The sequence below is a fragment of the Pseudophryne corroboree genome, chromosome 3 (genome assembly GCF_028390025.1).
Source record: "Pseudophryne corroboree isolate aPseCor3 chromosome 3, aPseCor3.hap2, whole genome shotgun sequence".
Classification (NCBI taxonomy): Eukaryota; Metazoa; Chordata; class Amphibia; order Anura; family Myobatrachidae; genus Pseudophryne; species Pseudophryne corroboree.
This window is the reverse complement of record NC_086446.1, coordinates 212,042,839-212,114,927: the sequence shown is the minus strand read 5'-3', so window position 1 is coordinate 212,114,927 and position 72,089 is coordinate 212,042,839. Positions and strand designations below refer to the sequence as shown.

At 43.1% G+C, this 72,089-nt stretch overlaps 1 protein-coding gene across 1 annotated transcript; it reads left to right on the top strand.

Annotated features, from left to right (window-relative positions):
• Positions 1 to 17,982: 17,982 nt before the first annotated feature.
• Positions 17,983 to 68,640, top strand: LOC135055128 (protein NDNF-like). Its single transcript, XM_063958808.1, has 4 exons — positions 17,983 to 18,412; positions 23,444 to 23,627; positions 65,811 to 65,938; positions 66,414 to 68,640. The coding sequence occupies exons 1-4, from the start codon at positions 18,406 to 18,408 to the stop codon at positions 67,766 to 67,768; spliced, it is 1,674 nt and encodes a 557-aa protein (XP_063814878.1). The 5' UTR covers positions 17,983 to 18,405; the 3' UTR covers positions 67,769 to 68,640.
• Positions 68,641 to 72,089: the final 3,449 nt, after the last annotated feature.

Here is a 72,089-nt window from a genome sequence, read left to right as displayed (position 1 = left end):
CACTGCAGCTTAGCAGCCAATGCACCTCAGGTAACAAGTCAGGAATCACTGCAGGTCACAAATAAACAAAATAAAACAGTTGCAGCAACAGGCTTGTCACTATGACTTATAGTTGACATGCGTAAGATCTGTGGACCTTCCAGGCCCTGGAACCCTAATGCTATCCACCAACCTGGCATATCGCTTGGCCAGCTTGTCTAGCATCAGGAGCACTGTGCTCTGTTTGCAGCAAAGCATTATTCCAGCTCACAGGCGGGCTGATTGCTTGGCTATGAACCTCTGGACATGGCATGTAGTCAGGTGGTAAGTATTGTCCCTGACTTGTGGCACCGTGGCTTCCCTGCCATACTACATACAAGCATTTGCCCGCGGCTCTGCTCACATGGATTGCTCAGCGGCAAGGGTGGAGCTACCATAGGTGCAGGCAGTGCAGCTGCTATGGGGCCCAGAGCTGAGAGGGGCCCACCTTCCCTGTCAAAGTTATATGTGTTATATACATTTTTCGCCATTGAGTGGTATGTAGGGGTCCTTTCAAACTTTTTCCTTGGGGTCTGCAATATACTGTATCTAGGTATGCCCCTGGACCTGCTCATTGTAGTGTGGTATAAAATTAACTGGAGGGCATTTGATGTTATATAATATGGACCAGGGCACTGTAATGAGGCACAATATGAAACGGGGAGCACTATATATCATATGTGAATTGGGGATACTGTGTGGCATAATGTGTACTAGCAGCTCTGAAATGTGACATAGTGTGAACTAAAGCACTACTGCGATTCATAAAAGAATCTAGGGCACTACTATGGGGCATAACATTAAATAAGTTTCTACTATTATTCAGAAAATGAACTAGGGCACTATTATAGGGCATAAAATTAACAACTGCGGCAGAGAAGTGTCGCCCTAGAAGCATGGGACGGGGGCCCCTTCAAAATGTTGCTATGGGGCCCACAAAGTTCTGGCTACACCCCTGCTCAGCGGAACTAATTTTACAAAAACAGTAGAGCTATCTAATATCATGATGTATATTTTATATTGTACAAATTGATCACAAAATTTATTTGCAAACAATATTTGCAGTTTTTCCTTCAGGGATTAACACAAAAAGATGCTTTGGGGCTACTAACTCGCGAGTAAGCCACGAAAAGCTGCCCATGGGAGAAGCATCTGGTACTGAGATCTACACCTATAGTCCTGAGTGTTTGTCCCTGTGATTTGTTCATCATCATAGTAAAGCAGTCACTGGAAATGAAAAAGAAAATTGTTGGGGAAAAGGGGTATGCGTGGTATATAAACACAGTCTCGCTAGTGCCATGTTCCATTAGAATCTCTGCCTCAATGAGGTCCCTCTGCAGAGCAGTCACTTTAACTTGGGATCCATTGCATAACTTGGGCAGAGTCAAGTTCTGTAGAAGCATAAATGGAACACAAAGTTTCAGGGCGCCGAGTGTTAAGTGTCTGGCTTTACCTTTATTGTACCTCCCCCATCGAGATCATACATACTGCAGTTTCTCTCTAGGTCACTAAGCTATACAAAAGTGAAAACATGATTACATTCTTCCAGTAGTTTTTGTGTGATGACGGAATGAATAGACAAATATTCCAAAATGTTTCTTTTTCGTCTCCATAGTTCATAAACAGTCCCTAGAAGTATTGTATATTTCTTAAAACAATTTGCTATGTACAGATACAGCCCATATAGTTTTATTATATGTGTTGTGACAGAACCACATAAATGGGGTAAAGTCCAACTCACTTTATTTTCTACCACAGGCAGGTTACACAGTTTTATGCAGGATTCACAGGTCATGTTTAACAGGCAATCAGCAACAGAAGTTACAGCATAACAGGATACAGCCTTCTCAATGAAGTTGATTCAAAGATCCAATGGCTCCTAACGTAGTTCCCAAACACCCCTCCTATTGCCTGGCAACTACTTCAGCATCAGGACCAGTTTCCCAGTGTCTCAGCTGCTTCTTTTACCAGGCTCACACAGGTGAATGCAATCATGCCTGCTGCTCAGCTTTGCACACAGAATACTTGGTCTGGATCTGACATCTTTTTTATATTTGTTGGTCCAATTGAAAATTGCATAAAGGGGGTCATTCCGAGTTGATCGCTCGCTAGCAACTTTTTGCAGCACTGCGATCAGATAGTCGCCGCCTATCGGGGAGTGTATTTTCGCTTTGCAAGTGTGCAAGCGCTTTTGAAGCCAACGGCACAAAATAGTTTTTGGCAGTTTCTGAGTAGCTCTGGACTTACTCAGCCGTTGCGATCACTTCAGCCTTTTTGGTCCCGGAATTGACGTCAGACACACGCCCTGCAAACGCTTGGACACGCCTGCGTTTTTTCAAACACTCCCAAAAAACGGTCAGTTGACACCCACAAACGCCCTCTTTCTGTCAATCACCTTGCGATCGGCTGTGCTGATGGATTCTTCGTTAAATCCATCGCCCAGCACCGATCCTCTTTGTACCTGTACGACGCACCTGCGCATTGCGGTGCATACGCATGCGCAGTTTTGCCGAGATTTAACCTGATCGCAGTGCTGCAAAAAGTTGCTAGTGAGCGATCAACTCGGAATGACCCCCAATACGTAGCTAGCTTTACACTACATTATCAAGCATTAGTCTTTACTTATACAGTAATATATAAGAATGCCAGGAAAATAAAGAGATTATTAACATCTGTGTTGTGGAAAACAAAATTGATCAATTCTATTGTACAACAAAAGATCGACAAAGACTAATATTCTAGGTACACATGTAAATAATCTGTGCAATATCAATCTGCTTATCACAAACTGAGTATTCATATATTTTTAAAACAATTTCAGCTAAAAATAATGGTAGAATTTAGGTTTTTCCAAAATATGCAGATTTTATAAAAGTAGTTTGTGTTAAAATATGAAGCATTTTGCAATCCTTAGATTTCACAGTTTCAGAAGATATGAGACAATCGCTTGCTGGTTATTGATCAGTGGGTTGATCTTGAGTCAGTGGGCTGACCCTGAGTCGGGCCAGGGCTCGACTGCATTTATTGCCACCATTGCATCGCGTCTTTATTCTAACGCTGTTAAAAAGCCCTTCCCTAGCAGAGATCTGTGTACCCTATTGTACAAGGAGTGAGACGCCAAACTGTCAGTGTCCGTATACGTAGAAATACTACTTGGAGCAACCTCAGACGCATCATCAAAACGTAAAAATATCAGGATGCTTGGTGCGACTCGAATGCATGTGCAGACCAAAAAACCCCACATCAATCCACTGTGCCTGTTATTCTGGGTCGGATGTAGCAGCGCTAAGTCCCAAGGATTCATGAGAATTCCAGTAATTGATCTGAGAAAACTAGTGGACAATTATGTTGCATGTTTATTCAAGCTCACCATAAATACCAAAACATGGACCCTCATCCAACTATATTTTAATCAAAACCACCTCTAACTGTCTGATCATTATCATGCTTTTGTTCTGACACTAATTTGCTGCTTGCACACTAACGGTAACCCTAAATTGCCCCATAGTTTTATTAACCTTTAACTTTACCTCATCCTTGTTATAATCCCCCCCACAGAGTAACTGGTAACAAGTTACCTCTGAGATATTACCTCATAGTTTTGCAAACAATTGTGAGTGTAAGAAGGACTTTTCCAGAAACCAGTGCTCATTTTTTTTTTTTTATAAGCTATCTGGGTATAATAATAAATATAACATTTTATTTATTTGTCCCCATGTAACCATACGTTGCCTTAGCCGAGTAGGAAATGTATCTTGTAATCAGGAAACCAAAATGATTGTCTGCTTAATAATTTATTTTTATAGAAGGAATTGATATCAAATATCCAATTATATGCTTTAGTAGTAATGCTAATACACATCTGTAACATGGAAATAAATATTCATCAGTTACCTGATATGTGTTGATAGCATAATTATGCAAGTGCATACATATTATGAGGCTCCGGCTGGCAATTAAAGTTACCAGATGATCTTTCAGAGGCCCCCGGGTCTATAGTATGTTTGAAACTTGAAAAACATGGGAAAAGTGGCTATTACCCTCTTATGTCATAATTAACCTGATATGCCCAAATAGTAGTTTATTGTGTGACATACTGTAGGAAGAGTTTGGTGTGGGTTTCTGGCGCCGGGATGGTGAACCTATTCCGGATGCGGGTATTCCGAATGGTGACCGGATACCTGCGTCTGTGAAGTGACTGCCAGGATCCCGACAGCTGGGCTCTTTCCTGGATCCAGTTTAGTGCAATGGGTACAAACTGTATGTAGACAAAGAACATGATTGTCACTTGAGTAGGATTGCTGCACCCACCATGCTATATAGAGGTCATCAGACTGGAGTCCCTGCACTGATATACTGTAGCATACTTGCCTACCTGACCCTCTCCATGAGGGAGAAAATGCTCTGTTCCTGGACTTTCCTGGTAATGTATGATTGCCATCACCTGTGGTGAGCTAGTTAATTGATAAGAAAGGAGTTTCACCACAGGTGATGGCAATCATACATTACCAGGAAAGTCCAGGAACAGAGCATTTTCTCCCTCATGGAGAGGGTCATGTAGGCAAGTATGTACTGTAGGCCTGTCCCTCAGTGCATATATGCCTTCTGTCCTCATTTAGTAGCAGAACCAAATTTAGGCCTCATTCCCTCCTAACAACTCCCAGCAGTGACTATTACACAGATGCCAAGCAGCAGTCAATACAACCCTGTTATACAGCTGGCATATGTAGCCTTAAAGCTTTGACAAAATGTAATTAAGATACATACCAGAGTTCCTCAAATAACTACCTTGCCTGGATACATCATAAAGCTCTGTCTATTAGAATGGGCTCTGCATTAGGCTTCAGATAAGGTTCTTGCACTAGTAATAAGTTAAGTGCTACAGATAAGCTTCTGACATTAGATATAATATTTTTTATTACAAAGAAATGTTCTGTTTGGAATAAAGGGCTAGAGTTACAATGTAAAAGTTTCACAAACATCCCGCCACTTCAATGCAATGATACAGTAGTTTAAAGAAATTGTGTCCTCATAGAAAAAGATCTTATTCAAAAACATGGAAAAATGTTAATAGAAATATATAAATATTTCTGTCTTTCTTACATTTCTTTGTGACAAATATATGGTATAACCTGCGCAAATCTCTGTGAAAATGGTGCGGTGGCCTTTTTGCCAGTGATTTCTCTAGTGCGCATGCACAGAACTCTGTGAAAATGGCCGCTGCCCCATTTTCATGGTGATTTAATAGTGCTACTGATGTCCGCGTGGGACTCCGGAGGGGTTAGTATTCAAAAAATGGGTGCAGCGTGTGAGGTGTGGGCACCACACACACTCACCCATTATAAATACGCCAGTGGTGGGAAGGCAAGGGCTGTGGGCGGCATAGATATTAGACTTTGGCACATGCACAGTATTAAGCATATGCAATGCATGTGCAATTTACCAATAAATTCTCAATTGCAAACACACTGGCATGTCATATGTTCTCCCTACTTGGATAGGCATCATAATGAGGTTTCAGCCAATTGCACGGTTTAGAAGTTAAATAGGCCTGTTTCAGATGTGTGTATTCATTTTAGTGATTTTGGGCTGATTTTGAGTCAGTTTTTAAACCAACTGTCAGTAAATAAGAGATTTGTATAGAAGTCTATGGAAAAGTACTGATGGTCTATTTGATGGTCTATTGTAGTCTAATTTATTTTTTAGAAGAGGGAAGTCCTAAGACAACAGTGGGCGCTGATTAAGAATGTATTTAGCTTAAGAATTAGGTAGATACTATTGTATTAATTCTTTATATGCAAAAGAATTCTACTAGATGGTCTATATATATATATCTCTCACCCTTTTGGCTGCCCACAAAGGTGGACCTGGCTATCCACCGTATAAGGCAGAAGCAGAGAAGAAAGGGGGAGATGTGGGCGCTCAAAGGGGATCGTGAGTCAACAGCTGCTGGTTTTGCAAATAAAAATAATTTATTGGTAAGAGATTTTTCACAATAGACATAAAATGGCTGTGATGCCTTTAAGAATACATATACACATTCAGAGAAAAAATTAACATAAAATCACAAAACAAATTAGTATACTGATTAAAACTAATGACTGTGTCCAGGGCCTCAGGACTTATAATTGGGTACCCACCCTAGTAAGAATAAATTTTCTTGCATGCAGAAGCTTGTTTGTTAGTTGCAATTAGGGTTAGTGCATGATATGTTCTGATTGCACATTGCGGAATAGAAGCTATGCAGTGTTGAAAAAAGTCTGTTAGTACTTCACCATAAGACGCTGGTGGATGTAATATTCAGTAGTATGGCTAAATATTAAAACATGTCAGTCCCGCAGCTGTCTCCTGTGGAACACACTTGTTTGGGTCACTCACTGTTTGGATGACTGTCCGCTCTGCGGCGGTTCCTTTAGGCAATGCTTGTTGTCGTGTGCTGTCTTGGAGCACTATGCCTGGACAGGAGCGGAGACAGAAAAGCATGTGTGCAGGTCCTGGATGGCAGGGGACGCTGTAATGCCGCGATGCGCGGCTTCCGGGTTCGGAGCTTCCGGCTTCCGGTTGCGGTCCACCTGCGTTCCACAGTCGTAACAGGTCACCTGACGAAACCGCCCACTTTGGAGGCGGAGAAACGCGTCAGCTGACCTGTTACGACTGTGGAACGCAGGTGGACCGCAACCGGAAGCCGGGAGCCCCGAACCCGGAAGCCGCGCATCACGGCATTACAGCGTCCCCTGCCATCCAGGACCTGCACACATGCTTTTCTGTCTCCGCTCCTGTCCAGGCATAGTGCTCCAAGACAGCACACGACAACAAGCATTGCCTAAAGGAACCGCCGCAGAGCGGACAGTCATCCAAACAGTGAGTGACCCAAACAAGTGTGTTCCACAGGAGACAGCTGCGGGACTGACATGTTTTAATATTTAGCCATACTACTGAATATTACATCCACCAGCGTCTTATGATGAAGTACTAACAGACTTTTTTCAACACTGCATAGCTTCTATTCCGCAATGTGCAATCAGAACATATCATGCACTAACCCTAATTGCAACTAACAAACAAGCTTCTGCATGCAAGAAAATTTATTCTTACTAGGGTGGGTACCCAATTATAAGTCCTGAGGCCCTGGACACAGTCATTAGTTTTAATCAGTATACTAATTTGTTTTGTGATTTTATGTTAATTTTTTCTCTGAATGTGTATATGTATTCTTAAAGGCATCACAGCCATTTTATGTCTATTGTGAAAAATCTCTTACCAATAAATTATTTTTATTTGCAAAACCAGCAGCTGTTGACTCACGATCCCCTTTGAGCGCCCACATCTCCCCCTTTCTTCTCTAATTTATTTTTTCACTCAATTTTAAGTCTGTTTTGCTTCTAGTAAATACCAGATTTTAAAAATCAACTGAATGATAACTCAAAAATACCAGAAAATCTAAATCGACTCTTACAGTAGTAAACATACCCCAAAATAATTTTTATTTTGTTGCAACAATGTTGCAATTATCTTCAAAACAACTATTGAGGCTAATTGTGCACTACTGTATGTTGTATTTCATCAACAGTACATAACAGCCGAAAATTCACCTGTTTACAGATCACTTTATTATGAACTGTGGAATGTAAATAAATCAAAAATAAATTTCATCCTTCTTAGCTAATTGATGACTGGAATTTAAGGATGTGTGGGTGAGTAATTTTTTTTGTTTATTCTATATTGTTTTTGAGAGACATACTTATGCTCTTATTTATCAATGAGTGATAAATTTCACTGTAAGTGATAAATTGCACCAGACAATCTGCTCCTAACTGTCATTTTTCAAACCCAGCCTGTGACATGGAAGTTAGGATCTGATTGGCTGGTACAATTTATCACTCACTGATAAATAAGGGCAATAGTTTTGTTTTGAAAAGAGAACAAATGTCTTTCATTTATAAGCAGTACATATGTTGACAAATACAATAAAACACACATGTCCACAGTTACTTTCATACAGTTAGTTGCCCCAATAAATATAGGGCAGAGACAAAACCATGCGTTGTAATTATAAACATTTTTCTTAGGTAATTGAAAAAGTAATTGCATGCATCAGTTCACTATTGGCATCATAGGTCCAGCCATTGGGCATACGAGCAACCCTAACATTGCTCAGAATGCCTGCCACAACTAAGCTGCCAAAGCCTGTTTCTGCATCAGAAAAAATCAAAACAAAAACATGTACAGTGCAGCTTCTGCATATATCTAATACCATCAGACAATTGGAACCAAATCTGCACAGCCTGATTCCGAGTTGCAAGCAAAGCCAAAAAGCACACAACTTGGCTAAACCATGTGCACTGCAGGTGGGGCAGATATAACATGTGCAGAGAGAGCTAGATTTGGGTGTGGTGTGTTCAAACTGAAATCTAAATTGCAGTGTAAGAGGTCCAGTATTTGTGGGATACATGCAAAAGCAGCCAGTATTCACCCTGAACAGAAACAATATAAGCCACCCAAAGCTAATTCTCTCTGCACATGTTATGTCAGCCTTAACTGCAGTGCACATGGTTTTGCCCAGTTGTGTGCTTTTGGGCTTTGCTTGCAACTCGGAATCTGGCCCAGTGTCCGAACCTGAAGCAGGCCCACAACTCTGGGGCATCTATAGCTTAACACTTTCCAGGGGAGAGTGCACCCAAAGTAAACTGATGACAACTGCACCACATCAGGCTTCTGGGATATTTTTTAGCCTACGATCCATCCAAGTACTGTGAACATAGTTAAGTATTTTTACATGCATTTGTGTAAATGTGAATAATGAATTGAGCCATTTTTTTTAATACACTAACAGAGTTGTAGCACTTTAAAACCAGTTTTTGACCCAGTTCATTTTATGCCCCAGCACAGTGCCTATTTTTCACATACGTGAGTGAATGACTGAATCTGTATAAAGAGGGATCAGATGTAAATAGCCGCAACACTGCTTTCCTCAAAGCCAAGTTCCGTTGCGCTTAATCAGTGACTTTGCACGTTTGTTATACCAATTCCTGTGTGGTTAATGTTGTAGCCTGGTGTCTCTAGTACACTGTGTGAGGCTTTTTTGCTGATACTGTGATGCATATAATATGCAAACTTTAATGAAAATACAGTACACTACTCCTGTCAGGGTGTCTCAGTCGTGTCAGGCGTCTTGTGCCATATGGAATGTGTGTCCTCACACATGAGATGTGTGAGGTCACATCTATATATCTTTGTACTCAATATTACTATTGTCAGAACATAAGTTCAGTGCTATAGTGCAAACTATTACACACAGTACAAATTGCGCTGCTTCCTATATAAACACCTGTTATATGCTTCTTATACATATCCTATGATCCTATATACTCCTTATGCACATCCATAATTTTCCTATATGTTTAGTAAACTCTATAAAATACTATGGTCTCCATATACAGTATACATGTATTAATTTTGTTTACAGTATATATCATCTATAGTGCTTATATAGCAGTGACGGGCATTGAGGTGAGGCAGAGCCTTTCCTGTCATACTAATGTATACACCAAAGATTTGACTATATAAAATATATGAAAAAATTAGAGATGAGTGGGTCCAGTTCTCAGAGAACCGAACCCCCCCAGACTTCACGTCACGAGCCCGGATCCGAGTCAGGCTCAGGTTTTCCCGCCTGACTCGGAAACCAGAATGAGGCAAAACGTCATCATCCCGCTGTCGGATTCTAGCGGGGTTTGGATTCCATATAAGGAGTAGCGCGTCCCCGCCATATTCACTCCGGTATTGGAGAGTGTAGAGGGAGGACGTGTCTCCGTACTCAGTGTCCTCAGTGGTAGTGTCTTCTGTCTTGTGCTGTAACAGTCCGGTCACAGTGGTGGTGTCCTCTGCTGCCATATGTTCAGTACTGATGTATAAGTCCAGTCCAGTGGTGCTGTGTTGTGCTGCATCAGTCCAGTGGTGGTGTCCCTGTACTGCTGTATATGTCCAGTGATACTGCTGTATATGTCCAGCGGTACTGTCATATAATTCCAGTGATCCTGCCATATAATTCAAGTGATCCTGCCGTATAATTCCAGTGGTACTGGCGTATAATTCCAGTGGTACTGGAGTATAAGTCCAGTGATCCTGCCGTATAATTCCAGTGGTACTGGCGTATAAGTCCAGTCCAGTGATACTGCTGTATATGTCCAGTGATACTGCTGTATATGTCCAGTGATACTGCTGTATATGTCCAGTGATACTGCTGTATATGTCCAGTGATACTGCTGTATATGTCCAGTGATACTGCTGTATATGTCCAGTGATACTTCCGTATATGTCCATTGATACTGCTGTATATGTGCAGTGGTACTGCTGTATAATTCCAGTGATCCTGTCGTATAATTCCAGTGATCCTGCTGTATAGTTCCAGTCCAGTGATACTGCTGTATATGTCCAGTCATCCTGCTTTATATGTCCATTGGAACTGCCGTATAAATCCAGTGACCCTGTTGTACAATTCCAGTGATCCTGGCATATAATTTCAGTGGTACTGGCGTATAAATCCAGTGATCCTGCCATATAATTCCAGTGGTATTCGCGTATAAGTCCAGTCCAGTGATACTGCCGTATATGTCCAGTGATATTGCAGTGTATGTCCATTGATACTGCCGTATATGTCCAGCGGTACTGCCATATAATTCCAGTGATCCTGCCGTATAATTTCAGTGGTACTGGTGTATAAGTCCAGTCCAGTGATACTGCCGTATATGTCTAGTGATACTGCCATATATGTCCATTGATACTGCCGTATATGTCCAGCGGTACTGCCGTATAAATCCAGTGATCATACCGTATAATTCCAGTGATCCTGACATATAATTCCAGTGGTACTGACGTATAAATCCAGTGATCCTGCCGTATAATTCCAGTGATCCTGCCGTATAGTTCCAGTCCAGTGATACTGCCGTATATGTCCAGTGATACTGCCGTATATGTCCAGCGGTTCTGCCGTATAAATCCAGTGATCTTGCCCTATAATTCCAGTGATCCTGTTGTATAATTCCAGTGGTACTGGCATATAAATCCAGTGATCCTGCCGTATAATTCCAGTGATCCTGCCGTATAATTCCAGTGGTACTGGCGTATAAGTCCAGTTCAGTGATACTGCCGTATATGTCTGTTGACACTGCCGTATATGACCAGCGGTACTGCCGTATAAATCTAGTGATCCTGCCGTATAATTCCAGTGGAACTGGCGTATAAGTCCAGTCCAGTGATCCTGCCGTATATATGTCCAGTGGTACTGCCATATAATTCCAGTGAAACTGCTATATGTATATATGTAGACCCAAGAGAAGGCGGAGCCAATTGTGATTAAGACCAACAGTACCCACCCAAAATTTTTTTTGGGTTTTAAGTGACACTCCTAAGATTATAGGCGTCAGCTGACCCTTAGAATAAACCACAGTGTTGGTAAAATACTGTAACGATTTTTATAGAAAAGGGAGGGAGTAAGGGTTTCAGCGACCAAATGGTGTCTTAAAATGTTAGTAAATAGCTTAAATGAGCAAATTAGCAAATATAGAGTTAAAAAAAACAGTTTACTATAAATAAAAGGGGAATTTATTACAAATATGGTAACAATAAAAGGTATTATGGAAAAAAACTGGAGTTTTTACAAAAGCTAAAATACCGTTTTTAGCATAAAAGGTACATTTAAAGGTCTAAAAAATGGGATCCGATCTGAAGATCGACAGTATCTAGGTCGACAATGTTTAGGTCGACCACTATAGGTCGACAGTCACTAGGTCGACATGGATGGAAGGTCGACAGGGTTTCTAGGTCGACATGTGCTAGGTCGACAGGTCTAAAGGTCGACATGAGTTTTTCAATTTTTTTTATTTTTTTATTTTTTTCATACTTAACGATCCACGTGGACTACGATTGGAACGGTAACCTGTGCCGAGCGAAGCGGTAGCGGAGCGAAGGCACCATGCCCGAAGCATGGCGAGCGAAGAAGAAAACGACACAAAAAAACCCCTCATGTCGACCTTTAGACCTGTCGACCTAGCACATGTCGACCTAGAAACCCTGTCGACCTTCCATCCATGTCGACCTAGTGACTGTCGACCTATAGTGGTCGACCTAAACATTGTCGACCTAGATACTGTCGATTTGATGAACCACACCCCTAAAAAATATAATTAAAAAAATAATTGTCGAGATGCAGATAAAAAATAGGAGACGCTTATCTTTATGAGAAGGAGGTCAAATAGGGAAATTTGAATGCGTTTTGTCCTTTAGACACCCCTTGAAAAAGTCTAAAGGACGAAACGCGTTGGTCTTTTATTGTTACCATATTTGTAATAAATTCCCCTTTTATTTATAGTAAACTGTTTTTTTAACTCTATATGTGCTAATTTGCTCATTTAAGCTATTTACTAACATTTTAAGACACCATTTGGTCGCTGAAACCCTACCTCCCTCCCTTTTCTGCTATATATATATATATATATATATATATATATATATATATATATATATACCCTGTTGCAAAGCAGATTACTGAGGCCGTAACAACTATACTGGTGTTAGACGTGCATCCGGTATCCGTCATTAGTGCAGTGGGACTGCAGTGCCAACCCTAGGTGGTCCAGGTGTTTGTGCCGCTCACTTGTGTCGCTTATCTTCATATGTTTACCTCATTGCCCTCTTTTACTTCTTGGCATGATGTGCTGTTTGGGTACTATTATTTTTTTTAAGTGCCATCCTGTCTGACACTGCAATGCCACTCCTAGATGGGCCAAATGTTTGTGTCACTTAGCTTAGTCATACAGCTACCTCATTGCAACTCTTTTTCATTTTTGCATGATGTGCTGTTTGGGGCCTAGTTTTTTTAAGTGCCATCCTGTCTGCCACTGCAGTGCCAATCCTAGATGGGCCAGGTGTTTGTGCCGCACACTTGTGTCGCTTAGCTTAGTCATACAGCCACCTCGGTGCAACCTTTTGGCCTAAAAACAATATTGTGAGGTGTTCAGAATAGACTGGAAATGAGTGGAAATGAATGTTCTTGAGGTTAATAATACCGTAGGATCAAAATTACCCCCAAATTCTGTGATTTTAGCCATTTTTATATTTGTTTTAAAAATCATCCAGATCGAAAACCAAAACCAAAACGCGAAAGGGTGGTTTTGGCAAAACCAATCCAAAACCAAAACACGAGCGGGGAACTAGAACCAAAACCTAAACACAAAACACGTATAGTGCCCGCAGCACATCTCTAGAAAAAAATACAAAGAATATATTATAAATATATTATTTTAATTATTATATTTTTTATAGTCAAAACTCTAGATTAAAAATTCCCCCCCCAAAAAATTATTTTTTATAGTCAAAACTCTGGAGTAAAAAGCCTCCGCCGCGTATCTTTTCTCCACTTTAATGATCAAAATTCACCAAATTTCCTGTATATACTGCTGCACCTGTATATAATGCCCACATGTACCCTTTGACTCATATATTGCTTGTAAATCTGGCTCTAGTACTAACCAATGCCTCCTGAGCCATTTACCTCACCGTACAGCCCTGCTATATAGTGCATCCTATATGATCCTCTTCATCATAGTACCCATATAGTGTCCCACTGTTACTGTTAGCTATATGGTTTTGCATCAGTAGCATAGTGTATTCACCATATTTACAGACACACACACACACACACACACACACACACACACACACACACACACACACACACACATACATAAATACACTTCAATAAAGGTAAAAGAGAGATGTGCCAAGTGAGACGATTTAGATGTGTTTGTCACCTGCATAGAAGTGTTAGTTGAGGGTAGAGGAGCATATTAGTTCAATTAGAGAAGATCTGTAAATAGAGAAAGCAGGGGTTCAACAGCAGAGGGCAGGATGTATAAAGCCCAAAATGCAGTCAAGCCTCCAAAACTGCAGTATTTGGAGGTATACTGCATTTTCTATACTGTATGAACTTACGTGGTCCACCGACACTACCGTCCTCATAGAATTCTGTGGGGCTGCAAAGCTAAACTTTATGGAGCTTGTGCCCGATAGGCAACACCATCTGTCAATAGTGTTGGCTCTAGAAGCATATGGGCTTCTATTCACAGAACTCCTCAGAGAGGGATCCAATAGATCTCTCTCCATCCCCCCGTGGCATGTGCAGGTCAATGGCAGGTCATGCGCCATAGGACCATAAATTGGAAAGGCCTTGCATAGTGAGTTTAATTATTCATGCATATGTCATTAACAACTGCTGGTATGTATGCGATAAGGGGTGGGATGTATAGCAGAAAATATGCAAAAGAGGATACATCCCACCCTAAATGGTCTCCCCACACACAGAGATAGCATGCCAAACCCCAAGTGCTGAACGATGTCAGACACAACCCTCCCAAGATGTCTCTTTATTTCAATTAAGACAAAGGTTTTTAAAGACATATAAACATCAAAGATGAAAAATTAGTAAGTAATATGGGAGCCAGATGCATAAAGGAAGATGATACACCTGTTCAACAGAGGAATTACAATCTTTCTGGTGCCTCCCCTTTACGGTGTTTAGGAGCAAAGCTCTAAAGATACCTTTATGGGAACACCTGCCAGAAATTGTATGTACATGTTTTCTTCACATCGACAAAGGATAGATGTTGGGCACTAGCTGTTTTAAATATACCATTATGTGCATGTGGGTGTGATCCTATATGTAAGCGTCATACCTCTTCATTACAGAGAGACCAGAGAAAAGAAAAAGTGGGGATATAGTCCTCTCATCAAGGTGCAACTGTTTCCCAGACCCTTTTTGATACATTGTAAATTATGTGTTACATCATAAAGAAAGATGTCCTTTTGGACATCACAACATGGTATTTTCAGTCTAAGCACCTATTTTAATGACACTGCACCTGGATTTACAAATAAAATGGTGTGCATTTATATGTTCCACCATCAAAATGAAAATTATTGTACACTAAAGCTTGCACAGATGACTGATGAATTTGCTTAGTTAGGGTTCTTAATGGTCCTACCCTTCACAAATGACAACTGTAGTTATTATGAAATGTTTGTTATATTCTGTTGTTTGGATATGGTCTTTTACACAAATAAAATTAGAAATGAATAAGGTTGAAAACCAGAAGCTATTTTTTATTTATTTAATGCGATCCGCTACATTAGTAGGGTCATTAGCAGAGGGTTGTTGTTGGCCAAAGAAGGCATTGATTGAGTAATGTAAGCACCATGGTATCTGCTCCCTGAACTCATGTGATGCCCTCTTTACATGAGTATGACCCACTGCTTCCAACTCTCCCAGTTGATTTAATTAAATAATGTAATGGCTGTGTCTGTTCAATATGCTATACCTCGATATGGGACTGAATGTTTTAAAATAATACACAATGTTTTTTCTGTCAGTGGCCCATATAATGTGCTGGTAACATTTCCCCTGTTAGATATACGGAGTGAGATGTATCATGCCTTGGGACTAAATGTATTAGCCTCCAAGTTGCCTGGGGTGCACTGGTTTTGTCGTATAAATGATTGCTGCTTTACAAAAATGGGCAGACACACACTCTGGGGGTAATTCCAAGTTGATCACAGCAGGACATTTGTTAGCAGTTGGGCAAAACCATGTGCACTGCAGGGGAGGCAGATATAACATGTGCAGAGAGAGATAGATTTGGGTGTGGTGAGTTCAATCTGCAATCTAAATTGCAGTGTAAAAATAAAGCAGCCAGTATTTACCCTGCACAGAAACAAAATAACCCACCCAAATCTAACTCTCTCTGCACATGTTATATCTGCCCCCCCTGCAGTGCACATGGGCCCTAATTCCGAGTTGTTCGCTCGTTGCCGATTTTCTCTATTTTGCGATTGGTTGCTTACTGCGCATGCGCAATGTTCGCAGAGCGCATGCGCTTAGTTATTTTACTCAACAGTTAGGTATTTTACTCACGGCATTACGAGGAATTTTCTTCGTTCTGGTGATCGAAGTGTGATTGACAGGAAGTGGGTGTTTCTGGGTGGAAACTGACCGTTTCATGGGTGTGTGTGAAAAAACGCTGCCGTTTCTGGGAAAAACGCGGGAGTGGCTGGAGAAACGGGGGAGTGTCTGGGCGAACGCTGGGTGTGTTTGTGACGTCAAACCAGGAACGAAACTGACTGAACTGATCGCAGTGGCAGAGTAAGTGTCGAGCTACTCAGAAACTGCTAAGAAATTTCTATTCGCAATTTTGAGAATCTTTCGTTCGCAATTCTGCTAAGCTAAGATTCACTCCCAGTAGGCGGCGGCTTAGCGTGTGCAATGCTGCTAAAAGCAGCTAGCGAGCGAACAACTCGGAATGAGGGCCGTGGTTTTGCCCAACTGCTAAAAAATTTCCTGCTGCGATCAACTTAGAATTACCCCCAAAGTCCTACACATCTGACAACTCGAAGGCTATTACATTTAGCCCTTGGAGAGAGATAAAATGGAGAGAGATAAACAACCAACCAACCAACCAGCTCCTAACTGTGATTTTATAGGCCGTGACTGAAAAATGACAGATGCTGACTGGTTTATACTTTCTCTCTCCCAGGCTTGATACATCTTCCCCTTTCTATTCTATTAGTGGATTATGTAATCCTATAAAATTATTTAGGGAGAGGAGTTCGGGTACATAGTTGCTGCAAGGCAGTAAAACTACCACTTTGTTCCGGTTCACCCTCTAGCCCAACCTTTTTGTCTGTCGTGTTATGTGTGGTGGTAAAGGACAGTTTGTGGCTTGTTAATGTCTAGTTTAGATTTAGTGGCTGCCCCGTCCTTCTCACGATGTAATTTATAGTAATACAATTGTCTTGACTGGAAATGGCTACACCTCCTGAACGAATGTGTTCTGTTATTGAGAGAGTTGAATAGTAATGTTTTGTATGGTTGATTGTGTTTGTTATGTCGTTCTTTAATACCTCCACCAGTTTCATTATAAATTGGTCAATAAAATTATTTTAAGATGCCAGTACTGTTATCTGTATATATATTTTATTATTGTTATTGTATTATGGTTAATATGGGTTATGCATCGCGCAATGCACGGAATCTATCATTTGTGAAGTTAAAGTTCCTTGCACATCAGTTAGGTCTCACTATTTATGTCAAACTGTCTCCAAAGATATCAGATAATGATTATGCACGTCTCAAAAACACAAAATAAAAACTAGACATAGCTTTCGGGGTCTTTTGACAACCCCATATGTATAAAATTATCTGACAAATCTAAAATGTCATAAATATGGGAACTTCTGAGTAACAATTAAGTGAAGGTAAAGTGCTTTTCAGCATAGGATCAACGTATAGCTTATTATGATTTTAATTTAAGGAGATGGAAATGCAAATTATGCAGTGACATAGTACTTGAAGGTCAACTAAGAAAACCTGTGCAGCATAATGAATCATAAGACTCTGATGCCAGTCCACTAAAAGGTATCGTGACCTACAAATTACTCCTTATGGAATCAATAAGTCTATAATTTCCAAAAGAATAGAGGGGAAGAAAGCATCATTAACGTCAAAATGTATTACAAGCCAAATGGCATAAACTAGAAAGTTACAAATGCTGTGTCATACAGTACATTCTGAAATTAACCCATCACTAGTCACAATGTGGGCAGTGTTTCTTGCCCTTAGGTTAAAGTTAACCCACCTTGACATATCTATACATTATTTGCTAGAGGCAATTTCTGTGCTGCCACAAACATAAATTGTTAAGACACCCTTCTTTAGAATGCTTTCCATATAACGTAAATATATTGTAAACGGCTCTCCTGACAGCCCCCATTTGCTTCAATGTATTCAGCCAGCACATTCCTTTTTAGATATCACATTTTAATGAGATTGCATAGAGGGGAAGGTTGGTCAATCTCACCACTCTAGAGTATTAAACATGATCTACAATGTCTTACAGCACAGTAATACCAGATTATTGATATTTTGAGGCTAGGCACCCTACATCTCTACCGTGCAGGACTCCAGAAGAGTTAAGTGGGTGTCCCCCCCCTTCTCTCCCTCTCTGTCTCTCATTGAAAACCTTATCCATCTGCAAATCTGCCAACAACTAACTCTTTAATACAGTGTAGAGGAGAGCAGGCTAGTCACAAAATAACAGGGGATACGGAGTCTTAGTTACACCACAGACCAGTCTCAGGATCCATTCATGCTACAGTAAACAAAGCTTCATATATAGAAACAGACATCTTTCAATCAGGAGGAGTAGAAAAGCATTATCACCATGAAAAAGTCTCTGTCTTGTAGAGTGGTTTATGTGACCTACTCCTAGAAGGATAAAGTACTGTACTTTTAATTTACTGAGGAGAGAAAGGACGTCTAAGAGCACTCATAAGACCATGGGAGGTAAGTACATTTATTTTCATAAAATATACAGTATGGAATATGAGGTTAATGGAGCAATATAAAATATGAAAATGTTATGTCTGTAAAATGTATAACTGACTATAGGGCTCTAACGCCGGTGATATTGTAAATATACTTTCCTAAGAAGAAGCATGCACAGTCTCTTTAAATAAGTGGCATGATGTGTCAAACCCATCAATTTAAGATCTTTGTTACATAATTGTTCTCTGAAGCAGATTCAGTTTAGAGCAGTTTATAACAAGCCTAAGGACTTGCCCAGAATAGCAGTAAATTAGTTTTATTGAACATTTACTGACACTGAGTATCACGTCTCTTGCATGCCCCCTCTGTTCACATTATTATCATCATCACTGTTATTAATCTATTTATATAGATTACGCACACTCCACAGTGTTTTACATTTGGGAACAAACAGTAATAAAAATTATGAACAGATAGGTAAGAGGGCCTTGCTCACAAGCTTACAATCTATAGGGGCTGATTCAGAGGTGAGAGCAAAGCAGGTGTAACTGTGCACCTTGACAAAACCATGTTGCCCTGCAGTTGGGGCAAATTAAAATGTGCAGAAAGATTTACATTTGGAAGGGGTCTATCCTACTGACAATTGCATTGTAAAAACAAAGCTGTCCGGCATTTGTATTTACCCTGCATGCAAAAAGAATATAGATAGTTGCACCCCTTGCACTGCAAAATGGTTTGTCCAGGTACAGCTCCTTGTCAGCCCCACAAGCTCTTCCTAGTATTGACCTGAACCTTCAGCAGAGACATGTAGGCACCAGGATCAATGATCACAACGACAGTTGATAGTTTGAGGGTGTATATATATATATATATATATATATATATATATATAGATATATATACATATAGATACTGTATATTGATTTATCACATATAATAAAGTATTTCACTTGTACCAAATTACTATTATTACTAATATCTATAATAATATTTACTAATATTATATAGTGTATACATAACTGCTCAGAAAAATACATTTGTAATTCAGTTCCAAATATGAATTTCCGTACATCAATTTAATTTTGTGTTTATTTAAAATGCATAAATATAATTTTCTTTTATTTATTATAATCCCACTGATTTACGTGCTGTATTCCATAGTTATATATTGGTTATAAATGGTAATGCATATAAACAATAATAATAATAATAATAATAATAATAATAATAGTCTGCTTACTACTTATGTTATCTGGTATCATGTCAGTTTTAAGAAGTCAACATATTTATGATTTGATTGGCAACACTCATACTGTATGTAGTTGAATTGTATAGCAAAACACTTGCACCTTCATACTGAAGGTGGTAAATTAAAATGTTGGCATCTAATTAAAATAAAGCTTACACAAAGCTGGGGCAGTGACAGATGAATTTACTATAGTGCAGTAATTAATCAAATGACAACACAACATGGTAGTAATGCTGTGTAATATATAAATATGAGACAGAAGAGAACTATGAAAGGGAGATGAGTGATATTTATTTATTATTATTTACTAACAGTTTCTTATATAGTGCAGCATATTCTGTTGCGCTTAACAATTAGGACAACAGTAATAGAACAAAACTGGGCAAAAACAGTCAGACATAGACGTAGTAAGGCCCTGCTCACAAGCTTACAATCTATAGATGCTTTTCATAGTTAAGCTGGGTTCACACTAAACAATTTGTCGTGCAATCACTGTATCTGTGAGCACTCTGCACAGCCATCATACTGTATAGTGTGTATACGCATGAATTGTGAATTCATGCGTATACTCTATACCCTATGCATGTGTATACTCTAATGAATTGTGTGGTTGTATCTTCCCAAAATATGTGCTGCAAATCAGATTGTACAATGTTATGTACAATGCAGTGTGCTACTGTTCCCGCACACAATATATCATGTCATCCTTCCTATAGTAGATTGTGTACTGTGTGCGCTGACATGATATATCGGTGTATAGTTTCAGGCAGTTTGTAGATCGTCTGATCTTTCAAGGGTTTATACAGCTTTGCGAAACAGAATTTTGCAAAAAGGACCCAGTCTCTATGATTTTGATTGCTTTTTGTCAAATTTGTTTCATCAGATCAGGTGTTAGGGGTATATTTACTGAGCTGTGGATTTTCAAAACCCTACATTTTTGCAGATTTTGCATGCTAGATTTAAAAGGGAAATAATATTTAATGCAAAACAAGTCTTGTTTTGTATTTACTATTATCGCCCTTTTATATATGGCAGACCAAATCAGCCAAAGTTTTGGTTTTGAAAACCCATTGCTTAGTAAATATACCCCTAAGTCCCCTTTCACACTAGCCGGCTCGGCAAACTCCAGGACGGCTCTTTGCCATGCCGGGATTGTAATGAAATCTCAGGCCCGATGAGTCCTATAACAGGGCACGGACACGGCCCAGTCGCCGTGTTTCAGCCGGATCTATCCACTGAATTGGGTGGCTGCCGGGCCATGGCCGCGCCGTCCCTGTAGGCAGTGTATTTAGTGTGTGTATCGCCTCTTTCACACACCAGCTTTTTTTGCTTTTGCTGTTGCTGTGTGTGATAGGGCAGGGATGGCCGTCAAAAACTGTCTGACTTTTGCCGCCTTTTGGCTGGTGGGAAAACCAGTGTGTATGAAAGGGGCCCAAGTGCTATATTTTTCCACAGAATACAGCAGTGCACATTTTGAATGCCGCTAAAGACATTGTGGAAGTAAATTATTGGAAAAATCTAGTAAAGCGCATCTTGCATAAATCACAATAAGTATAATTTTTTCCTGATTTATATGGCAAAGTAGAGAACGGGGAGACTACTAAGGGGTGATCTAGTAAATCACCACTGAATTCTTCAAAAAATACTCTCACTGGTTTGTCACTCAATATTGCCTGAGACTTTAAATTCAATGGCCAATGGATTTCAATGTGCTACTTGCATAAAGTCCATTAAAATTAATGGACTATTGTATTGAAAGATTAACGTTAGAAACTCTGCTAAATAATTAACTTTTTTAATAATGTCCCTACCCTCAATCAGCCTCAGCACTTGTCCACTAAAACAAGCAGGAGTTCTACTTTGTATAGGGACTACTGGGGCTTGGCTAACCTGTGCCACTATGACGCACATATAATTTAGCAGGGAGACACAAATATGGATCCTTCCCTAGAAACAACAAGTTCTGTACTGAGTACCAATGGGGACAAAGTAATAGTAATTTTAAGGTCCACCTTAGAGGTTCCTATTATTGTGAGACTGCATGCCCGGAAAGCCCTGCTAGCTATTGGCCAACTGTGAATACTGGAGCATGAGGAACTACAAGTACCTGCATGCCCATGACTGTCAAAGTAGTAGCATTACAGTTGTAGTAAAAAAAAAAAAAAGGAGACACAAAATTTTAAGTAACCCTTTACCTGGCAATATCACATGCAAAGGTGCCACCCTGTCCTGCTGTAGTCCTAGTGAGGTAGGAATCTGCGACCCCCAATATCATGCCTGATATTACACCCCAGAATACCATTGCAAATGGCACTCTTTGGCGCATGTGCCAAAAGCTAGAAGTGTTGAGAGTTCCCCCTTCAGGGCCAAAACTAGGATTTTTGTCACCCGGGCATGGCAGTAATCCCCCCCCCCCCCCCAAAGAAAAGAAATAAACCCACAACAAACAAGCCCTGTCAGACTGAAATAATCAGATTATCAAAATTTTCATTAAAAAGGGGATACTATTGTACAATATTCCCCCATGTGCCCCAAATGCACTGTGTCACAAGCCCCTATACACTGCACTACATCCCCTTATATGCTAACACCACATCAGTGCACTGCAAGCCCCTATATACGGCAATACAATACTGCACTACATACCCTATATGGTACACTACATCACTATACTACATCCCCCTAATAAGCTACACCAAATCCCTAAATCTGGGAGGCAAAGCGGAGGTTGATACTGCTAACTGGGAGCACAGTGCGATAATAAAGTCTGTCTTTAAACTCACCACAAAGCTGCTGTAGTGATACTCAGTGAGAGTTGGAGGTTGTCCAGGCTCTTAGTTGTGGTGTATAGCCAGCATCTTGTTATTGGTTGGTGCTAGGCAGGCAGCCGGGATCATAGCCTGCTGAAAAACACAGCACCAAGTGCTCGCTTCTATAGCTTGCACGGTGCACCGCACGCTAGTCGCTGCACTGCATGGCAGAGAAGAGCGTTTAAGACAGTAGCCAGTATAGGAGAGATCTCAGGTACTGGAAGTCACCCGCACAGCGTTGGAGCCAGCTGTGGGCAGACAGGTGGGCCAGAGACACTGCCCCGGGCGCGTCTGCTGTTCCACTGCAGCAGCACAGCACTGCTGTTTAAAAAAATAAAAGCCCTGCTCCTCTGTAACTCCTCAGCGCCCCCTCAAATCCTGCACCTGGGGCGCATGCCCCTTAGCACCCCCCCCACCCAGTTGCGGCCCTGCCCCCTTGAGCGCTTCAGCTCATCTCTGTGTGTGATAATCAGTCCACCTTGACCCACGCTCTACTACATTGTGAGGAGAAGAGGGGGTTATCCATGTATATAGGGACACCTAGTGGTGGGGAGTACCAACACTGGGGGCTTATGGATACTGGTGGGTGGGTGGGTTGGCTGTGCTGCATATTGCAATGCAAATACCAGGTGATGTAATACGTGAAAACAGATTATAATCTATATAACCTTAGATTTTCTTCAGGTATTGATTCTACTACTTAATGCTTTCTTATCACTTTTCTAGACTAGGATATTAAACTTTTACTAGATAACAAGTCATCTGAGATCTGTTCAACATAAACAAGTATTATAAAAACAGTGTACACTATAAAATGATATTTATGTCACATCAGTCAGCATCAGATATACCTTAAAGACACAATGTAGTAATTTACAATCCCAGCAAAATTGTTTTGCATTTTTACAAAAATAAAATGAACATGTTGTTATAGTAGTGATTTCAAGAATATTGTAAATCAAGAGATAACCTATCTTACACTTTTAATAGGTATAACAACATACTGGCTTCTGCGGAGTGTTTGCCTGAGTTTTCTTCTGTTTGGCTGTATGTGCTATTCAAACATACCTCCATCGGACTACTATAGAAGACATTTTTTCAACCCATATCACTCACTTGTTCTACCAGATGGCAGGGAAACCACAGTGTACTTGCTGAAGGATATTGCAAAAAGGTAAAAAAATGTCATCTGTATCTTCAACTCAAGGGTGTTTTTTTTTTAGACAAAACTTTCTTTGTAATTGTCTGCAATTTAAACATTTTCAGCTATAACTTGTCCATATTTTAGTATTTTATTCTTAAATTTCGCATTAAGTTATTCTCTATTGTATATTTGATATAGTTCACGGATACATTATACATTATCTATAATAATAATAATAATAATAATAATTTTATTTATATAGCGCTCTTTCTCCAACAGGACTCAAGGCGCTTTACAGACATCAAAAACAATACACATAATACAGAAGATTTAAGTAATACAGCAATAGATAAGCCACACAGACATAAAAGAAAACCTTAAGCACACAGAAAGCATAATGCAGGATTGGTGTAGGCATTTTGGGTAATAACTTCCAAGGGTTGTGTATTCCACCCTCACAAGGTACCAAGTGCGGCAGCCATCTTGGGCGCTCAGCGTAGGATTACCCAAGGTGGAATAGTCCACCCCTAGTAGAGATGACACAAAATTGGGGTGATTTCAGAGTCCTACAGTTTAGAGTAGGGTTCCAACAAAACCACAAGGTCCATGTATTTTTCATCCCATCCACAAGTGTACCATATGGGGCAGCCATGTTGGGCGCACTTTGAAGGTTACACTGTGGTAGGCGAGCCATACAAGGGCCAAGTTCATATATGGGAAAACTGATGCTTATGTAGTAGTATGATGTACCCTGCATGTAGGGCACAATGGCAAGGTGTGCAATCAGTGGAGGTTAACATTTATACATATTATCAGTGTCGGACTGGGGCACGAAGGGCCCACCAGGGGAATGATGTTGTAGGGGCCCATGCTTAAGGGAGCAGCACCGCAGAGGTTTGGCTAACCATTACAGAGAACATGTAAATACGTAATAAACCATATTCTTGTGAAGTATAATATAACATATGTATAATGCATAGTGATGTGCACTGGACATTTTTCGGGTTTTGTGTTTTGGTTTTGGATTCGGTTCCGCGGCCGTGTTTTGGATTCGGACGCGTTTTGGCAAAACCTCACCGAAATTTTTTTGTCGGATTCGGGTGTGTTTTGGATTCGGGTGTTTTTTACAAAAAACCCTAAAAAACAGCTTAAATCATAGAATTTGGGGGTTATTTTGATCCCATAGTATTATTAACCTCAATAACCATAATTTCCACTCATTTCCAGTCTATTCTGAACACCTCACAATATTATTTTTAGTCCTAAAATTTGCACCGAGGTCGCTGGATGGCTAAGCTAAGCGACCCAAGTGGCCGACACAAACACCTGGCCCATCTAGGAGTGGCACTGCAGTGTCAGACAGGATGGCATTTCAAAAAAATTGTCCCCAAACAGCACATGATGCAAAGAAAAAAAGAGGCGCACCAAGGTCGCTGTGTGACTAAGCTAAGCGACACAAGTGGCCGACACAAACACCTGGCCCATCTAGGAGTGGCACTGCAGTGTCAGGCAGGATGGCACTTCAAAAAAATTGTCCCCAAACAGCACATGATGCAAAGAAACATTAAAGAAAAAAGAGGTGCAAGATGGAATTGTCCTTGGGCCCTCCCACCCACCCTTATGTTGTATAAACAGGACATGCACACTTTAACGAACCCATCATTTCAGCGACAGGGTCTGCCACACGACTGTGACTGAAATGACTGGTTGGTTTGGGCCCCCACCAAAAAAAGAAGCAATCAATCTCTCCTTGCACAAACTGGCTCTACAGAGGCAAGATGTCCACCTCATCATCATCCTCCGATTCCTCACCCCTTTCACTGTGTACATCCCCCTCCTCACAGATTATTAATTCGTCCCCACTGGAATCCACCATCTCAGGTCCCTGTGTACATTGTGGAGGCAATTGCTGCTGGTGAATGTCTCCACGGAGGAATTGATTATAATTCATTTTGATGAACATCATCTTCTCCACATTTTCTGGAAGTAACCTCGTACGCCGATTGCTGACAAGGTGAGCGGCTGCACTAAACACTCTTTCGGAGTACACACTGGAGGGAGGGCAACTTAGGTAGAATAAAGCCAGTTTGTGCAAGGGTCTCCAAATTGCCTCTTTTTCCTGCCAGTATACGTACGGACTGTCTGACGTGCCTACTTGGATGCGGTCACTCATATAATGTCACGATCCGGGTATCTGGACGCCATTTCTTACCTATCAGATGCCTCCTAAGGCTGGCTCAGCGCTCCAGGACCGGATCCCATCTGTTATCCTGATGTGCACATTCCCGCATCCTCTCCTGTCTCTCTGGACGCAGTCACAGTAACGCCTTATACATCTGGCATGGCGTCTCCCGCGGCCTCCGCTGCCGTCCCTGAGCTTCTGCATTCAGAGTGGCGATTACGTCAGCCGCGGCCTCCGCTGTGTCCGCGTGGTCAGATGTGCATCTGTCAGCCTGGTGTCTCCTGTCTCCGGTGGCCGGCGCCGCCATTACTGTTTTCCAGACCACATGGATTACAATCCAAACTTCCCTCCAAGTGTCTGCATGGGCGCAGCCATCTTGGATTCTGTCAGCTGATCTTTCCTACCAATCCGTTGTCAGTATTATTAATTTGCATAATTGCCTAGCCAATGCCTTCCTTGCTGCAGGTATAAATAGGTTGTGCCTGAGCAAGGAAGGCATCAGTGCTTTGGTTGTCAAACCTAGTTCCAGTTTGTCTCTCTCCTGTGATTGTCTTCCAGGTTCCAGCTCCTGTCTCCAGACTTCAGCTATAGAGACCCGCACCAGCATTCCATCTGCGGTGTAGCCTGACTCTCCGATCCATTCTGGACTCACCTGTTTCCAGCTACAACATCACCTGCTTCCAGCTCAGCTTCCAGCAGTGTACAGCTTCTCTTAAAGGGCCGGTGTCCTTTCTGCAGTTTACCACTCTCCACCGGTATTATTATTTCTCCGCTCTCAAATTCTACATTTCATCTATATTGCATCGCTCTCAAGCTTTATTTATTATTTAACTGGTTCCAGCCAGTATCCACTCCGTGCCAACACCTGTCTGGTTCTAACCAGTACCCACAGCAGCATTTTATCTACAGCAGTCCAGCTTTCCCTGGAACACCAGCTGGTACGACCCTGGGCTTTCCTCATTGCTACAGTTGAGCCTGGTAAGGACTTTCCAACTTGCAGATAATAAGAACTGTCTCATACCACCAGAGCTCTGTGGCCCCTGCCACCCTGTAGTACCCAGGAACTGTATTATTATTTCTCTGCTGATTTTTATGTTTCTTTTTACTGCTACTGTGATGCATGGAGTTGGTCATAAATAAATATCATTGACTTTTACTCAAGTTGTCGTGGTCACGCCTTCGGGCGGTTTCTCTTCATGTTACTTACATGTCCAGGGGTCTGATACAACCTCCCAGGTTCCGGTACATCTCAGCCCCTACAACTGAGGCTGCCTTCCGTCAGCTCAGGCCCTCAGTTGTGACATATAATCCTCCACCATTCTTTCAATGGTGAGAGAATCATATGAAGTGACAGTAGACGACATGTCAGTAATCGTTGGCAGGTCCTTCAGTCCGGACCAGATGTCAGCACTCGCTCCAGACTGCCCTGCATCACCGCCAGCGGGTGGGCTCGGAATTCTAAGCCTTTTCCTCCCACCCCCAGTTGCGGGAGAATGTGAAGGAGGAGATGTTGACGGGTCACGTTCCGCTTGACTTGACAATTTTCTCACCAGCAGGTCTTTGAACCTCTGCAGACTTGTGTCTGCCGGAAAGAGAGATACAACGTAGGTTTTAAATCTAGGATCGAGCATGGTGGCCAAAATGTAGTGCTCTGATTTCAACAGATTGATCACCCGTGAATCCTGGTTAAGCGAATTAAGGGCTCCATCCACAAGTCCCACATGCCTAGCGGAATCGCTCTGTTTTAGCTCCACCTTCAATGTCTCCAGCTTCTTCTGCAAAAGCCTGATGAGGGGAATGACCTGACTCAGGCTGGCAGTGTCTGAACTGACTTCACGTGTGGCAAGTTCAAAGGGTTGCAGAACCTTGCACAACGTTGAAATCATTCTCCACTGCGCTTGAGTCAGGTGCATTCCCCCTCCTTTGCCTATATCGTAGGCAAATGTATAGGCTTGAATGGCCTTTTGCTGCTCCTCCATCCTCTGAAGCATATAGAGGGTTGTATTCCACCTCGTTACCACCTGTTGCTTCAGATGATGGCAGGGCAGGTTCAGGAATGTTTGGTGGTGCTCCAGTCTTCTGTACGCGGTGGCTGAATGCCGAAAGTGGCCCGCAATTCTTCGGGCCACCGACAGCATCTCTTGCACGCCCCTGTCGTTTTTTAAATAATTCTGCACCACCAAATTCAATGTATGTGCAAAACATGGGACGTGCTGGAATTTGCCAAGATGTAATGCACGCACAATATTGCTGGCGTTGTCCGATGTCACAAATCCCCAGAAAAGTCCAATTGGGGTAAGCCATTCTGCGATGATCTTCCTCAGTTTCCGTTAGAGGTTGTCAGCTGTGTGCCTCTTCTGGAAAGCGGTGATACAAAGCATAGCCTGCCTAGGAACGAGTTGGCGTTTGCGAGATGCTGCTACTGGTGCCGCTGCTGCTGTTCTTGCTGCGGGAGGCAATACAACTACCCAGTGGGCTGTCACAGTCATATAGTCCTGAGTCTGCCCTGCTCCACTTGTCCACATGTCCGTGGTTAAGTGGACATTGGGTACAACTGCATTTTTTAGGACACTGGTGAGTCTTTTTCTGAGGTCTGTGTACATTTTCGGTATCGCCTGCCTAGAGAAATGGAACCTAGATGGTATTTGGTACCGGGGACACAGTACCTCAATCAACTCTCTAGTTGCCTCTGAATTAACGGTGGATACCGGAACCACATTTCTCACCGCCCAGGCTGCCAAGGCCTGAGTTATCTGCTTTGCAGCAGGATGACTGCTGTGATATTTAATCTTCCTCGCAAAGGACTGTTGGACAGTCAATTGCTTACTGGAAGTAGTACAAGTGGTCTTCCGACTTCCCCTCTGGGATGACGATCGACTTCCAGCAGCTACAACAGCAGCGCCAACAGCAGTAGGCGTTACACTCAAGGATGCATCGGAGGAATCCCAGGCAGGAGAGGACTCGTCAGACTTGCCAGTGACATGGCCTGCAGGACTATTGGCTTTCCTGGGTAAGGAGGAAATTGACACTGAGGGAGTTGGTGGTGTGGTTTGCAGGAGCTTGGTTACAAGAGGAAGGGATTTAGTGGTCAGTGGACTGCTTCCGCTGTCACCCAAAGTTTTTGAACTTGTCACTGACTTATGATGAATGCGCTGCAGGTGACGTATAAGGGAGGATGTTCTGAGGTGGTTAACGTCCTTACCCCTACTTATTACAGCTAGACAAAGGCAACACACGGCTTGACACCTGTTGTCCGCATTTGTGTTGAAATAATTCCACACCGAAGAGCTCATTTTTTTTGTATTTGGACCAGGCATGTCAATGGCCATATTCGTCCCACAGACAACAGGTGTCTCCACGGGTGCCTGACTTAAACAAACCACCTCACCATCAGAATCCTCCTTGTCAATTTCCTCCCAAGAGCCAGCAACACCCATATCCTCATCCTGGTGTACTTCAACAGTGACATCTTCAATTTGACTATCAGGAACTGGACTGCGGGTGCTCCTTCCAGCACTTGCAGGGGGGCGTGCAAATGGTGGAAGGTGCAAGCTCTTCCCGTCCAGTGTTGGGAGGGTCAGGCATCGCAACCGACACAATTGGACTCTCCTTGGGTATTTGTGATTTAGAAGAACGCACAGTTCTTTGCTGTGCTTTTGCCAGCTTAAGTCTTTTCATTTTTCTAGCGAGAGGATGAGTGCTTCCATCCTCATGTGAAGCTGAACCACTAGCCATGAACATAGGCCAGGGCCTCAGCCGTTTCTTGCCACTCCGTGTCGTAAATGGCATATTGGCAAGTTTACGCATCTCCTCAGACGCTTTTAATTTTGATTTTTGGGTCATTTTACTGAACTTTTGTTTTTTGGATTTTACATGCTCTCTACTATGACATTGGGCATCGGCCTTGGCAGACGACGTTGATGGCATTTCATCGTCTCGGCCATGACTAGTGGCAGCAGCTTCAGCACGAGGTGGAAGTGGATCTTGAGCTTTCCCTATTTTAACCTCCACATTATTGTTCTCCATTTTTTAATGTGTGGAATTATATGCCAGTAACTATCAATAGCAATGGCCTACTACTATATATACTGCGCACAACTGAAATGCACCACAGGTATGGATGGATAGTATACTTGACGACACAGAGGTAGGTAGAGCAGTGGCCTTCCGTACCGTACTGCTATATATACTGGTGGTCACTGTCAGCAAACTGCAAAACTAAAATGCACCACAGGTATAGAATGTAGATGGATAGTATACTTAATGACGACACAGAGGTAGGTACAGCAGTGGCCTTCCGTACCGTACTGCTATATATAGTATACTGGTGGTCACTGTGTCAGCAAACTGCAAAACTAAAATGCACCACAGGATAGAATGTAGATGGATAGTATACTTAATGACGACACAGAGGTAGGTACAGCAGTGGCCTTCCGTACCGTACTGCTATATATAGTATACTGGTGGTCACTGTGTCAGCAAACTGCAAAACTAAAATGCACCACAGGTATAGAATGTAGATGGATAGTATACTTAATGACGACACAGAGTTAGGTACAGCAGTGGCCTTCCGTACCGTACTGCTATATATAGTATACTGGTGGTCACTGTGTCAGCAAACTGCAAAACTAAAATGCACCACAGGTATAGAATGAAGATGGATAGTATACTTAATGATGACACAGAGGTAGGTACAGCAGTGGCCTTCCGTACCGTACTGCTATATATACTGGTGGTCACTGTGTCAGCAAACTGCACAACTGAAATGCACCACAGGTATAGAATCTAGATGGATAGTATACTTAATGACGACACAGAGGTAGGTACAGCAGTGGCCTACTGTACCGTAATGCTATATATTATATACTGGTGGTCACTGGTCAGCAAAACTCTGCACTGTACTGCTCCTATATAATATTATACTTGTGGTCCCCAGTCCCCATAATAAAGCAGCACACTGAGCACAGATATGGAGTGTTTTTCAGGCAGACAACGTATACTGGTGGTCACTGTCAGCAAAACTCTGCACTGTACTCCTGCTATATAATACAGCTGCTCCCCAGTCCCCACAATTAAGCAGTGTGAGCACAGATATATGCAGCACACTGAGCACAGATATGGAGCGTTTTTTTCAGGCAGAGAACGGATAACTGGTGGCCACTGATCAGCAAAACTCTGCACTGTACTCCTCCTATAGTATACAGCTGCTCCCCAGCCCTCCCCACAATTAAGCAATAGTGCACAATCAAGTTCAACAATAACGGAGAGGACGCCAGCCACGTCCTCTCCCTAACATTTCCAATGCACGTGTGAAAATGGCGGCGACGCGCGGCTGCTTATATAGAATCCGAATCTCGCGAGAATCCGACAGCGGGATGATGACGTTCGGGCGCGCTCGGGTTAACCGAGCCATACGGGAGAATCCGAGTATGGCTCGGACCCGTATAAAAAGGGTGAAGTTCGGGGGGGTTCGGTTTCCGAGAAACCGAACCCGCTCATCACTAATAATGCATAATTCAAATGCACTAGGATAGAGTATAGAAAATGATCCCTAGATAAGGAGGAGGTCCCACAAGCAGTGGGGCCCACTGGGGGGTTTCCCCTGTTCCCCTGTGGGCTAGTATGGCCCTGCATATTATAAAACTGTAAGGGTTGTGTCTGTACACAGCACATTTTTTTTGAGAACTGCAGTATACTTCTATAGACTGTTTATGAACTATGAAGATGAAAAAAAAAATCTGAATTTTTGTCTGTCTGTTCGTTCCAACATCATGCAATAACTACCAGCTAAATTTGGATCATGTTTTCACTATTGTATAGCTTAGTGACCTAGAAAGAAACTGAGGTATGTATGATCTCGATGTGATCTCTAAAGGAGCAATAAAGGACAAACCAGATGCTTGACACTTGGCACACTGAAAGTTGGTGTCCCGATCATGCTTCTGCGGAACTTGACTCAGCCCAAGTTATGCAACAGAACCAGACTTAAAGTAACTGAGGGTATCTATGGAGAGCCGAGCGCAGCATACACAACGCTGAGTGGCCACAACGGAGGAGCAGCGATACCTCTTTTAGTTCATACCGGCAATTGCCGGTAGAGAAAACAACGGGACAGAATGGCAGCGCTGGGAGGGGAGGAGAAATGTTACTATGGAGATGTCAACAGAGCGGTGAGAAGGCAATTAGCGCAGCGGTAGAGCTTAGTACATCCAGCCCTTACAATCTCGGAACAAACACTGTGGGGGTAACACACCACTAGCACCCCTAGGGGTGGGCCAGCAGTACACACTATATCAGAACATGCATGATATGTCAGTGATGACAGGGCTGCATGTGACAGGGCCAGTGACATGATGTGAGGATGGGAATGAAGGTAGCACAAACCCACACGCTGAGAGTTATATAGTGGAAGTAGCACGGCCCCCCAGCAGCACAGAGTATATCAGGAGATACATAATGTGCTGCTCTATATATGAAACTGTAATAAAACCCGATAATTTCACAGGGGCTCTGACATGATGTGAGGAGGGGAATGGAGGCAGCAGGAAGCTACAAACTGAGAGTTTTATAGTGGGAAGAGCAGGGTCCCTTGGGCGACCAAAAAGGGGTCCGGCCACTACACAAAGTGCGTCAGGGAAGCAAGATATGCCTATATACTAGCTCTCCAGCCAACATAAATTAACGAACAACTATCATTTGCATTTACCATCCTCATCCCTTAGCAAAGCACAGGTATTCAGCTATGTACAATGGCCCTTATTCCGAGTTGTTCGCTCGTTATTTTTCTTTGCATCGGTGCGATTTTCCGCTAACTGCGCATGCGCAATGTTCGCACTGCGGCTGCGTCAAGTAAATTTGCTAAGAAGTTTGGTATTTTACTCACAGCATTACAAGGTTTTTTTTTCGTTCTGGTGATCGGAGTGTGATTGACAGGAAGTGGGTGTTTCTGGGCGGAAACTGACCGTTTTATGGGTGAGTGTGAAAAAACGCTGCCGTTTCTGGGAAAAACGCGGGAGTGGCTGGAGAAACGGGGGAGTGTATGGGTGAACGCTGGGTGTGTTTGTGACGTCAAACCAGGAACGAAACTGACTGAACTGATCGCAGTGGCAGAGTAAGTGTCGAGCTACTCAGAAACTGCTAAGAAATTTCTATTCGCAATTTTGAGAATCTTTCGTTCGCAATTCTGCTAAGCTAAGATTCACTCCCAGTAGGCGGCGGCTTAGCGTGTGCAATGCTGCTAAAAGCAGCTTGCGAGCGAACAACTCGGAATGAGGGACAATGTTATTTCTACTGTGTGTTTAATATTTAAATTTATTTTTGTAAACAGACATTCTTAAAATCCTGTGCAACGCCGGGCACTCCAGCTACTATATATATATATATATATATATATATATATATATATATATTGTAGTGTTATTTTTCACAATACATGAAATCAGTTACACTTTCTATGCACAGACTAGTACCAGTGAATTGAGATACGGATATTGCACACCCAAGATCCTTTATGCATTTACATGGCATCTCACGAGTTAGTAGCCCAAGCATCTTTCTGTATTAATCCCTGAAGGAAAAGCTGCAATTATTGTTTGCAAAGACATTTTCTGATCAATGTGTACAACATTAAATATATATCACAACATTATATGGCACTACTGTCTTTGTAAAATTAGTTTCACTGAGCAATAGCAGACATCCACGTGAGCAAAGCCACAGGCAAACGCTAATATATATATATATATATATATATATATAGTGGTAGCGCAGCAAAAAAACGTGACAACATCCTCATCAGTTATAGCACTAAAGGTACATCAGCAATACATTGTAAAAACGTGTAAGAGGGTCAATGTAATTGATTCAAACCAGTCCGACGACCTTGGTCACTAGAGGACTGTTCAAGACCTGCGCAAGATGTCAACAACATCTTCCACAATCCAGAGCCATCTCTCTCTCTCTATATACAGGTTGAGTATCCCTTATCCAAAATGCCTGGGACCAGGGGTATTTTGGATATTGGATTTATCCGTATTTTGGAATAATTGCATACCATAATGAGATATCATGCATGGTGATGGGACCTAAATCTAAGCACAGAATGCATTTATGTTTCATATACACCTTATACACACAGCCTGAAGGTCATTTTAGACAATATTTTTTATAACTTTGTGCATTAAACAAAGTGTGTGTACATTCACACAATTCATTTATGTTTCATATACACCTTATACACAGCCTGAAGGTCATTTAATACAATATTTTTAATAACTTTGTGTATTAAACAAAGTTTGTGTACAATGAGCCATCAGAAAACAAAGGTTTCACTATCTCACTCTCACTCAAAAAAGTCCGTATTTCGGAATATTCCGTATTTCGGAATATTTGGATATGGGATACTCAACCTGTATATATATATATATATATATATATATATAAATATATGTGTGTGTGTGTGTGTGTGTGTGTGTGTGTGTGTGTTATTTGTCACACTACATGAAATTAGTTACACTATACACAACTATCTCCAGTGAATTCAGATACAGATATTGCACGCACACCCCGGATCCCTTATGCATGGAGAAGTGATCAAGGCTAGATTCAATGTTCCATATATAGTAAGGTAAGATGCATGCAGCATACATACAGATGAAATGTAAGTGACCAGATACATATTTGTGTATATGAAAATGGGTATAATTTACGTAACGCTCTAAATTGTCCAGTGGGTTGTTATTTCTATAAAACTGAAAGTTGCAGGATACAGTTTCTTTTTTACCAATTTTATTACTTGTGTAAAAGTTGATCATTGAAAAATAATGGAAACACAAAGAAGAAAAATTACTTAACTGTATCAATAAAAGTAAACCCCACCTATTGTGAAAGAGCAATAAAGAAACAAGAAAGTAATTCCTCATAAAATCACATGTACATAAAAGATCCCCCACCCCCTGAGTGAGCATAAGTGATGTTTTTTTTCTTTACTGGAAGTTTTGGCAGAATCTCTAATAAATACATAAGAAGAGTTACAGATTCAGGGGCTAATGCAAGCTGAATGCAATTGCTTTTGTATTGCATGCATGGAATGGGGTTTATTTAGAGATGGATGCAGATCTTGCTTCCCGCAGCAAGATCTGCCTCCATCTGCTCACAAACTGGGTCCACCCAGCATGTGTATGTCACCGCCCTGTGATGTGCGGACACATCGATTTAAGGTCAACCCCTGCCTGCACAGCCAGGCTGCACTGGCAGGCAGTCAGGTGCCATTTTTTTCTCTCGAAGAGAGACAGCACCCACAAAATGCTCAACTGATGGCAGCTGCTGTCAATCACATTGCAGCCGCATCCTCGTCACAAGGTGAAGTGTTGCGCATGCACCCTGCAGCCGGTGTGCAGACTCTCTGAATGCAGCCACTGCAAGCAGATGCACGGCTGCATTCAGGTTTGAATAGACCACTAAATGCTTATGTTTGTGTATGTGCAGCAGACCTGTAACATCTGGAACACCTTTCTATATGCTTGGTTTTATAGCTGTCCTCATTATCTCTTGCACCAGCTCTGTAGTTAGTGCATGGATCCATCTTGGTCTTTAAGAATGCACAGAGCTCTGCATCACCTGCATTTTTGTTATTGTAGAGGAGTGGCTAATGGGGTGGTGGAAAAGTCTGCTGTGGTGTTGGTGTTGGACACTAACCTATGCCACTAACTCCTACCTTCACACCGCTGATGAAAGTCTAGTCAACAGCCCCAGAACACAGGTCAGATGCCTACGGCTTGAACAAAAATGCCCAACATGGAAGGGATATAGAGACAGGTAGTATACACAGAATATTATAACCAGATGTACTATTCTTCCTTTGATAGACAAATGGTCCTGGTCTCGGTACCTGACCCAACACAAAACAACAGCCCACCTACACAAATGTACTACTACACCTGGGCTTCTGGCATCTTCAATGACCACACTTTTGGTGGACATATGTCCATGTGAGTTCACCTGGCTAATAGCCACTGTTAGCATAGGACTTCCGCCACCATCTTCCTCTTCTTTGCTGCTTCTGACCTCATCTGTCTTCCAGAGGTCTCTTCTGTGTCTCTGCAAATGAACTGACATTTGTGCCTCATGTTAGTCAGTATCTGTCACCACCAGGGGGATTGGCTCTCTGCAGCCAACTCTGATTGCCCACCGGCCTGTTGCGACTGGCTAACAGCTGAATGCAAAATTCAAAATACTGTGCTGCAATTGGCTGGGCCTGAAGCCTGCCAGTTTCAGGCCCACCACCATTGTCCTCATATGGTAGTTGTGGCCAATCCCTGCTGCACTTTGCTGGGAAGGTTGGATCTCTCTGGATCCAGGCCTGCCACCATGCGCAAGCGCTACACCTGATCCTGCCACATCGACGGCTGGGACCCATCTAGATTCAGGCCCACTGTTCTGCTTGGTGCTCCTGGGTGACCCCACTACAGTAGCCTACGTAAGAATGGCCTGTTCATTCACAAGTCTGTGAGTGAGATGTATCAAGCTTTGCAGAGAGATTAAGGCCCTCATTCCGACCTGATCACTAGCAGGCTACTTTTAGCACTGCTGCGATCAGGTAGTCGCCGCCTACAGGGGAGGGGAGAATCGCTGTGCAGGGCTGCGCTCGCTTGTGCGGAGAGCTGCACAAACAGCTGAAGCGGACGTCAGGATCCCTCCCTGGGAACGGCTGGGCATGCCTGCGTTCGTACGGACACTCCCTGAAAACGGTCAGTTGATGCCTGCGGCTGGCGTCTGTTAGTTCTGTGACTCCCTGGCAACAGCCGTCACCAGGGAGCGACGCGCCTACGCATTGTGACTGATGTGCAGGCGCACTGCAGACCTGATCGCACCGCTGCAAAAAACGGCAGCGTGCGATCAGGTCAGAATGACCCCCTAAGTGGGGAAGTTGCCCAAAGCTTTTATCATTTATCTACTGTAGCACACTCTTTGAAATGACATAAGCTGTTTCATTGGTTTGGACAACTTCTCCACATTATCTCTTCTGAAGGCTTGATGCATCTCTCCTTATATGCCTTCGTTTTCTGCATGACTCTGCATTTGCTTGGTTCTAGACACACTTTGCAAAGAGACTTGCGTTAAACCCCAGAATCTACATTTGTTATATTTGAAAGGTTTAATTGATAACATTGCAGCACTGTACATGAATTCTCCAAAGTCATGTCCCATAGGGGTATCTGCAGCGTAGACCTTTATTATAGCTATTTTCTTCAGCAACCAATGCATTTGTAGAGTACCTACTTTTTATGGTGCATCAGGTGATACCTTTATGCAAAAAGCTGGGGTGTGATGCTGAGGATATGGGTTGGGTATGATATGTTGACAGTCAAAATGTTGACATAACAATGTTGACATGATGATAACCATGTCAACATTCATCATTCAACATTCATCATGTAGATAGCGAGGACATATGTAACATATCATGAAGACAGTGAGGACATATCATCCCTGGTGGCCCGGCAGTGACTTACCTTCTCCTAATGGCACCAGTGGCATCTTCCAGATCCTGACATTATGGAACCATCACCTTATATCCTCTGTCCCTAACCATAATCTCTAGCCATCCCTCTGGTGCCTAACCCCACCCACAGCCTAACCATACCCCTACTGTCGACAGTCTGACTATGTCGACATTCACCTGTCTGCATTCTGGGAATGTCAACACATTGCCTGTCGACATTTTAATGATATCATCATAACTATGACATTGTGGTGTCGACATTATGAATAATGAAATTTTTTTTTGTTTACATTTTGACTACATACAGTAACTATCTGCAGACTATGCTGCCTCTTTTCCATGTATGTTCATACTGTTTACATCTCTGAGAATCATCCCAGATGACTGAACCCTCATCATAGTCCATATTATCATTGATCAATATATCCTGTTTGTCTCAATGATATATTTAAGTTAGTTATCAAGTAAAAAATGAAAAGCGCTCTCTATGATAGTTACTCTATTCTGAAAGAATTACAGTAAAATGTGCTTTATTTCCTTATTGATACCATGAGACCAGTTAGGTAAAGTGATACACTGACAAAGCTCTGCACTACCTATGGGACAAAGTCATCTGGGCAGAATTTCCTAAATGACAAACCACTGAGTATTTATTGTAAGACATCGATAGTTATTGTTTAATGCTATTCATATACTAGCAAACTGGAAGTAGGTCTCCTATGACATGGAATTTTCATGTTTCTAAAATAAATTGTTCAAATGTTTGGCCTATGGTATATCAATAGAGATGACGGACATTCCTCTACATTATAAATAGCTCCTGGCAAGACTTTCCTCTCTATAGCACATCTGCATGATCAGCAAAGTAAATATCCCCTGCTGTATACTCAGCTTCAGAAGTGTTTTCACTTCAGATCAATCAGAATTGTCCTCTTCAGGGGTCCTTCTATAGACCACATGTGGGCATATAGCAACAGTAACAGACACTTTTATATTCATTCCACATTTATTAATACAGTAAGTATTTCATGATTGTCTGGGATGCATAGTTGCCAAGAAAATGATGTCCACAGGCTATTGGCATTTTCTCCTACACACTGTGTCCAAGGGTAAGGAAAATTAGGTATATCACTGCATGAACAACATAAAACAACAAGGTGACGCTTGAAATGTGATACAAATGAATAATAAAAAAAAAAATCATGAACGTTTCCATGGATTAGTATTCGGCAACAGGGGTGTGAGTTCATACTAGAAGCCTGGAGGGCTTCTAGTATGAACCGCTCGCATGCACTACCAACACTCCTTCTCAGCAGCACCCAGACACACACTCTATTCAGAGACACCAAGATGGTAGGGGGTGGGTACAAATTACCTGGGTCCAGGTTTCTAGAGAGGCCCAGCCCAGGTCATCTTCTAAGGGAATATAGTCCCCCCTGTGCTGCTGCCTGTACCCCCTGTATAGCTGGGAGGAGGAGGGGACGTAGGGTGGGTAAGTGTGCACTCAAGAGGAAGTCTCTTCCCGTAGGTGCCCGCTGCTATAGAAGGGGCCCTTTCTCCTGCAGATCACATTCACCCTCCCTCATTCACTTCCAACATCCCAGGGGAACCCAGACATGGATAGGGAGGACTGCATCACATGTCCCCTAGGCTCCATGCTTATTCCTGTGAGGCACATAAAGCAGAACCTGGAGCAAAGGAGGAGGTCAGTGTTCCCCCTTCAGGGCTGGTGCCCGGAGGCAGCTGCCTTCCATGGTCTCCTGTATTTACTCCTCTGTTTGGCAGTAACTGGGAAACTCATCAGGCTAGAGGGAAAGATGAATGCAGCAATGTACAGAGACATCCTGGATGAAAACCTGCTCCAGAGCACTCTTGACCTCAGACTGGGGTGACGGTTCATCTTTCAGCAGGACAACGACCCTAAGCACACAGCCAAGATATCAAAGTGGCTTCAGGACAATTCTGTGAATGTAGGAAAAAGGGTGCAGGTGCACCATACACCATTAAAATTATAACAACCATAATATTCAAGGTTCTTGGCCTATATTGGACAGTATATGAGCCTGCCCACCTACTTCACGGTGACCTCATCGGACAGGTCCCTAACACTATAGGGGTTCAACTCTGGGACGCAGAGCACCCCCAAACTACCTCAACCATACCACCCCAGGGCATCACACAGAAAAGGGATAGAAGTGAGAGATCAGTGTTAGGCAAATGAAAGAGGCTGCTGAGTGTCAAAGAAAAAAGAAATAAGGAGGACAGCAGCAAGGTGTCAGAGTGTTAGAAAGTGAGGTTAGCTGATTAGTGTTACAAGTGTAAAAGATATGTGAAAAATGCTACATAAATATAAAACAAACACAAGGTGATAAAAATAAATGTAAGGTGGTGATGCTACAAAGTGGTACAAGCAGAGCAATCCAGGGAGCTCCACGCCCCAAAAGTTCACCCCCAAACTGACTTGTTATATAACTGAAAGGATTTTACCTATGCCTTTTGTGTAGGCAGCATGTGCTGGTTCCCTGTTGCAGATTAGGGGGTGATAGAGATACCTTGCACTGGCCCTGTGGATGCTGCTACATTTTATTATAGAGATGAGCGCCTGAAATTTTTCGGGTTTTGTGTTTTGGTTTTGGGTTCGGTTCCGCGGCCGTGTTTTGGGTTCGAACGCGTTTTGGCAAAACCTCACCGAATTTTTTTTGTCGGATTCGGGTGTGTTTTGGATTCGGGTGTTTTTTTCAAAAAACACTAAAAAACAGCTTAAATCATAGAATTTGGGGGTCATTTTGATCCCAAAGTATTATTAACCTCAAAAACCACAATTTACACTCATTTTCAGTCTATTCTGAATACCTCACACCTCACAATATTATTTTTAGTCCTAAAATTTGCACCGAGGTCGCTGTGTGAGTAAGATAAGCGACCCTAGTGGCCGACACAAACACCGGGCCCATCTAGGAGTGGCACTGCAGTGTCACGCAGGATGTCCCTTCCAAAAAACCCTCCCCAAACAGCACATGACGCAAAGAAAAAAAGAGGCGCAATGAGGTAGCTGACTGTGTGAGTAAGATTAGCGACCCTAGTGGCCGACACAAACACCGGGCCCATCTAGGAGTGGCACTGCAGTGTCACGCAGGATGTCCCTTCCAAAAAACCCTCCCCAAACAGCACATGACGCAAAGAAAAAAAGAGGCGCAATGAGGTAGCTGACTGTGTGAGTAAGATTAGCGACCCTAGTGGCCGACACAAACACCGGGCCCATCTAGGAGTGGCACTGCAGTGTCACGCAGGATGTCCCTTCCAAAAAACCCTCCCCAATCAGCACATGATGCAAAGAAAAAGAAAAGAAAAAAGAGGTGCAAGATGGAATTGTCCTTGGGCCCTCCCACCCACCCTTATGTTGTATAAACAAAACAGGACATGCACACTTTAACCAACCCATAATTTCAGTGACAGGGTCTGCCACACGACTGTGACTGATATGACGGGTTGGTTTGGACCCCCCCCAAAAAAGAAGCAATTAATCTCTCCTTGCACAAACTGGCTCTACAGAGGCAAGATGTCCACCTCATCTTCACCCTCCGATATATCACCGTGTACATCCCCCTCCTCACAGATTATCAATTCGTCCCCACTGGAATCCACCATCTCAGCTCCCTGTGTACTTTGTGGAGGCAATTGCTGCTGGTCAATGTCTCCGCGGAGGAATTGATTATAATTCATTTTAATGAACATCATCTTCTCCACATTTTCTGGATGTAACCTCGTACGCCGATTGCTGACAAGGTGAGCGGCGGCACTAAACACTCTTTCGGAGTACACACTTGTGGGAGGGCAACTTAGGTAGAATAAAGCCAGTTTGTGCAAGGGTCTCCAAATTGCCTCTTTTTCCTGCCAGTATAAGTACGGACTGTGTGACGTGCCTACTTGGATGCGGTCACTCATATAATCCTCCACCATTCTATCAATGTTGAGAGAATCATATGCAGTGACAGTAGACGACATGTCCGTAATCGTTGTCAGGTCCTTCAGTCCGGACCAGATGTCAGCATCAGCAGTCGCTCCAGACTGCCCTGCATCACCGCCAGCGGGTGGGCTCGGAATTCTGAGCCTTTTCCTCGCACCCCCAGTTGCGGGAGAATGTGAAGGAGGAGATGTTGACAGGTCGCGTTCCGCTTGACTTGACAATTTTGTCACCAGCAGGTCTTTCAACCCCAGCAGACCTGTGTCTGCCGGAAAGAGAGATCCAAGGTAGGCTTTAAATCTAGGATCGAGCACGGTGGCCAAAATGTAGTGCTCTGATTTCAACAGATTGACCACCCGTGAATCCTTGTTAAGCGAATTAAGGGCTGCATCCACAAGTCCCACATGCCTAGCGGAATCGCTCCCTTTTAGCTCCTTCTTCAATGCCTCCAGCTTCTTCTGCAAAAGCCTGATGAGGGGAATGACCTGACTCAGGCTGGCAGTGTCTGAACTGACTTCACGTGTGGCAAGTTCAAAGGGCATCAGAACCTTGCACAACGTTGAAATCATTCTCCACTGCACTTGAGACAGGTGCATTCCACCTACTATATCGTGCTCAATTGTATAGGCTTGAATGGCCTTTTGCTGCTCCTCCAACCTCTGAAGCATATAGAGGGTTGAATTCCACCTCGTTACCACTTCTTGCTTCAGATGATGGCAGGGCAGGTTCAGTAGTTTTTGGTGGTGCACCAGTCTTCTGTACGTGGTGCCTGTACGCCGAAAGTGTCCCGCAATTTTTCTGGCCACCGACAGCATCTCTTGCACGCCCCTGTCGTTTTTTAAAAAATTCTGCACCACCAAATTCAAGGTATGTGCAAAACATGGGACGTGCTGGAATTTGCCCATATTTAATGCACACACAATATTGCTGGCGTTGTCCGATGCCACAAATCCACAGGAGAGTCCAATTGGGGTAAGCCATTCCGCGATGATCTTCCTCAGTTGCCGTAAGAGGTTTTCAGCTGTGTGCGTATTCTGGAAAGCGGTGATACAAAGCGTAGCCTGCCTAGGAAAGAGTTGGCGTTTGCGAGATGCTGCTACTAGTGCCGCCGCTGCTGTTCTTGCGGTGGGAGTCCATACATCTACCCAGTGGGCTGTCACAGTCATATAGTCCTGACCCTGCCCTGCTCCACTTGTCCACATGTCCGTGGTTAAGTGGACATTGGGTACAGCTGCATTTTTTAGGACACTGGTGACTCTTTTTCTGAGGTCTGTGTACATTTTCGGTATCGCCTGCCTAGAGAAATGGAACCTAGATGGTATTTGGTACCGGGGACACAGTACCTCCAACAAGTCTCTAGTTGGCTCTGCAGTAATGATGGATACCGGAACCACGTTTCTCACCACCCAGGATGCCAAGGCCTCAGTTATCCGCTTTGCAGTAGGATGACTGCTGTGATATTTCATCTTCCTCGCAAAGGACTGTTGAACAGTCAATTGCTTACTGGAAGTAGTACAAGTGGGCTTACGACTTCCCCTCTGGGATGACCATCGACTCCCAGCGGCAACAACAGCAGCGCCAGCAGCAGTAGGCGTTACACGCAAGGATGCATCGGAGGAATCCCAGGCAGGAGAGGACTCGTCAGAATTGCCAGTGACATGGCCTGCAGGACTATTGGCATTCCTGGGGAAGGAGGAAATTGACACTGAGGGAGTTGGTGGGGTGGTTTGCGTGAGCTTGGTTACAAGAGGAAGGGATTTACTGGTCAGTGGACTGCTTCCGCTGTCACCCAAAGTTTTTGAACTTGTCACTGACTTATTATGAATGCGCTGCAGGTGACGTATAAGGGAGGATGTTCCGAGGTGGTTAACGTCCTTACCCCTACTTATTACAGCTTGACAAAGGGAACACACGGCTTGACACCTGTTGTCCGCATTTCTGGTGAAATACCTCCACACCGAAGAGCTGATTTTTTTGGTATTTTCACCTGGCATGTCAACGGCCATATTCCTCCCACGGACAACAGGTGTCTCCCCGGGTGCCTGACTTAAACAAACCACCTCACCATCAGAATCCTCCTGGTCAATTTCCTCCCCAGCGCCAGCAACACCCATATCCTCCTCATCCTGGTGTACTTCAACACTGACATCTTCAATCTGACTATCAGGAACTGGACTGCGGGTGCTCCTTCCAGCACTTGCAGGGGGCGTGCAAATGGTGGAAGGCGCATGCTCTTCACGTCCAGTGTTGGGAAGGTCAGGCATCGCAACCGACACAATTGGACTCTCCTTGTGGATTTGGGATTTCGAAGAATGCACAGTTCTTTGCTGTGCTGCTTTTGCCAGCTTGAGTCTTTTCATTTTTCTAGCGAGAGGCTGAGTGCTTCCATCCTCATGTGAAGCTGAACCACTAGCCATGAACATAGGCCAGGGCCTCAGCCGTTCCTTGCCACTCCGTGTGGTAAATGGCATATTGGCAAGTTTACGCTTCTCCTCCGACAATTTTATTTTAGGTTTTGGAGTCCTTTTTTTACTGATATTTGGTGTTTTGGATTTGACATGCTCTGTACTATGACATTGGGCATCGGCCTTGGCAGACGACGTTGCTGGCATTTCATCGTCTCGGCCATGACTAGTGGCAGCAGCTTCAGCACGAGGTGGAAGTGGATCTTGATCTTTCCCTAATTTTGGAACCTCAACATTTTTGTTCTCCATATTTTAATAGGCACAACTAAAAGGCACCTCAGGTAAACAATGGAGATGGATGGATTGGATACTAGTATACAATTATGGACGGGCTGCCGAGTGCCGACACAGAGGTAGCCACAGCCGTGAACTACCGCACTGTACTGTGTCTGCTGCTAATATATAGACTGGTTGATAAAGAGATAGTATACTCGTAACTAGTATGTATGTATAAAGAAAGAAAAAAAAACCACGGTTAGGTGGTATATACAATTATGGACGGGCTGCCGAGTGCCGACACAGAGGTAGCCACAGCCGTGAACTACCGCACTGTACTGTGTCTGCTGCTAATATATAGACTGGTTAATAAAGAGATAGTATACTCGTAACTAGTATGTATGTATAAAGAAAGAAAAAAAAACCACGGTTAGGTGGTATATACAATTATGGACGGGCTGCCGAGTGCCGACACAGAGGTAGCCACAGCCGTGAACTACCGCACTGTACTGTGTCTGCTGCTAATATATAGACTGGTTGATAAAGAGATAGTATACTCGTAACTAGTATGTATGTATAAAGAAAGAAAAAAAAACCACGGTTAGGTGGTATATACAATTATGGACGGGCTGCCGAGTGCCGACACAGAGGTAGCCACAGCCGTGAACTACCGCACTGTACTGTGTCTGCTGCTAATATATAGACTGGTTGATAAAGAGATAGTATACTCGTAACTAGTATGTATGTATAAAGAAAGAAAAAAAAAACCACGGTTAGGTGGTATATACAATTATGGACGGGCTGCCGAGTGCCGACACAGAGGTAGCCACAGCCGTGAACTACCGCACTGTACTGTGTCTGCTGCTAATATATAGACTGGTTGATAAAGAGATAGTATACTCGTAACTAGTATGTATGTATAAAGAAAGAAAAAAAAAACACGGTTAGGTGGTATATACAATTATGGACGGGCTGCCGAGTGCCGACACAGAGGTAGCCACAGCCGTGAACTACCGCACTGTACTGTGTCTGCTGCTAATATATAGACTGGTTGATAAAGAGATAGTATACTCGTAACTAGTATGTATGTATAAAGAAAGAAAAAAAAACCACGGTTAGGTGGTATATACAATTATGGACGGGCTGCCGAGTGCCGACACAGAGGTAGCCACAGCCGTGAACTACCGCACTGTACTGTGTCTGCTGCTAATATATAGACTGGTTGATAAAGAGATAGTATACTCGTAACTAGTATGTATGTATAAAGAAAGAAAAAAAAACCACGGTTAGGTGGTATATACAATTATGGACAGGCTGCCGAGTGCCGACACAGAGGTAGCCACAGCCGTGAACTACCGCACTGTACTGTGTCTGCTGCTAATATATAGACTGGTTGATAAAGAGATAGTATACTCGTAACTAGTATGTATGTATAAAGAAAGAAAAAAAAACCACGGTTAGGTGGTATATACAATTATGGACGGGCTGCCGAGTGCCGACACAGAGGTAGCCACAGCCGTGAACTACCGCACTGTACTGTGTCTGCTGCTAATATATAGACTGGTTAATAAAGAGATAGTATACTCGTAACTAGTATGTATGTATAAAGAAAGAAAAAAAAACCACGGTTAGGTGGTATATACAATTATGGACGGGCTGCCGAGTGCCGACACAGAGGTAGCCACAGCCGTGAACTACCGCACTGTACTGTGTCTGCTGCTAATATATAGACTGGTTGATAAAGAGATAGTATACTCGTAACTAGTATGTATGTATAAAGAAAGAAAAAAAAACCACGGTTAGGTGGTATATACAATTATGGACGGGCTGCCGAGTGCCGACACAGAGGTAGCCACAGCCGTGAACTACCGCACTGTACTGTGTCTGCTGCTAATATATAGACTGGTTAATAAAGAGATAGTATACTCGTAACTAGTATGTATGTATAAAGAAAGAAAAAAAAACCACGGTTAGGTGGTATATACAATTATGGACGGGCTGCCGAGTGCCGACACAGAGGTAGCCACAGCCGTGAACTACCGCACTGTACTGTGTCTGCTGCTAATATATAGACTGGTTGATAAAGAGATAGTATACTCGTAACTAGTATGTATGTATAAAGAAAGAAAAAAAAACCACGGTTAGGTGGTATATACAATTATGGACGGGCTGCCGAGTGCCGACACAGAGGTAGCCACAGCCGTGAACTACCGCACTGTACTGTGTCTGCTGCTAATATATAGACTGGTTGATAAAGAGATAGTATACTCGTAACTAGTATGTATGTATAAAGAAAGAAAAAAAAACCACGGTTAGGTGGTATATACAATTATGGACGGGCTGCCGAGTGCCGACACAGAGGTAGCCACAGCCGTGAACTACCGCACTGTACTGTGTCTGCTGCTAATATATAGACTGGTTGATAAAGAGATAGTATACTCGTAACTAGTATGTATGTATAAAGAAAGAAAAAAAAACCACGGTTAGGTGGTATATACAATTATGGACGGGCTGCCGAGTGCCGACACAGAGGTAGCCACAGCCGTGAACTACCGCACTGTACTGTGTCTGCTGCTAATATATAGACTGGTTGATAAAGAGATAGTATACTCGTAACTAGTATGTATGTATAAAGAAAGAAAAAAAAACCACGGTTAGGTGGTATATACAATTATGGACGGGCTGCCGAGTGCCGACACAGAGGTAGCCACAGCCGTGAACTACCGCACTGTACTGTGTCTGCTGCTAATATATAGACTGGTTGATAAAGAGATAGTATACTCGTAACTAGTATGTATGTATAAAGAAAGAAAAAAAAACCACGGTTAGGTGGTATATACAATTATGGACAGGCTGCCGAGTGCCGACACAGAGGTAGCCACAGCCGTGAACTACCGCACTGTACTGTGTCTGCTGCTAATATATAGACTGGTTGATAAAGAGATAGTATACTCGTAACTAGTATGTATGTATGTATAAAGAAAGAAAAAAAAACCACGGTTAGGTGGTATATACAATTATGGACGGGCTGCCGAGTGCCGACACAGAGGTAGCCACAGCCGTGAACTACCGCACTGTACTGTGTCTGCTGCTAATATATAGACTGGTTGATAAAGAGATAGTATACTCGTAACTAGTATGTATGTATAAAGAAAGAAAAAAAAACCACGGTTAGGTGGTATATACAATTATGGACGGGCTGCCGAGTGCCGACACAGAGGTAGCCACAGCCGTGAACTACCGCACTGTACTGTGTCTGCTGCTAATATATAGACTGGTTGATAAAGAGATAGTATACTCGTAACTAGTATGTATGTATAAAGAAAGAAAAAAAAACCACGGTTAGGTGGTATATACAATTATGGACGGGCTGCCGAGTGCCGACACAGAGGTAGCCACAGCCGTGAACTACCGCACTGTACTGTGTCTGCTGCTAATATAGACTGGTTGATAAAGAGATAGTATACTACTAATATTATATATACTGGTGGTCAGGTCACTGGTCACTAGTCACATTGGCAGTGGCACTCCTGCAGCAAAAGTGTGCACTGTTTAATTTTAATATAATATTATGTACTCCTGGCTCCTGCTATAACCTATAACTGGCACTGCAGTAGTGCTCCCCAGTCTCCCCCACAATTATAAGCTGTGTGAGCTGAGCAGTCAGACAGATATATAATATATAGATGATGCAGCACACTGGCCTGAGCCTGAGCAGTGCACACAGATATGGTATGTGACTGACTGAGTCACTGTGTGTATCGCTTTTTTCAGGCAGAGAACGGATATATTAAATAAACTGCACTGTGTGTCTGGTGGTCACTCACTATATAATATATTATGTACTCCTGGCTCCTGCTATAACCTATAACTGGCACTGCAGTAGTGCTCCCCAGTCTCCCCCACAATTATAAGCTGTGTGAGCTGAGCAGTCAGACAGATATATATAATATTATATATAGATAATAGATGATGCAGCACACTGGCCTGAGCCTGAGCAGTGCACACAGATATGGTATGTGACTGAGTCACTGTGTGCTGTGTATCGCTTTTTTCAGGCAGAGAACGGATTATAAATAAAACTGGTGGTCACTATCAGCAAAACTCTGCACTGTACTGAGTACTCCTAATGCTCCCCAAAATTAGTAAATCAAGTGTCTCTCTAATCTATTCTAAACGGAGAGGACGCCAGCCACGTCCTCTCCCTATCAATCTCAATGCACGTGTGAAAATGGCGGCGACGCGCAGCTCCTTATATAGAATCCGAGTCTCGCGATAGAATCCGAGCCTCGCGAGAATCCGACAGCGTCATGATGACGTTCGGGCGCGCTCGGGTTAACCGAGCAAGGCGGGAAGATCCGAGTCGCTCGGACCCGTGAAAAAAAACATGAAGTTCTGGCGGGTTCGGATTCAGAGAAACCGAACCCGCTCATCTCTACATTTTAAAGCTGACTGAATGCTCGTAGAGGGGGAGTTTTTAAAAGCTTGGAGAGAATAAAGTGTAATGAGATACAGAACTAACTAGTCAACTTCTAACTATCATTTTACAGGCTGTGTTTGACAAATGACAGGAGTTGATTAGTTAATAGTTTATCTCTCTCCACTTTATTTCTTCCCAAGCTTTGATAAATCTCCCCCATAGTAATATCAATTGTGATTGCCTTCAGTTCTGGATTTACTGAGCCCAGAAGTGTGGAAGCACATTCACTTTTATGGGCTCTAGCCTCAGGATGAGTCCCTGGCCTCAGGATAAATTTATTTAACATTCTGGGAGTGATAGGATATAGCGGTGGCACCAGGGTCGATAACACCAATAGCCCCCCATGCACCTGAATAGGATGCATGGCTTCGCTGGAAGGGAAGTGACCACTTGGGAAGTCCCCCTCTGACATTATTATAGGGCGTGGTACCCAGTGTACATCGTTCCTGGGTGTGCCCAGCAGTGACAGATATGCTGGGCTTTCTCCAGAGAATCTGTCTACACTAACGGCTCCTTCTCAGTGACAGGAGCCGGGCACTGCAGGATAATGTCACATTGCAGCACTTGGCTCCCGGTCACTGTGGGGGTGCTGGCATTTTGGTGTCACCCCTTGAAGGGTGACATGCAGGTGCGGCCCATACCCCCCTTGTGACGCCTCTGAGAGTACATCTGTCTGGTCATTTAGACACTCTCTGAGCCAATAAATTTTGTTGTCACCACATTGGTCCATATCTTGTCCAGCAATGGCATGAGAGTTTCCATAGTGAGTTCAATCTCTGAGAGTGATTCCCTGGCTTCATCAGAAAGACCAAATAGACAAACTTACTTTATTACATAGGAGGCAGAGAGACCCACAAGCATCACCGTAGAACAAATATAGGGCTAGAATTTTAGGGTAATGCTAATTATTGTTTATACTTTTTATTATGCTGGTGATTGTGGGTGGGGCATATCATTTTAAAACTAGATGTATTATTTACAAACAATACACACTTTAAAAACTTTATTTAACAGAACTTTATATTTGTTTGTGTTTTATGACATTTATATATGCAAACTATGCTTTTAGTGTCATTTGTCTTCTCTTCACTATGGAGCATAGTGGGGAATACAAGATCACGAATACCAGTGTTAATGCTAAAGGATACACACTTTCACTTTGCACTCTTTGAAACAATATGGGTGAAGATTTATTAAGTTGTAGGTGTTTTGGTGCTTTTTGAACCTGCATATATCAGCAGCAGTTTTGCCCTCTGAGCAGGATTTATTATGCAGTTGTTTGGAGTGCACAAATTTGAATCACTGGCAATGTTCATCAATGTTCAGCAATTAAATATATCCCAAATCGTATTATGGTTTAGCCCAAACCACCAATATTGTTGTTCTAAAAAATGCAAATTCATTCCCTACTTAGCTTTAGTCCCTGACAGATGAGAGATTGCTCCCCAGGGGCAGTACATGGTGCTCCAATGGTGTTTTTTTGCCTTTCTGTTTACTAATTTACTTCTGATCAAGGAGAGGGGAAGATTGAAGGTGATTACATTTATGATACCATTATATGACAGACTATTACATTTCATGTACTTCGGTCAGTGTACTTTTTAGCCCATGGTCCCCCATACATTCCCACGTTTTAGGAGAGGTGAATGTCTACACCATCAACAAAGGTTATCCTGTCCTACTGTTATATGTGCCTCTATGAAAATTATGTATTGCACTATAGAAATATTTATAGTATTTGTTTTCTTAAGAAATGATGCAGAGTTAAGAGTAAAATGTGCATACATTATACAAATAAAACATTCTTGGAAAAATAGCATACATGCACATCTGCAGAGCTGTACGTATGTCAAGATGTGTACAACTCTACATCAGAAGCATATGCTTTTGGTTAATTACTAGTCATCATCATCGGTGTGTACTTTCATCTGCCCTATACTAGATTCAAAAGTCAAACCTCCTTACAGGATGGTCTGCAATGGCTGCATTTCCGTGAACATGCCCGCATCTGCAGGGCCATAGAGAGCCACACCAGACCCCAGTACTGGCATTGGGGTGTGTGGCCTAAAAGAGTGCATGTCCACGCCCCCTAAAAATAAACATTAAAAAGTTATGAACTGCTCCACAGGGGGCACCATTCAAATCCACGGGGGGCAGTGAGGGCAAACGCTTCCTATCTTGCTTGCTCTGGGAATTGGGTCCCCCTTTCTCGGCTGGTGCCATCTTCCAAGTGATATTTCGGAAGATGGTGCATGTGCACTTGAGATGAAAGACTCTCCAGAAGATGTCACTAGGAAGATGGCAACGGAGGTGGTGGAGTGACCCGATTCCCTGATACAGGTAAGTATATTCGGGGGAGGGAGGGGGCTGTGGTCCTAATCTCCTGCTGTTCCCCTCCAGCAAGCCCTGGCCTGGGAAATTAGTACCCGCTCCCACCCCTCTCTGTGCCAGTGCTCACATGAGAATGCCTCTTCCCACCCCAGTTCCACTTCTTCAGTCAATGTATCCAAATAACAGACAATATGGCTCTGCATTCTCACATTTGAATACATCTATTTTCCATGCAAATGCAATATAAATATACATCAGATACACAGACGGACGTACATTCAAATTGGCACCATCATCTTTATATGTTAAGCAATGCTTAAGTGTGAACTGGTACTGGTTCTGTAGAAGAGCCACCATGGGATGTTCCAATACACTGCTAAGTAGTCTCTATCCAACAATAGCAGTACCTCGAGTGAAGTACAGAGAAAGTTACAGAGCATCTCTATCCAGTGCTTCTTGACTTAATCCAGATAACATTGCCTCGCTGGCATCATCACCCAATGATTGCACTCCTTTCAGAAAGGTTTATTGTGTAAGCTTGGACAACCCAGATATTGTGGAGTCATTGTCAGCAGTGTCAGCAATAGCCCCTCTCGGTAAGCTAGATCCCAGACGACACGGCCATGTCAGTTCTGTGTGAGTTTGTGTTCCTAGCTTAGGGTCTTGTGTAGGAGTTGGAGTATAAGCTGTGGGCAGAAAGTTTCTGCTCATGGGAAGGAACATCTGTTATGCTGAAGGACAACTCAGGAATCATAGATATAGGGCACTCTGGATACTGGAGATCTGGGGATTAGTACCAGGATAAAATGAACTGGGTTAGGACCGGCAAGATATAACTCAGGAACCAGACTAGGATCGGTATTGCTTAGCTCTGGAACAGCGCTGTAACTGGTGAAATGTAAGACTAGAATAGATCCAAGGTTTAGTGGCACTGGAAACCAGACTGGAACAGGTGACACTGAGGACCGGACTGGAAATGGTGATGCTGAGAATCGGACTGGAACAGGGGACACTGAGAATCAGACTAGAACCATTGAACACTGGTGCAGAAGCAGTGTTAGTACCCACAAGAGCACAGGCTTCAGCACAAGCTGCTGGCAGCCAGCCAGTCCTCCAGGAAGTTTTCTTACAGAGGCTGCAGGTTTTGGATTAGTGGCTGGAGTGAGGTATTTATGGAGACTGGTTTGCATTGTTGGTGCAGCAGTCTCTGATTTAAATGAACATGGCGGCATCCAGAGTCTGGAGCTGGTAGGAGCCACATGCTGGGAGCAGACGGAGCTGCCAGCCTGTTTATTGTGCTGTTGTTGGTGAGAGACATTGCAAGGTGGTGCAGCAATGGTAAAAGGCCAACAGACCTCCGAAGATCGCTGCACCAACCGAGTCAGCAGCATCTGGACAGGTAAGTAATGGGGTCTGGGTCGGGCGCATCGATGAGCCATGACAGGCCACACCAAGTGTTTTTCTTTCATAGATAAATCAACTGGGAGCAACAAAACTACTTTTGTAGATTGCAAGGATTAATTTGATGAGTGACATTTGTACATCTGTGTGCAAAGGAGTCTAAATCTGTGTTTGAAGTGCCACGATGCAGCGGCCGTGGCTTTTTGTAAATTCAAGTTCCGTTGTGCTTCATCTATGACTTTTTACATGTTTAAAATGAGTTCCTGTGTGGCTAAAGTCACAGCCCAGCTAATAAGTTATTATCTACATGTGCCAATCTTTATGTATATAACTACAAATTGTATAGAGCAGAGGTTCCCAAACACAGTCCTGAAGACACCCTAAAGGTCCAGGATTTAAGACTATCCATGGCTGAGCACAGATGGTTAAATCAAATTGATTGAGGTACTAATTAAGTCACCTGTGCCCAAGCTTAGTTATCTTTAAAACCTTGACCGTTAGGGTGCCTTGAGGAAACTCTGGAATAGGGTATTTATAGCAGGAGATACACACATATTTGTGCCTACAGTACACATGCAATAGCATAGAGGAAGGTGAAAGAACAACAATGCTAACATGGACTTGAAGGTATACTGTAAGTGCTGCTATGCACCGATTCTCCCGGGAACTCATATCAAATAGAGGCATTTCGTTTCCTCCCTCACTGACTTCAAGTTTCCAGTCTCTCAGTTCCTTCTGTTGGAGGAATATATTTATACTCTTACGGAGTGCATTTATATTGGAGGTAAACATTTCATGGGAATTCTTGGCAAATAACAGTGAATACATGTTAACAAAACAATGATTGGCAACTATGAAAAAATGTGACTGCCTATTTATCACAAATCTCCTTCCTGCACAGAGGACTGATAAGAGCCTGCACTGGCAAAATGTAAAAAGTGAATTGTCTGGCTTCCCTACTGTGCATGCATGCCGTTTGTTCCACACAAGTGCAAATAGAGGGTGGCTGGGAGGGATCTGAAGATAAATCTTTCTAAAGAGGTAACCTATTGGCAGCACCGGAGCAGGGTGACCCTGTGCCAACTCCACCACCAAAAATGTGATGTCATAATGTAACAACGAGGGGAACAGTGCAACTGGCAACAGAAAGATCACTTCTCTGAGTATCTTAAGGATGCCCTGGATTGCTCTACTGACTGCATACCTCCCAACATGACCCTCTCCAGGAGGGACACAATGCTCTGCTTCTGGACTTCCCTCTTAATGTATGATTGCCGTCACCTGTGTTGAACAGGTTAATGGATAAGAAAGGTGTTTCAGCACAGGTGATAGCAATCATAAATTAAGAGAAAAGTCCATGAGCATGGCATTCTGTCCCTCCTGGAGAGGGACATGTTGGGAGGTATGTGACTGCAGGATGACATTAGCTACTGGATAGCAGCTCTGAAAAGCTTTATTAAAGCTTGCTAAATTGCCCATTTTTGCTGCACATGCACCAAGCCCCACATCCCGGGGCTTCGATGTGGAGAGTAACACCAGCTTTTGCAAGCATTAACCTATAGAAGCCTATGGGCTTCTTTCTGCGACACATTGTGTGAGGGAACCGATTGGATCCTGCCCAGCATGCCCCGCAGTTGCCACATCACTCTGTGCATGTCCAGATGGACTACCGGGGCCGAATCCCGGAAGTCCAGTGACGAGAGGACATTGCAAAGGACAGCTCTTAACCCTATGTATAATATTTAAAAGGGCATCCTACACTATGTATAATATTTAAAAGGGCAATTGTTTTACTAGCAAGCCTCAGCTAGAAAACTACTAGCAAGTCTCGGCTAGAAAAAGCATTGCCATTTAAATTTTGGGCATAAACACGATCAGAAGCACTTGGTTTTACAACCCAATGCTTTGTAAAGAAACCCAACAGTCACTACTGAAAACTGCGACATTTGCAGAAATCTGTGAGCAGGAGGCCAATGAGAAGTCACAATCTCTTTTGTCTGCTTACTTAGATGTCCATTGTACAGCCATTGTAGTTGGTAATGCAGTTTCTATTCACTGTACCTATTATTCATTTGTACATAAGGGTGTGGTAGTTTAAGTAATACCAACCTTATTCTCTGCCCTAGACCGCATCTTGTCCTGTTTGTATTTCAGTAATGCACAAGGAACAAACATTATCTATGTGACCAGGGGCATTTCTAGAGTGGAGGAGGCCCGTGTGCAGGCTCCATATGGGCATCCTCCACTCTAGCCAGCAGCACTGTACCTTTGGGCACTAGGGTCCCTAGGGGACCCAAGTGCTGTCCGAGAGTCTAGAGCGCATGCATAGATCTCCAGAAAAATGGTGCGGTAGCCATTTTGCCAGTGATTTTTCTACTGCGCATATGCAAAACACCAGAAAATGGGCGCTGTGCCATTTTCACAGTGATTTCTGCAGCACTGTTGCTGTGCTGCGGGACTCCAGAGGGTAAGTATTAAAAATAATGGGTGCAGGGTGTGCAGTATGGGTACCCTTGGACCCCTGGGGCCCGTGTGCACCACACACACACACTGCACCCATTATAAATACGCCAATGTATATGACACTGTCATGCGGTCATTCACAAGCACTCCTTTATAAAAAAAAAAATGGCCTATTGCAGAAAGGAAAATGTTAGTTATCTTATTCTGTAGCAATGATGTAGCCATCATTACATATCACACACGATAAATTTCACAGGAAGGAAAAAAAACATTTTAATAGTAAAAATCAAGGTAAAAACTCCCCATTATTTATTGTTTCCTATAAATGTTGCCATATGTCTTTCTTACCAATTCCCTGTTAATATGTAATGAAATTCAGACTCATCATTCCATTTGCACTATTATTGTTCTACTTTCTTCCCATAAAAGCAGAAATCAGTTGGAGTTTGAAAGGATTTGATTTCAGCCATGTACACATAAACCTTGCTCTAGAATTACAGTTGGAGAACTGTTAAAATTTTGGCCATCTGTACCCACTGAAAACATATAGATGTGTGAATTTCTTTGTGTGTTACACCGCAACAGGTTTCAATTCTCCATATGACTGCTTTGTGCAATGAACCTTTAGAACATATGAGATTATATAAGGAGATCTGTTATTCATCTTCTTAACAATATAGGAAGTACTGAAGTAGGAGTTATGTCTGGGATATATGAACCATATATCACCCATATTTATGCCAGGGCAGAGGGAGCACTTATTCTTGTATACCCATCGTCAGGGGTTCCATTAGATTTACAAAGGATTCTTTGTAGGTCCCTTATAGCCATAAATCTAAAGTGCACTTTAACTGGAGTCACTGAGACGTTTTCATCTCCTGTTTGTTGTATGTACACATTATCACTGCACACTGCAACATAGAATATTTCAGGAGATAAGTGTTCTGATAGGGAGCCAAGGTCCTGTTAATCTGAATGTGTAGGGAAGTACTGGAGTGCATGTGAGAGAAGCAGTCTCACAACGGGCCTTATTCAGATTTAGACGCAAATGGACTCTCAAAATGTATCTGAATAAAAAGTTGCACTTCTACAACCTATTCAGGGTCAGTCTCTGACGTAAACCTCCCATTGGCTGCAGCTCTCTTCCCTAATCATTCCTGGCTGACAGGAGACTGGATTGTAACTAGAGGTATACATAGCTCATACTTGCCTACCCTCCCGGAAAGGCCGGGAGGCTCCCGAAAATCGAGTGGCCCTCCCAGCCCCCAGAAAGGTGGGCAAGTGTCACGCTTTTGCTGGCAGTTCCCGCACTCCTCCTCGGCCGCCCACAGCAGAGAACAAGTGGGCGGTCCGAGGGGGATACGATGACGCGATTCACATCATCGTAGCTCTGCCCCCCCCGCTGTACATTGCCTGTTTTCTCGGCACTGTCTAGTGGGGGCAGGGCTACGATGATGCGACTATAGTGCCACGCCCCCGGACAGCTCACTTTCCCAGTCGGCCACACCCCCGGACTGCCCACATTGCCGCCGGGCACACCCGCATTAGCCTACCACACTGCAGCCTCCCGAAGGATGGCGCAGCAAGGTACACAAATATGACATACTGTTGCCTGCTTTGCAAAGCTTCCAATAGTATAACCTTTTTTTTTGTTATTGTTAACACTTTAGTAATTATGTGCATTATTTCTCCATCCCCAATTGAGTCTAACCCATTAGTAATGTAAGATCACCTTTGAAACACTTTTGCATCAGTTTTAGGGGGGCGAACAATAATGTTTAAAATTGCGCTATACGATAAATACGTTTTGAACTCACAGCAAGCTCAATGTAGACACTAGAAGCATTCATGAATGCCTCCAGTACTAAACGATCACTAAAGCTGCTCTTTCAGCGGAGACGGCTTTTTGGAAGTGTGTAAAAGATTACTAGCCTCTCCATACTGTAGCACATACTGTAATTCACCCCGCATGCTGCTGCCACCCCCCCCTCTCACACACACACACACACACACACACACACACACACACAGTCACACACACACTTACACCCCGCCAGATCTGCCCCTCTGTTCAGTATAGCCTATGCACTATGTAGCCGCTACCCTTGTGCTGGAGGAGATGATGCAGTTGCAGAGCTCCCTTCCCCACATCCACTGGGTCTGCCCAGCTGTCAGACTTGAGACAGAAAAAATAAGTGGATTTAAGAAAGACGCACATGTGCAGTAAATGGAAAGTCTCAATTAACTTTGACTAAGGCCCAATATGAGAAGAGTAAAGGAGGTAAGCAGGATGCAATACAGTATAATAATGAGGACATTTACTAAAGGGTGTTTCTTTCATGCACTGTAGTTATAAAGTTCAAAATCACCATCCCAAATTTTTTGTGCAGAAAAATACCTACAACCAATTGTATTACTCACAGTTTGCAAATTCAATGCATCATTTTATGAACAAAAATTATTTGTGGCAGGGAAACATTCTTTATTTTATGATGTGGCACCAACATAACAATTGCTGTCTCATCATAAATATATTTTTATTGTCTCCATATAGCAATCAGTTAATATTGCCTCCTGAATAGATTTAATCTGTATAACAATTTGCTACAGTCTGTCCCATCTCCAACTCTATTTGCGCTTCTTATCCAATGGCCCTCACTGCTAGGGAGCTGGGACAGATCCTAGCTGGAGAGGAAGAGGACATGCTGGGCTGTCAGAAACAGGGTATATATGGGGGTAGGATGGAGGGGAATGGGGTGGGGCGAGCAGTGGGTGGGTTGGTCAGAGAAGCAGTGATGGGGCGGGATAGAGCCTTTTTTACTAGAGATGAGCGGGTTCGGTTCCTCGGAAACCGAACCCCCCCGAACTTCACCCATTTTACACGGGTCCGAGGCATACTCGGATTCTCCCGTATGGCTCGGTTAACCCAAGCGCGCCCGAACGTCATCATCCCGCTGTCGGATTCTCGCGAGATTCGGATTCTATATAAGGAGCCGCGCATCGCCGCCATTTTTCACTCGTGCATTGGAAATGATAGTGAGAGGACGTGGCTGGCGTCCTCTCACTTTGTTTCAGGGGGCTGCATATCTTTATTCTGGGGACCAGCAGTATTATAGGAGGAGTACAGTGCAGAGTTTTGCTGACCAGTGACCACCAGTATTATACGTTGTCTGCCTGAAAAACGCTCCATATCTGTGCTCAGTGTGCTGCATATATCTGTGCTCACACTGCTTTATTGTGGGGACTGGGGACCAGCAGTATTATATAGGAGGAGTACAGTGCAGAGTTTTGCTGACCAGTGACCACCAGTATACGTTGTCTGCCTGAAAAATGCTCCATATCTGTGCTCAGTGTGCTGCATATATCTGTGCTCACACTGCTTTATTGTGGGGACTGGGGACCACCAGTATATTATATAGGAGGAGTACAGTGCAGAGTTTTGCTGACCAGTGACCACCAGTATTATACGTTGTCTGCCTGAAAAACGCTCCATATCTGTGCTCAGTGTGCTGCATATATCTGTGCTCACACTGCTTTATTGTGGGTACTGGGGACCACCAGTATATTATATAGGAGGTGTACAGTGCAGAGTTTTGCTGACCAGTGACCACCAGTATTATACGTTCTCTGCCTGAAAAACGCTCCATATCTGTGCTGCATTGTAGTATATAGTAGGAGTACAGTGCATAATTTTGCTGACCACCAGTATATAATATATAGGAGTACGGTACAGAAGGCCACTGCTCTACCTACCTCTGTGTCGTCAAGTATACTATCCATCCATACCTCGGGTGCATTTCAGTTTTGCACAGTTTGCTGACCACCAGTATATAATATATAGCAGTACGGTACAGTAGGCCACTGCTCTACCTACCTTTGTGTCGTCAAGTATACTATCCATCCATACCTGTGGTGCATTTAAGTTTTGCACAGTTTGCTGACCACCAGTATATAATATATAGCATTACGGTACAGTAGGCCACTGCTCTACCTACCTCTGTGTCGTCAAGTATACTATCCATCCATACCTGTGGTGCATTTCAGTTTTGCACAGTTTGCTGACCACCAGTATATAATATATAGCAGTACGGTACAGCAAGCCACTGCTCTACCTACCTCTGTGTCGTCAAGTATACTATCCATCCATACCTGTGGTGCATTTCAGTTGTGCGCAGTATATATAGTAGTAGGCCATTGCTATTGATACTGGCATATAATTCCACACATTAAAAAATGGAGAACAAAAATGTGGAGGTTAAAATAGGGAAAGATCAAGATCCACTTCCACCTTGTGCTGAAGCTGCTGCCACTAGTCATGGCCGAGACGATGAAATGCCATCAACGTCGTCTGCCAAGGCCGATGCCCAATGTCATAGTAAATAGCATGTAAAATCCAAAACACAAAAGTTCAGTAAAATGACCCAAAAATCAAAATTAAAAGCGTCTGAGGAGAAGCGTAAACTTGCCAATATGCCATTTACGACACGGAGTGGCAAGGAACGGCTGAGGCCCTGGCCTATGTTCATGGCTAGTGGTTCAGCTTCACATGAGGATGGAAGCACTCATCCTCTCGCTAGAAAAATGAAAAGACTTAAGCTGGCAAAAGCACAGCAAAGAACTGTGCGTTTTTCTAAATCACAAATCCCCAAGGAGAGTCCAATTGTGTCGGCTGCGATGCCTGACCTTCCCAACACTGGACGGGAAGAGGTGGCGCCTTCCACCATTTGCACGCCCCCTGCAAGTGCTGGAAGGAGCACCCGCAGTCCAGTTCCGGATAGTCAAATTGAAGATGTCACTGTTGAAGTACACCAGGATGAGGATATGGGTGTTGTTGGTGCTGAGGAGGAAATTGACAAGGAGGATTCTGATGGTGAGGTGGTTTGTCTAAGTCAGGCACCCGGGGAGACACCTGTTGTCCATGGGACGAATATGGCCATTGACATGCCTTGTCAAATTACAAAAAATATCACCTCTTCGGTGTGGAATTATTTTAACACAAATGCGGACAACAGGTGTCAAGCCGTGTGTTGCCTTTGTCAAGCTGTAATAAGTAGGGGTAAGGACGTTAACCACCTCGGAACATCCTCCCTTATACGTCACCTGCAGCGCATTCATCATAAGTCAGTGACAAGTTCAAAAACTTTGAATGACAGAGGAAGCAATCCACTGACCACTAAATCCCTTCCTCTTGTAACGAAGCTCCTGCAAACCACACCACCAACTCCCTCAGTGTCAATTTCCTCCTTACACAGGAAAGCCAATAGTCCTGCAGGCCATGTCACTGGCAAGTCTGACGAGTCCTCTCCTGCCTGGGATTCCTCTGATGCATCCTTGAGTGTAACGCCTACTGCTGCTGGCGCTGCTGTTGTTGCTGCTGGGAGTCGATCGTCATCCCAGAGGGGAAGTCGGAAGACCACTTGTACTACTTCCAGTAAGCAATTGACTGTCCAACAGTCCTTTGCGAGGAAGATGAAATATCATAGCAGTCATCCTGCTGCAAAGCAGATAACTCAGGCCTTGGCAGCCTGGGCGGTGAGAAACGTGTTTCCGTTATCCACCGTTAATTCACAGGCAACTACAGACTTGAGTGAGATAATGTGTCCCCAGTACCAAATATCATCTAGGTTCAATTTCTCTAGGCAGGCGATACCGAAAATGTACACAGACCTCAGAAAAAATGTCACCAGTGTCCTAAAAAATGCAGTTGTACCCAATGTCCACTTAACCACGGACATGTGGACAAGTAGAGCAGGGCAGACTCAGGACTATATGACTGTGACAGCCCACTGGGTAGATGTATTGCCTCCCGCAGCAAGAACAGCAGCGGCGGCACCAGTAGCAGCATCTCGCAAACGCCAACTCGTTCCTAGGCAGGCTACGCTTTGTATCACCGCTTTCCAGAAGAGGCACACAGCTGACAACCTCTTACGGAAACTGAGGAACATCATCGCAGAATGGCTTACCCCAAATGGACTCTCCTGGGGATTTGTTACATCGGACAATGCCAGCAATATTGTGCGTGCATTACATCTGGGCAAATTCCAGCACGTCCCATGTTTTGCACATACATTGACTTTGGTGGTGCAGAATTATTTAAAAAACGACAGGGGCGTGCAAGAGATGCTGTCGGTGGCCCGAAGAATTCTTCGGGACACTTTTGGCAGTCAGCCACCGCGTGCCGAAGACTGGAGCACCAGCAAACAGTCCTGAACCTGCCCTGTCATCATCTGAAGCAAGAGGTGGTAACGAGGTGGAATTCAACCCTCTATATGCTTCAGAGGATGGAGGAGCAGCAAAAGGCCATTCAAGCCTATACATCTGCCTATGATATAGGCAAAGGAGGGGGAATGCACCCGACTCAAGTGCAGTGGAGAATTATTTCAACGTTGTGCAAGGTTCTGCAACCCTTTGAACTTGCCACACGTGAAGTCAGTTCAGACACTGCCAGCCTGAGTCAGGTCATTCCCCTCATCAGGCTTTTGCAGAAGAAGCTGGAGACATTGAAGGAGGAGCTAAAACAGAGCGATTACGCTAGGCATGTGGGACTTGTGGATGGAGCCCTTAATTCGCTTAACCAGGATTCACGGGTGGTCAATCTGTTGAAATCAGAGCACTACATTTTGACCACCGTGCTCGATCCTAGATTTAAAACCTACGTTGTATCTCTCTTTCCGGCAGACACAAGTCTGCAGAGGTTCAAAGACCTGCTGGTGAGAAAATTGTCAAGTCAAGCGGAACGTGACCCGTCAACAGCTGCTCCTTCACATTCTCCCGCAACTGGGGGTGCGAGGAAAAGGCTAAGAATTCCGAGCCAACCCGCTGACGGTGATGCAGGGCAGTCTGGAGCGAGTGCTGACATCTGGTCCGGACTGAAGGACCTGCCAACGATTACTGACATGTTGTCTACTGTCACTGCATATGATTCTCTCACCATTGAAAGAATGGTGGAGGATTATATGAGTGACCACATCCAAGTAGGCACGTCAGACAGTCCGTACGTATACTGGCAGGAAAAAGAGGCAATTTGGAGGTCCTTGCAGAAACTGCCTTTATTTTACCTAAGTTGCCCCCCTCCAGTGTGTACTCCGAAAGAGTGTTTAGTGCAGCCGCTCACCTTGTCAGCAATCGGCGTACGAGGTTACTTCCAGAAAATGTAGAGAAGATGATGTTCATCAAAATGAATTATAATCAATTCCTCCGTGGAGACATTCACCAGCAATTGCCTCCAGAAAGTACACAGGGACCTGAGATGGTGGATTCCAGTGGGGACAAATTAATAATCTGTGAGGAGGGGGATGTACACAGTGAAAGGGGTGAGGAATCGGACGATGAGGAGGAGGTGGACATCTTGCCTCTGTAGAGCCAGTTTGTGCAAGGAGAGATTGATTGCTTCTTTTTTGGTGGGGGCCCAAACCAACCATTCATTTCAGTCACAGTTGTGTGGCAGACCCTGTCGCTGAAATGATGGGTTTGTTAAAGTGTGCATGTTCTGTTTATACAACATAAGGGTGGGTGGGAGGGCCCAAGGACAATTCCATCTTGCACCTCTTTTTTCTTTCATTTTTCTTTGCATCATGTGCTGTTTGGGGACTATTTTTTGAAGTGCCATCCTGCCTGACACTGCAGTGCCACTCCTAGATGGGCCAGGTGTTTGTGTCGGACACTTGTGTCGCTTAGCTTAGCCATCCAGCGACCACAGTGCACCTCTTATTTTCTTTGCATCATGTGCTGTTTGGGGACTATTTTTTGAAGTGCCATCCTGTCTGACACTGCAGTGCCACTCCTAGATGGGCCAGGTGTTTGTGTCGGCCACTTGGGTCGCTTAGCTTAGTCATCCAGCGACCTTGGTGCAAATTTTAGGACTAAAAATAATATTGTGAGGTGTTCAGAATAGACTGGAAATGAGTGGAAATTATGGTTATTGAGGTTATTAATACTATGGGATCAAAATGACCCCCAAATTCTATGATTTAAGCTGTTTTTGAGGGGTTTTTTTGTAAAAAACACCCGAATCCAAAACACACCCGAATCCGACAAAAAATTTTCAGGGAGGTTTTGCCAAAATGCGTCCGAATCCAAAACACGGCCGCGGAACCGAATCCAAAACCATAACCCGAAAAATGTCCAGTGCACATCACTACTTTTTACTAGTAAATTCTTCTATAAATATACATTAATTTTGTCTTAGCATATTTATAACATAGGTTTATTAATGATATTTGCCACCCTAATCAATACTTAATGATTGCCCCCATTGTAAATCTATTGAGCCTTCTCATGTACTGCTTGATCAGACATGTACAACATTTTTCCTGGTGGTTTTGCATCAGTTCTGACAATTTTGACTAACCTGCTGTCACTTTGAAATGCCAAAAACAATCATCAATTTGTGCCAATTTCAAACCTCCGTACAGTACATTTTCCTCTGAGTGTTACTGGATGAAACTTGGTCCTAACATTTAAGTTATATTGTAAATTGGATTCCTTGCATATTCCATACCAAGTTTGGTAATTTGCAGTTGGTGTCAGGGCCGGCAACAGAAATATCTGGGCCCAGTACACTGATATCTCTGGGGGCCCTCCCTCTAATTATTTATGGTATGCGGTCAGCATACCGCTCATTGAGATCCTGGCTGTCACAATACCGATGCTGGGATCCTGTCTGGGTTACCATACCGCCGCCGATATACTGGAGAGGTATGTTTTTCCCCCTCTATGGGTGTTCATGACACCTATAGAAGGAGCATAGAACCTGTGGCGAGCATAGCTTGCCACCGAGCCAACAGCATGGCGAGCGCAGCGAGCCTGCAAGGGGCTTCACTGCGCTCGCCCCCTCACCCCCCTGCCCGCATTCCAACACTCGGGATGCCGATGTCGGTAAACTGATATTCGTCATCCTGGGTGGCAGTATAACAGACCGATCCCGTATGTTTATATATATGTGCACACACAAACTTACATACATATATAGATGTGTCCTTTTACACTGTTGCCGCATTGCAGAGCACAGGGTGCGCATAACGGGTCACATGCGTATGCACGCTCCAGTTATGCAAACACCAATATGGAGCTGGCAGCAGTGTTTTGGATACACACACACACACACACACACACACACATATATAGTCCATATACATAAAAAAACACAAACGTATAAAACATATATATGCATATCGGATGTAGTTATGTAACCGGCGGTCTCACAATACTGACCACTACATCCCACCTGCTCAAAATCCCGCCAGTCGGCATTCTGACCAACAGGGACTATTCCTACTCGTGGGTGTCCACGGCACCCATAGAGTGGGAATAGAATCTGTGGTGAGCGCAGTGATCTACTGAGCCCATTGCGTGCCGAGTACAGCGATCCTGCCAGGGGCTTTGTTGTGCTCGCCCCCCCGGCAGCCATCTCACAGCCAAGATCACAGCATCAGTATTGTGACCAACCGCCGGTCACACACACACACACACACACACACACACACACACACACACACACACACGGGGTTTCCAACCAGTCAGTGACAAAGAACCAAAAAACCTTGTTAGGTATGTCAAAGAGCCGAAATTGAGCCGAAGGCGCACATGCAAAAATGGAATGTGGCCCTGTGCCCGCTAGCCACGCCCCTGGTATAAAATACATTGAAAAAGCCAGAACGACATAAAATAAAAACTTTTTAAGTCAGATCCATTGAAAAAGCCACTTTCACATAAAATAATTGAAAAAGCCAGATTCACATAATAAACTTAAGTTCCCCATGTGACACTCCTGCTAGCACCCTCCTATGTCACTCCATCCAGCTCCCCATGTGACACTCCTGCTAGCACCCTCCTATGTCACTCCTGCCAGCACCCCCCATGTCACTCCATCCAGCTCTCCCATGTGTCACTCCTGCTACCACCCTCCTACGTCACTCCAGCCAGCTTTCCCATGTGTCACTACTTCCAGCACCCTCCTTCATCACTCCAATCAGCTCCTCCTTGTGTCACTACTGCCAGGGCCCTTCTGTGTCACTCCAGCCAGCTCCGCCTTGTGTCACTCTAGCCCACCCTCATGTGTCACTAAAGTTCCTCCACCAAGTCGTGCCATTGCTGCAGCCCCTAATGTGTTCTCCATTTGCCAATGGGTGTCTCGCCTATAGTATCTGGCTCCTTCAATTTTCAGTCCCTGTAGTCCTGCTGCATGTCTGGCTGGAGTGTAGCAGTTTCTGTATCTGTTGTCGTCACATGATTTAGAGTGTTGGGAGCCACATTTTAATAAAGAAAGAGCCTCATGCGGCTCAAGAGCCACTGGTTGGCCACCGCTGCTGTATACAGTATATATATATATATATATATATATATATATATATATATACACACACACACACACACACACACACACACACACACACACACACACACACACACACACACACACACACATATATATACAGTTTTAGTGTTTGCAGGCTGTCACAGTGAGGGTGCCAGGATCCTGAAATGACAGCCTATCAGCCTGTCTGTAGGGACAGCTGTGGAGCTGTACAGACCGAGTCTGTGTCCTATAGGAAGCTGGTCATACCTACTTGGCTCAGAGCAGCTCTTCAACAGCATTGGTGGATGTAGTGCGGCCATGGCATCAGTTCTATGGCATTGCTGCTAGCACAATCGGGACCGTACCAAGTGAAAGGGGGAGGCAGGGGGATTTGTGCGGCCGTTCGTTACATTAGTTTTAAAGGCTGTGGGCGGGCGGAGCGGGCACATAAAAAATATTAGTAGGTGCTGCTGCAGCTGTGTCCCTGATCTTCAGGGCCCCTCTGCCCCATGGGGCCCGGGACGTTTGTCCCCTTTGACCCACCCTGTCGACGGGCCTGGTTGGTGTTGACTAAGATCTTGAAAGCAAACAGATGTCTTGCACTAATTTAATTAGATAATTGTTTGCATTGTATGATCTGTTATCTTCTTACTGCATATGGATTACGCCTACAGTATATTTAAATAATACATCTGTGTGTCAGAAAATACTACACAGTTTAAGTTAGTATGCTTTAATGAAATGAATGTTGCATGTGTATTTATTTACATTGATTAGGATACCAATGATTAATTAAACATGCATTATATAAAAAAGAAGCTGTTATTAAAGAGCATATTCTATAGGTATATCATTTAGATTCTTGTCAGCAAATACTAAAATATAATTCATGAATTGTGTTTTCTTTTCAGGTATTATTTCACATTGGAGGAAAATTCTACCCCTCACTTCTCCATCACTGTGACTCCCTGTGATGTACCAATTGAATGGAGTATTCTACACTATAAGGCATCACATGCACTCTATAGAAAAACAGCAGGTATTAATAGACCAGAATATAGATATTGCAATGGCTTATTTACTATATTTGTGGTGGTATATGGAATAGATCAAGCAAATGAATGTTTCATATCAGAAGTCACCAAATCTCAATTTGTAGTTCCTTAGAGACAATTTAAATCTATTGTGCTCTCTAAATTGTTGTCACAAATACAGCATAACCAAAGTGTCCTTCCCAATTGTTAAAGGTAATTTCCACTTTTGGAAATATCCTTTTAAAAATTAATCAACAGTGACCCACTCCCACTGCGACAAGAGATAGATGTCCTTGAAAAACTCAGGCTCTCACAATGTGATATCCACATCACACTGTTGGGCCATCTCATTTCAAGGCTCATTATAAACTGCAATTTAACTGCTGTGAAAAAAAAATGACACATGAAAAAATATTTACATAGTGTAATCATTTCTACTCTTCATTTAACATTGTGTTTTTCCTCTTTCTTTTCCTCTAGAAAAGTATCAAACCTTTGAGGACCTGAAAACTCGAACGTACTACAAGACGGTCTCTACACTTTTCCACTACAAAGGAAACTCTGTTGAAAGCTATGTTGGCACTTCCGCATATTCTTCACTTTTTGTCCTTGAATTTCTTTCAACTGAAAGAGACACTCACATATCAGTATACCTCACAACTGACTTAGCACATGGTAATCTATTCCCTGAGCTACCTGTAGATCCTCGGATTGATGTCACCAGAGTCAGCCATAACTCTGTTTCATTGGTCTGGAAACCAAGTCCATCTGCAGTTAAGCAGAAGGAGAATATAGAATATTGTCTGCTGGTCAATGAAAAACATAACTACAAAAGCTTGTGTGCTGCCGACACAGCTATTCGATCCGCAGGCAGAAAATGGCCAGAGTTAGCGAGTTTCCCCATGTTGCAGCATCTTAATGACCATCAAAGGGTTATGATCCTTTCAAACACTGATTTTAGGATTATTCACAAATCCGGCAATATGGATGTGAGGCAGATGTGTATTGGGAACAAGAATTCCTACACAGTATCTAATCTGAAATCCAACACTCAATATTACTTTGATGTATTTGTAGTTAATCTTTTAACCAATGCCAGTGTGGCCTACACAGGTACATTTGCAAAGACTTTGTTGGAGCCAAAACCTAAGGTTACCTTGCTAAAAGATGGTAAAATAATTCAACTTAAGTTTGATGGCAAAAGAGAAAAAGTATATAGCTTTGAATATCAGGCATCACATAAAAAGGTCCAGTTTACGCTACAAACTTGTAATGGACAAATGCGTGTTCAAATATCAAAAAATGGTAAATTGTTAGTTTCAGAATACATTCAAGGTTTAAGACATATTACGCTAAAAGGTAAATTGATGGATAAATACTTGGCTGTTTTAAAGCCTGGGGAACCCTTGTTAAACACCTCTGCTATGATTCAGGCATCATCTCACATCCACAAATCTTTATTCCCATTTTTTCCAAACAGTTTGAAAATCAAGTCTTTCAACAAACTGAGGACATGTAACTCGATAACTATTGCCTGGCTTGGTACACAGGAAAGGAACATGTACTGTGTCTACAAAAAGAAACTTCAGGAAGACCAAGTTTGGAGAGAAATGTCCAGAGTTGATAGTTGCTCAGGACCTGAATCTAGGCCAAAATCAGAGAAAGTTTTGTGTAAATACTTCCATGATATCAATGTCCAAAGAGCAGTAACTACAGAAAGACTTGGTGATCTGGAAAAAGACACTTCATATCTTTTGGACGTTTATCTCATTGGACCATCTGGAATACTTGTTAGGTATCAGAGTAAAGTTGTTAAAACTAGAAAAACTTGTTGAAGACATTCTTTTTTCCCCACTGATGATATAAAGGAGAAGATTCTCCCAAAGTCAAAGACAAAAAAGGAGAAGGAGCTCCCAAATGTAGATGAATCTATTTACTTGTATATAAAAATCCATTAATTGAATTGTATAGGTCACCATAAAAAACTCAAGTAAGGACTAAGAGCTAATGATTTTCTGTGCTCACAATCTTTTAGTAGAGTTTAATGTTAACTTTTGTATCTATCAGCTTTTGTCACCAATGTGTTATTGTGATGTATTTTTTCTACTTTAAAAAGATAACTTTTAAAATAGGCTTTCTTATGCTGACTACAATAGTAATCCCTCATTTAAAGGTCACTTACAGTATGAAACATTTAATTTTGTATAATGTAGAGCTCTTAGAAGGCAGAAGAACCAGTCAGGCTGTCAGTTTAAAAACCTAGGTACAATAAATATCAAAAACAACTACATTTTCTATTACAAATTGCAAAGTGCCCCCCATAAGAGTTTTTTTGCTTTAGTCTTGCACAATGTCAGGAACTCCTGTTCCTATATAACATTTCTATTTAACCAGGGAAGCACCACCAACAGAAATTGAGACTTTTGGAGATACAAAGTTTTTCCTAGTACTAACACTATTTATTGTTGGTTTGCATGATAACCAAGTTACAGATATAATGTACATGCCACTTTCTAGTCTGTTGCAGGATCGTACTTCACTTAATATAGCAACAAAACAAATACCAGATCTCTTTAATAGATGTGCTGTTAAAATATTTCATGCTCTATTTGTGTTTTATCATATACAGTATGTTAAATTTTAACTTTTCACCATTAATCAGTAACCTGTTGGAAGGCATGTAGTTATTAAATCTATACTATGTTGATTTATAGTTATTAATTATAATGAATTTATAGTTTCAATATTAGGCATTTACCATCTACAGTCACATTATATATGATGTAAGGAGTGTCACAACTAAGCTGGTGTCGGTAACTGGAAGCCTCAGTTGTAGGGGCTGACGGGTACCGGAATTTAGGAGGTGAGAGAGGACTCCTAGACATACACTAGGCAGTAGTACCAGATGCTCGAAGGCGTGACCACGACAACAGGAGATGTCTTTGAGGGTTTTTATAAAATCATAAGAGTCAATAATGTGCTAACAAACAAGAAATGTCACAAGTGAACAATAAGCCCACAACTGGTTAAGACCAGTAATCCAGGATATGAGTGGGAGTGCTGTATATACTTGGGAACCCAGGTGAGGTAGATGGAGATGCTGGGTATCGCAGATAAAGCTGAGAATGCAGCTGGGGTTCACAGGTAAACTGTGAATGAAGCTGGGGTTCGCAGGTAAGCTGTGAATGAAGCTAGGGTTCGCAGGACTTGTACTCCACAATATTAGTGAGTACCGACAGGAATGTATACAGAGGACTGCTGGAGAGTGGCTGCTGGAAAGCCGAAGTCATACACTCTGCTTGTGCTGGGTGTGGGGACAAGAGAGGCAGGTTGCACCACAGGGCACTAGTACAGGAGAGCTGGAACTGCACCGCAGGGGGAAACCACTAGAGAGTCAGGCTATGCTACAGGGAAGGTCCACAGGAGAGTCCACAGTGAACTGCACACTGGAATCGCTGGATAGACAATTGAAGCACTGACAACCTTCTGGGTGCTGGGACAGGATATTTATACCTGCTGGATAGCATGAATTGGCTGACAATTATGCCCTGGCTCCAGCAGCACTGTGGATTGGTGAGAATGGTGACATGTGATCCAAGACCAAAATGGCTGTGCCCATAGACGGAGATTGAAGGGGAAAGAAGCACTCTGAAACCATGTGTTATACAACAATGGCGGTGAAGGCCGCAGCAGCAGAAACTCCATGCGCCCAGATGCGCACAGCGGCCACAGGAATGGAAGCAGTGGCCGGAGCACACAGAGGACGCACATCCAGCAGAGGACCACGGGCACGGCAGTGACAGCCGCGACGGTACTAAGAGCGCCGCACCACCGCAAGTGCACACACTAAGGAGGCCGATAAAACCAGCACTGCAGGCAATAGCCGAAAACATAACTATAACCCGGCCCTGGCTCGCTGAGCCAATCTCAGGAGGCACCTAACAGGTAGGAACCGGCGTCTAGTTACCCGGATCGTGACAAGGAGCAGAAATGCTTTAGAATGTTAATAACCTAAAACCATGGCCAAACCTTCTCTGATATCCCAAGATCACTGACGAGCTTCTTTACTAAATAGCAAATGAAACAGGCACTTTGGAGGGGGCAATCATATACATGCCAAAAGTGAGAGGACATGCCAAAAGAGAGAGGGAGGTATTGGAGGCAAGAATAGGCAGATTACAGTAAGGGCATGATCATGTGATACAATTAGACATACTGTAGACATATCCATAAATGCACATTTTAGGAGGATGGAGGAGGGCTGATGCAATGATATGCAATAAGGATGAGGATTATCAGATGCAATATCTTGCTGCCAGCACTGCTACCAGAAATTTGCAGCGCTCAGTACAGATGAAACAGGCAGGTCCCATCTCTGATCCGATGGATGCACATGCTTTGACACCACTCACAGTATTGGCAGGCACCTCATGACCCTCAGACCCCTCAACGTTTCATTAGTCCATATATCTTCATCTAGACAGATATCTAGCTTCAAACCAGAACACCAAAAATATAGTAAAAAGGCACTTAATTTCACATCACAAAATATAAAAGATTACCCATCTGTACCAACCCATGCCATAGTGGTACTGTTACAAGCCACTGTGCGGCTTGTCTCCACAATGGGTTCCGGTTGTTGCATGACAACCGGGATATCGCACTGTCCAGCCTAAGGGGCCGCTGGGCAACTGGAATGCTCTCACCCCTGCTCTTCTCCCTGTACACAAATGACTGCATCACAAAGGCGCCATCAGTAAAGATCATCAAATTCCCCCGACGACTCCACCGTCGTCGGCCTCATCAAGGAAGGGGATGAATCGGACTATAGACGGGAATAGACCGGTTGGCCCAGTGGTGCGGCCACAACAACTTTGAGCTCAACCCCCTCAAAGCTGTCGAGATGATAGAGGACTTCAGGAAGAAGTCAACTAGTGCACCTCCGCTAATGATTGCTGACAGTGTGGTATCGCTAGTGGACTCCTTCAGTGTGGTATCGCTAGTGCACTTATCCCTTGACAAAGGTGCGGTAAGCAGAAATATTTTAATTTGAGAGGAGTGCATCCAAAGTCAAACTTAAATTGCAGTGTAAAAATCAAGCTTTCCAGGATTTGTGAACTGCATGCAAAGCAGTCAGTATTTACCCAGGATGTAAAAAGAATAAATAAATGTATTTGCAACTATTGCATTGTAACATGGTTTGTCCAAATGTACAATCATTTACACTGTTTTGCAAACTCAGAATAAGGCCCACAAAGTGTAAATCTGTGGGGTTATTGCTAGTGATAACAGGGTTATAGATGACGCTAACCTTTTGAAATGAGAACATTTTTTAATTATTTTTAAATAAAAAAAATGTGGAAATCTGACATCCTTAGGTTCAGTTATGTGGCATTAAATACAATGTTGCCTCCTTCCACAATATATTAGATCGGCAGCCACCAGGCATGAGGAGTGGCGTTAACGTCACAGTTGGGAACGGGTGTGGCAGAAAGGTGTGAGACAGGGAAGGGGGCAGAGGAATACATGACGAGAGGTGGTCACATCACCCTTTGCAGCTTGTCTTATATACAATAGTAATATATGTAAGTAAAATTATATATATATATATATATATATATATATATATATATATATATATACTGTTAATATATAATTTACCCAGCACTGCAGGACATCTGTAAGAAATGTTAATCTTAAATATTGTTTTTCATCTAATAAACACCCCCTCCCTCCAGAAATATAGGACTGCTATAAGTACATTTATGTTTAATATTAATATGTATAACAATATAATAGATAATGTAAGATCCCCAAACTACAGCACCAAAGGACTGTTCTATTAAAATTAAATTTCATATTATTTAAAAATAAAAATAAGACCACAAAGTCAAGCACATATTGCTTTGATTCCTGGTGCTTATCCCATATTTAAGACTGAATGAATACAGTAGAGAAAATTAAACAGGATGGAGCACCGTTATACTGCTACTAACACTATAGGTGCCAGCCCAGTGATACAATCAGAATTCTGTGACCGCCCTTAGCTGCTAAAGAGAAAGTGAAATCATAGTACCAACTTGATGGCTTATATAAATTGAACATTTCTTTTTTCCTTCAATACACTAAAATAATGTGTTTAATTTCAAGCATAAA

Coding starts and splice junctions, on each gene's coding strand:
- LOC135055128 (XM_063958808.1), top strand. Junction 23,628..65,810: donor CTGAAGGATATTGCAAAAAG/GTAAAAAAATGT, acceptor TTTTCTTTTCAG/GTATTATTTCACATTGGAGG. Junction 65,939..66,413: donor ACTCTATAGAAAAACAGCAG/GTATTAATAGAC, acceptor CTTTTCCTCTAG/AAAAGTATCAAACCTTTGAG.